This window comes from Corylus avellana, chromosome 4 (assembly GCF_965113065.1).
Source record: "Corylus avellana chromosome 4, dhCorAvel1.hap1.2, whole genome shotgun sequence".
In the NCBI taxonomy this organism is placed as follows: domain Eukaryota; kingdom Viridiplantae; phylum Streptophyta; class Magnoliopsida; order Fagales; family Betulaceae; genus Corylus; species Corylus avellana.
In genome coordinates, this window is record NC_142493.1 from 7,307,148 (window position 1) to 7,368,095 (window position 60,948).

At 35.0% G+C, this 60,948-nt stretch overlaps 6 protein-coding genes across 6 annotated transcripts; all 6 read left to right on the forward strand.

Annotated features, from left to right (window-relative positions):
- Window positions 1–2,456: 2,456 nt before the first annotated feature.
- Window positions 2,457–4,218, forward strand: LOC148586229 (putative glycosyltransferase At5g03795). The gene is made up of 5 exons (XM_088515512.1): window positions 2,457–2,855; window positions 3,038–3,315; window positions 3,398–3,630; window positions 3,820–3,977; window positions 4,066–4,218. The coding sequence occupies exons 1-5, from the start codon at window positions 2,457–2,459 to the stop codon at window positions 4,216–4,218; spliced, it is 1,221 nt and encodes a 406-aa protein (XP_088371638.1).
- Window positions 4,219–9,994: 5,776 nt separating this feature from the next.
- LOC132177978 (putative glycosyltransferase At5g03795) lies at window positions 9,995–11,752 on the forward strand. Its single transcript, XM_059590449.2, has 4 exons — window positions 9,995–10,414; window positions 10,626–10,897; window positions 10,989–11,185; window positions 11,502–11,752. The coding sequence occupies exons 1-4, from the start codon at window positions 9,995–9,997 to the stop codon at window positions 11,750–11,752; spliced, it is 1,140 nt and encodes a 379-aa protein (XP_059446432.2).
- A 14,177-nt stretch (window positions 11,753–25,929) lies between these two features.
- On the forward strand, window positions 25,930–28,306 carry LOC132177979 (putative glycosyltransferase At5g03795). The gene is made up of 5 exons (XM_088515513.1): window positions 25,930–26,199; window positions 26,279–26,574; window positions 26,660–26,838; window positions 27,989–28,146; window positions 28,220–28,306. Exons 1-5 carry the CDS (start codon window positions 25,930–25,932, stop codon window positions 28,304–28,306), a joined length of 990 nt encoding a protein of 329 aa, XP_088371639.1.
- A 10,689-nt stretch (window positions 28,307–38,995) lies between these two features.
- LOC132177980 (putative glycosyltransferase At5g03795) lies at window positions 38,996–41,940 on the forward strand. Its single transcript, XM_059590451.2, has 5 exons — window positions 38,996–39,421; window positions 40,178–40,473; window positions 40,741–40,967; window positions 41,435–41,592; window positions 41,848–41,940. Exons 1-5 carry the CDS (start codon window positions 38,996–38,998, stop codon window positions 41,938–41,940), a joined length of 1,200 nt encoding a protein of 399 aa, XP_059446434.2.
- A 2,911-nt stretch (window positions 41,941–44,851) lies between these two features.
- LOC132177983 (putative glycosyltransferase At5g20260) lies at window positions 44,852–49,570 on the forward strand. Its single transcript, XM_088515514.1, has 6 exons — window positions 44,852–45,277; window positions 46,049–46,341; window positions 46,492–46,724; window positions 47,236–47,393; window positions 47,649–47,710; window positions 49,306–49,570. The coding sequence occupies exons 1-6, from the start codon at window positions 44,852–44,854 to the stop codon at window positions 49,568–49,570; spliced, it is 1,437 nt and encodes a 478-aa protein (XP_088371640.1).
- Window positions 49,571–52,395: 2,825 nt separating this feature from the next.
- On the forward strand, window positions 52,396–60,027 carry LOC132177984 (putative glycosyltransferase At5g03795). The gene is made up of 6 exons (XM_059590454.2): window positions 52,396–52,600; window positions 57,589–57,851; window positions 58,447–58,718; window positions 58,869–59,101; window positions 59,462–59,619; window positions 59,935–60,027. Exons 1-6 carry the CDS (start codon window positions 52,396–52,398, stop codon window positions 60,025–60,027), a joined length of 1,224 nt encoding a protein of 407 aa, XP_059446437.2.
- The last annotated feature ends 921 nt before the right edge of the window (window positions 60,028–60,948 follow it).

Sequence of the window (60,948 nt, forward strand, 5' to 3'; positions counted from 1 at the left end):
AGAGTATGGTGTATCTGCCATTTTCAATGTATGTGACTTAGCACCATATGAAGAAATCGAAGAGACCACAGACTTGAGGGCAAGTCTTCATCAACCGGGGGAGTATGACACGGGTGTGTCCAGCAAGAGTCCATTAACAATTTCCCAAGCTTCAGTCCAAATAAATCCACAAGCCCAACAGAATGCCAATGCCCAAATTGAAGAAATCCCGATGCAGTCTAGAGAGTTCTAGTGATTTCAAAAACATCATAGCCATCCATTACTTCATCATTTCGAACACATTCCTAGGTCTAACTTGAAGTTCATAATCTTATCTTTCCAACTCAAAAGGTTTCAAATCATTTGGAGTCGCGAGCCAAAAGTTATGACGGTTTCAAGTGGAGTGGTCAGCCTTCTCGGGAATACGCATTAAGGTGACTGTTTGTCCCCTTGTCTGCTACTCTACAAATTAATGATTGTTTTATGCCATTATTACTTGTTTAACTTCATTAGATGCTTATCCCATGCTTAGAGGGTTATTATAAGCTTATATAATACTTGTGTGTGCAAGTGTAGGCCAGACTAGAGTATTGTGTTAAAAAACCAGCCTTTGGCTTTTGAGAGGAGAGTTCTCCTTATATCTCTATATCTCTTTGGTGTGAGCCTTAGAGTGGTGAGTGTTCTAGTTCTGTATTCCTGGTTATAATCCTTTGAGTGGTGATATTCTATATCCCTTTGGTGTTATCTCTTGGGTGGTGAACTTCTATATGTCATTTGAGTGTGAATTTGTGTACTTGTTTTCCATCTCCATTTCTGTCCTGTATCAGACACAACAACCATCTAATAACTTCATAACATTAGATTAACATAGCCAAAATCCCAAAACATATAAGAACATAAGGTTTGATGAAAATATGATGTTAATGTACATTATGCTATAGTTCAGATTCTTCCAAGATTTAAAAATAACAGATCTACTGAATCTAGATAGTTGGGAGCAAAACAAGGAGAAAAAAGTACTGGGTACTAATGACAAACTTAGGTAAAGCAGATGAAAGCAAAGTAAACCTAAATATTAAAAGAAATAAACAATGTAGATGGATCCATCTTCTCAAACAAATCCAACTAATAGAATGTGTAGTTGATAGGGAATCAGTGTCTCTTGGGAGGAGAAGGGGTATCAAAATTAGTCCAAGACTGTTAAGTATTAGAAATGAGCAGATACAAGACATAAAAAGTGGCCTTCAGTCTGAAAACATCAACAATCATACAACATTATAAACCAATTGAACACTTTTTCTAAATAATCTATAATCAATTAACCAATTAATCTAAACAATAATCAATTAACCAATCTAAACCACAACACTTTTTCTAAATAATCACTTAACCAATTTAAACAATAATCGATTAACCCTAAACAATAATGTAAATAATATATAAATAAATGATAAATAAATATAGGGAGGAGGCTTACTGGATTGCTGGCAGATGGAGGAGGAGGAGGAGGAGGAGTTTGGCGGAGGAGCTCCACTGGCGGCAAAATAATCGCTAGGCGGAGAGAGAGAGAGAGAGAGAGAGAGAGGGGATGGATGGCCGGTTTTGATGGATAATTGCAAGATAGTTAGAATGTCACGTCAACATTATTGGATAATTGCAAGATAAAAATGTAATATTTAGCATTACTCGGAAGAAAAAAAAAAAAAAATCAACCAATTTCAGTTTGAAGTAAGGAGGGCTTTGCAATTCTTGTCTCATTCTACTATATTCTAGTATTTCCATGAAGAATTTGTGACGGCTTATTACACACAAATATCTTTATAATGTTAGGTACTTTTGATGTTGGCCATAAATTTATTTATTCCAATATTTTTATGCAATGCTCCGACTCACATAGAGAATATTACGCATGAATCATGGTGGCAAAACCTTTACGTAATGAGTCATTTCTTTTATGTATTACAATGTATAATATTCTTTTAGTTAGAGTACTTTATGGACGATCAAACTTCATGAATGGTCTTCTTATAAGCCATTCCGTTCCAACTTTATTTATGCCCACGGAGCAATTATGATGACTTATTAATGGCCACATGTCAATAATATTGCTAAAAGACTATGGTGACTAGTTTTGAACTTTTAGTAATACAAAATACCAACTTTTTTTTTTTTTTTTTAGTGATAAGATATTCGTTATTGTCTGATTTGTATAATACTCTAATCTAATGCCTGATCACAACGCTTCAAAAAGATTATGAAGGCTTTCTTTTCTACCCACGGTCCAGATTTCACTAGACCGTGCATTGATTTATTTATATATTCATAAATAAAACCCAATTTAATATATCCCGCTCCCATTTCCAATTCTTGTAACGAACTTAACCAACAGAAGAACTGAACGCTTTCTTTTCCCGCTCAAAAATATCCAGGCCCTCTGATCACTTTCCCGAGAAAATCCATCCAAGAAAAAACAAACCATGTTCACTTCTTCACAGCCGCCAAGCAACCCTCCACACAGACCCCGCTGGAGTTCCGAAGAATGTATCCGCATCTTTGTCATCTTCCCCTTAGCGATCTGCGTCATCGGCTTCATCTGTAGCGACTTACTCAGCGCCGATTCGTGTCAACACTCTGCCCTTCGCTTTCCGGAGCGTTTCGCGCGGGACTACAAGCGAGTGGAGAGGGAATTGAAGGTCTACATCTACCGGGACAGGGACCCCGGCAGGTACTTCCAGTCGCCGAGGGAGCTGACGGGGATGTACGGGAGCGAGGACTACTTCTTCAAGAATATCAAGGAGAGTCGCTTCCTCACCACTGATCCTCTTCTGGCTCGCCTCTTCTTTATTCCCATTTATTGGCATCAAATGCGCAGCCGCGTACGTACCTTAATTCCATCAATTTCATTTTGCAAAGATTGATTTCTCTGTTTCTTGTATTGTTCCAGATCGAGAAAGGCTTTAAAGAATTAATTTGTTCTTGCTTTACAGAATATGCATGCTATTCAATTGATTCCTGATGTAATTCATTCAATCTACTGCTTGTTTTTTGTGGAATACAGAGAACACCGTATGAGAATATGACCGATATAGTTGAGAATTATGTGGAGGGCCTAATCTCAAAGTACCCCTATTGGAACAAAACTGAAGGTGCTGACCACTTTTTTGTGATATGCCATGAAAAGGGCGTGGAGGTTGCTGAAGAAGTTCCATTTCTTGAGAATAATCCAATTCGACTTGTGTGTCCACCTGCCCGTTATACTTCATACAAGGATATTGCCCTTCCTCTAGTAAATCATTCATTTTCTCATCTTTCTTATGGAAACGAAAAGTACAAGAGGTAATTTTTTCATCAAATGCTTCAAGCTATTTCATAAAAATCAATACTTCTTTCATGTCAATGGAGTCTTTGAATGTTGCAGGACAACGCGTAGTTTGTTCGCAGGCGTTCCCAATGTTGAAATAAGACCCATTCCGGAACTTCAGTGGGAGAATGACACTGAACTTGACATCCACAACAACCGTACAGATACTGATGAAGGATTTGTGCTATATCATGACAGAGTTCATCGGACAAAGTTCTGCATATGCCCTCATGGATTCCCAGACTATACTAACATTATAGCAGACTCCATCCGTTATGGATGTGTTCCTGGTAATATCATCATCTTCCCTTATGCAATGGTTTTATATAAATTAGTCTCTCTAGAAATCAAACTGGTTTCATGCAACATGTTAATGTCACACTAGCTAGGGGGTTTTCTAATTTTATTGTGTTCATGATCGATGCATGCTTCTCATCTAATTGCTTTTCTAAGTAGTTAATTTATGTGTCTCTCTGCAGTTATCGTGTCAAACTACGAGAATTTCCCATTCTATGCTATTCTTGACTGGCATAAATTTTCAATAATACTCGCGGAGGAGAATGTACATTTGCTTAAGGACACTCTAAAAGGCATACGACGTGCAGATTTCACCAGATTCCAAAACAACTTACTCAAGGTAAAACAAACAAATTAAACCAATGTTGTTTGTTTTTGTAAATGGATGAGGAATTTCAAACTGGCTTATTTTTGTAAATGATCATCAGGTCCAGAAGCATTTCGAATGGAACTCACCTCCAGTCAGATTCGATGCATTTCACATGGTCATGTATGATCTCTGGCTGCGTCACTCAACATCCCGTGCTAAAGCCATAACCAAAGCCATATCATTTACTGAGTCTGACATGATTTCTGTGTGACAAAGGCAAAGCCATATCGTTTTGTAAGAGGAAATTTTTAGTCAATAACGTCAACGACTGTGAAAGGAATTGGGTGCCTGATTATTTACGCCAAAGGATGTCTTTACTTCCATGTCTTTCTAATTGCCATTGACAAGGGTGAATGGGGATCTGGGGAAATCCTCGCTTTTTCTTTCCTTTTTAAAATGTAAAAATAAAATTCGATGCATTTCACATGTCCAAGTCTGTCTTTCGAATTCCCGTTGGCGTGTAATAAAATTCTTTCTTTATACAGTCTACGTGATAATGCTATTAATTGGTTTTCAAAATCAAATATATATATATATATATATATATATATATATATATATATATATATATATATATATATATTAGGGTGATCACTCATAGGAAGATTCCCTAGAAATAATTTATAATTAGTTTGTATATTAAGGTTGGACAATGTTTATCCAACTATGTTTTACCTTTTTGCCTTGTAGTGCATCATTTCCTCACTGCTTTGTGACAATGGTAAAATTTCGATTAGAAGAGTTGATAAATATTAAGGCTAACAAAACAGGTTCACATGTTGGGTTGATGTTAACCTGATTAATGTTAAATTATCAGTTATTCCAAAATGTTAACTTTATAAGAAGAGATAAATTTAATTACTTAATCATTATTTTAACATTCCCTCTCATCACTACAAGAAATCAAATCTTTAAGGGCGACCTTATTTGGATGCTAAAAGTCCCAAAGTGGACTCTGTTGATCAACTCATAGTGGACACTATAGGGCGACCTAATTTTTTTTATTTTTTTATTTTTATCTATATGTCTATTAGCGTCCACTCATAGTGGACGCTATTGATCTTCTATTGTTTTTTTGATTTTATTTTTCTACAAGACCATTAGTGTCCACCTCTAGTGGACGCTGATGGTGGAACTATTAGTTTGGTATAATTCCTGCCATTATATTAGCGTCGACATATTAGCGCCCATAGGAGAGTGGACGCTAATATTGAGCATTATGGGTCTAATGAGTACCTATTAGCGTCCACTTTTGAAAGTGGACGCTAATAGGTGCTCATTAGCGTACACTTTGTAGTTGCCCCTAATGAGGTCGCCCCTGATGAGTAAATTTCTTGTAGTGCATGTGTTAGCTCAAACTATCTTTTAATAGGTGAAGCTCAACATGTGAAATATTTTAATTTAAATGGAGATGATTTGACAGAATCAATGTTCGATTCGAGGACTTTTGGCTCTAATTAAATTACCAATTATCCCAAAAGCTTAAACTTATAGGAATAGATAAATTTAATCATTTAATCATTATATTAACAGTTAATCTGCCAACTTGAACACGACACGTTTATTAAACGGGACACGAACCCAAACACGACACGTTTATTACCATATCATCCACTAAATAATTCAATTTACTCGTCAAATTTTGTTACTTATAGACTCTCCTATCTTACTCTCACATCCTATAATACTCCTTGACGTGGCATTGCCTCGTAAACTCTCAATAAAAAACTTTTTAATGTGAGTGTGACATGGCACTGCCACATTCGCCCAAAATAAATTATTCAGCCTCTCCCATGGGTGGCCAACCTCCCAATCAAACATTTGGGGATGGTCCGACCACCCTTGAACACCCTTACATACATGCATGGTTAGTTGAAGGTGGAGTCCACAACACTACAAAAATTGTATAGATTAGTAACGTGTCTACAGTAGATACTTTTTTTTAACACGTTACCAATTAGTGATGTGTCAGTATGTGCCATGTCACTAAAAACTTTATTGACATATGGATACACGTCACTAATTTAATTTTAATTTTTTAAGAAAAGATGCACACGTCACCAAAATTTCTGGATGAGTGAGTTCATATTTGAACACAGGGATCTAGGCAATAAAAAAACACTCATGCTATTTATCGGTATAGCATCACTTGAAATGGTTTTCACCTTTACGTCACACCACAACACCTTTTCAAATTAAAAACAAAAACATGCCTATGCTGAATTGTTTAGATTTAGTTTTTTTGTTTTGAAGATCATCATCTCTGTTTTTTTTTTTTTTTTTTGGGGTTAATTGTTTACTTTTATTGTGCCCACGATGCTTCTCATCTAATTGCTCATCTAAGTAGTTTTATGTGTCTCTCTGCAGTTATCTTCTCAAGCTACCTGAATTTCCCATTCAATGATGTTCTTGACTGGCATAAATTTTCAATAATACTCGCGGCGGAGGATGTACATTTGCTTAGGTATACTCTTGAAGGCATACAAGGTGCAAATTTCACCAGATTCCAAAACAACTTACTTAAGGTAAAATCAATCACCATTTATTTCAAAAGCTTAAGTTATAGGAATGAATTTGTTTAATCAATCATTTAATTTATAGACACCGGAATACTGCATATTGACTTATTTTTGAAAATCCGCTCCCTTTGTGATCGAATCAGGTCCAGAAGCATTTCGAATGGAACTCACCTCCACTCAGATTTGATGCTTTTCACATGGTCTTGTTCGATCTCTGGCTGCGTCAGTTTTCCAACCTGCGTCACTTTTAGAAATCGTCTTTCTCTTCCTAGGAAAACTACTAATGGTGTCTGCAGCCATAAGCATATGCATAATGGCTTGCATGGGCAAGTTTGTTCTTAATCTGCCATGATTTTCTAAGAGTCATGTTCCTCACCATTGAAATTCTTTCACAGAACCTTGTGGAATAAATCAAAAACACTTCTTTGGTTCTTTTGTCATAGATGGTGTGGAAATTCTCATATTTAGATGAGTGTGGAAAAGAAGTGCATGTGACAAGAATCGAGTGCCTTGAAGGTATTGGTCTCAGATTTGAAAGCTCTCAATATAAAACAAAACTAAGTGGATCGTAAGAGAATATATTTGCATCTCAAATTGCCTCTTTTCCAAGTACCAAAAACTGCCTCTTTTTCGTTGAGGTGGAAGAGAGAAGGAGATGAAGCTAAAAGAGACTCCTGACTCCTTGTGTTTGAGAGAGAAATAATTTCATTTGGCAGAAGAACAGAGGAGTTGAAAGTGTGAGACTCGGTTAAGTATATTAAAAACATGTTACAAAGACACGTGGCAGATTAGTAGGTTGGTTTGAAGAATTTTTCTTCAACTCAGATTGGATTAAATTTCTATTATTTAAAAACTAATCAAGTTGTTAGAGCACTCACACAATAGCTTAGCCACTTCTTACTTTTATTTAAAATAGATAAGCAAAACACTAAGAAACCCTCTACATTTGATTATGCATCTCAAATGCAAAATACTTTTTTTTTTAAAAAAAATTTTTTTTTGCATCTGTGAACAGTGCACTGCTATATGTAGTGGGCACTGTTCACACATCCATCTTATTAATATACTATTTCTCTCTCCACATCTCTCTTTTGCTAAAAGTTGAAAAATATGATCTTTAGAAAAAATACAATGCTTATAAAAAAAAAAATGATATAGATAAAAAAAGAAAAAAAAGAAAAGATAATTGGATGTATGGTGTCGTTTAAAATTCATTAGATAAAGTGGGTTTTGATTAACCATTTTGCATAAAAATATACATAAACCAATCAAAGCATTCACAGTGGAGGAGCCAAATTTTTATGCAAAATAGCTCATCAAAACTCATTTTATCTAGTTTAGCTAATGAATTTTTAAAAGCCTCCTACGTCCCATTAGCTATATTTTTATCTTTATCATTTAAATATTATTTTATTAAAAATTGTGAAAGAATATTTTCATAATGATCCCTTGAAAAGTTTTGGAAAAAAGAGAAAACAGGTGTGAGAAACAATAAAAAAATAAAAATATAAAATGAATACCTTGAAAAGTGCTGCTAGATGTAGATTTTTTTTTTTTTTTTTGGCTCTTTTAATCAAATATTCATTTTGCATTTTTTTTTTTTTGGCTAATCCAATGTAGGATATTTTTCATAAATCTGATTAGCCATTTTACATATCTTGAATTTTTTTTTTTTAATAATAATTACTAGACACTATCACTTCAGTATAATAAAATAGGATGAGATGAAAATGTAGTTCGTAGTAAGTATGAATGTCGTAATGAAAATACAATTTTTTTTTTTTTTTTTTTTTTTTTTTTTTTTTGAGTGCAAGTTTTCTGGTTGAGATTTGTTGAACTGTGATGGTTTTCAGCCAACTGTGTCATCTTTAAATTACTCGTGAGAAGCAGCAGCTTCAATGCATATATATACAAAATTATGTTTGAAGCATGAATTATAAGAACCACTTTAGATAATATAAGAACCACGATTGATATCTAACTAACAAAAAAGAGATGCTAGATGTTGGGGATAAAGTCACTTTAATTATCTCTCCAAGACCCGTAAGACACAAAAAAAAAAAAAACAACAAAAAAAAAAAACACGGAATAACAAGATCGATAAGCAATCACACAAGACATGTAGTTTACCACTAAGAATTATGTCTACAGAATTGCTACAGATGTCAATATGTAGAGAATGTTATAGGAGGATTACAAAACAAAAGCGTTGAATAAATTGTTCAACCTCTAAAACCTCTATAGATAAACCTCACCATTCTCTTTGATGTTTTCTCTTAGCACTTGGCTCTCAGAAAAAAAAGATAACTCCAAAGTCCTAGAAAAAGATTTTAAATATGTAGTAGCAAAAATGGTAGGTTTTAAAGCAGTGATGTCCGAATAGGTCGTTTAGGCTTTAAGGTCGAGCTGTCCAGACATGCCTAGGGTTTGTTAACCCATTGCTCAATCTGTTTAGATAGAGATGAATGCAATGTATGGACATGACTCGGTGTTGATGCTCCCGGTGGCTCCTGTATGGACACCTCTCCCGGTTCATCCGGACTTGTGCAAGTCCTAAGACTCTTAGTGGGGCCAATCTGGACGTCCACAAGGCCCATCCGGACATGCTTGTCTTCTTGTTTCTCTCAATGGCTCTAGTCCAGAAGCTATAACAGCTTGACTTGACACACACTCAACCAGACTCTATCAACTCTAATGCTAGATACTCTAATTATATCCAATATTATTCTTTTTATAAGGTTGGTGTGATCCTCTCAACACTCTTAGATTAAAATCCTTAAATAAAAAAAAAGATCTAATGGTTGATTTGGAGTGTCACGTCAACATTGTTGGATATATAATTCCAGGATAAAAATGTAGTATTTAGTATTACTTAAAAAGAAAATCAAACAAATTTCAGGTTTGAAGCAAGGAGGGCTTTGCAAATCTTGTCTCATGTTTGTAGTATTTCCAAGAATAATTTGCAGATGCATTTCTTTGCTTATGTTTCCTTTTCCAGGGAAAAATTCAAGAACTTCCTATAAGCCATTCGGTTCCAACCTTATTTATGCCTACGGAGCAACTACAATGACTTATAACGACAACGACATATCATTTCTAAAAGTCTTTAGCGACGACTTTTGGACTTTTAACAATACATAAACCAAATTTTGATAAGCCATTCATTCTTGTTTGATTTGTATTACATAATAGTATAATAGTATAATAGTACTCTAATCTAATGCCTCACAACGCTTCAAATAGATTATGAAGGCTTTCTACCCACGGTCCAGATTTCACTAGACCATGCATTGATTGATTTATATATATTAAAAAATAAAACCCAATTTAATTAATTTCCCGCTCCCATTTCCAATTCTTGTAACGAACTTAACCAACAGAAGAAACGAACGCTTTCTTTTCCCGCTCAAAAATATCCAGGCCCTCTGATCACTTTCCCGAGAAAATCCATCCAAGAAAAAACAAACCATGTCCACTTCTCCACAGCCGCCAAGCAACCCTCCACACAGAACCCGCTGGAGTTCCGAGGACTGTATCCGCATCTTTGTCATGTTCCCCTTAGTGACCTTCGTCATTGGCTTCACCTGTAGCGACTACTTCAGCGACCATTCGCCTCAACACTCAGCTGCCCCTATTGTCTCCGACGTGTTTCGCTTTCCGGAGCGTTTTGTGTGGGAATACGAGCTAGTGGAGAGGGACTTGAAGGTCTACATCTACCAGGACAGAGACCCCGGCGCGTACTTCCAGTCGCCGAGGAAGCTGACGGGGAAATACGGGAGCGAGGGCTACTTCTTCAAGAACATCAAGGAGAGTCGCTTCCTCACCACTGATCCTCTTCATGCTCGCCTCTTCTTTATTCCCATTTCTTGGCATCAAATGCGCACCCTGGTACTTACCTCATTTCATCAATTTCATTTTGCAATACTGCATATATATGGTCTATAGAGATAGATTAATTCTCTGTTTGTGTATGTTTCAATGTATTGTTCCAAAGAATGGCATCACTTAATTAATTTGCTCTTGCTTTACAGAATATGCATGTTATTCAATTGATTCCTGATGTAATTCAATCTACTGCATATTTTTTTGTGGAAAACAGAGAACGCCGTATGAGAATATGACCGTTATAGTTGAGAAATATGTGGAGAGGCTAATCTCAAAGTACCCCTATTGGAACCGAACTCAGGGTGCTGATCATTTTTTTGTGATATGCCATGACAATGGTGTGGAGGTTGCTGAAGGAGTTCCACTTCTCAAGAAGAATCCAATTCGACTTGTTTGTCCGGCTAGCTATGATTCTTATTATACTTCATACAAGGATATTTCCCTCCCTCAAGTAAATCAACCATTTTCTCCTGCCACGGTTAATAGGTAATTATGTTTGTCTGCTCACTTTCATGGATTGTTGAAAAAGATAAAACATTTGAATGCATAGATAGATTTAACTGGGTGAATGTTGCAGGACAAAGAGTGGTTTTTGGGGTAGCATTCCCAATTTTGAAATAATAGCTGCCATCCAGAGCAACCTTACAGATAGTGCTGAAGGATATCTGCTATATCATGACAAAGTTCATAGGACAAAGTTCTGCATATGCCTTCCTGGATTCCCAGACTATACAAACCTTATAGCAGACTCCATCCGTTATGGTTGTGTTCCTGGTAATATCATTTTCCCATGGGGTTCTTTTATGCAATAGTTTTTTTTTTTTTTTTGAGCAAATTTCTACATCATTCATGAGAGTGGACCGGTACTTTTTCTCTCTAGAAATCAAATTGGTTTCATGCAACATGTTAAATTTCACACAAGGGGGTTTTCTAATTTTCTCTCTCGTTTTCGGTTTTCAACACAAAAACATTTACAAACAACCAGAAAAATACAAGAGACTCAAAACTGTTTACTTTTATTGTGTTCATGATGCTTCTTACTTTTCTCATCTGATTGCTTTTCTAAGTAGTTTTATGTGTCTCTGTGCAGTTATCTTCTCAAGCTACCTGAATTACCCATTCAATGATATTCTTGACTGGCACAAATTTTCAATAATACTCGCGGAGGATCACTATTTGATTAAGGACACTCTTAGAGGCATACGAGCTGCAGATTTCACCGGATTGCAAAAAAACTTGCTCAAGGTCCAAAAGCACTTCCAATGGAACTCACCTCCACTCAGATTCGATGCATTCAACATGGTCATGTTCGATCTCTGGCAGCACTCCTCTGAAGTCTGAATGACTGCAAGTTTTTCCTGCTTCAGTATCAAAACTAGCTAGAAACTGGTACCTATAATGGTGTCTGATGAAGCCATAAGCATATGTGCATTAATTCCTTTGCTCCCTTTCTTTTGTTTCTAGGGTGTGTTTGAGATTATGCTTTTGCATGAATAATCTGTGTTTTTAATAGAAATTTGCATTACTTAGTCAGAGCACTTGGTTAGTCCGATGCATGTAATGCCAATAGGGTAGAAACCAATACTTGCTCATCAGGGTTCTTTGGAATCTCAAATTCCGTCCTTGAAACATTCGCAAGTTCATCAGGAGTTTTCTCTTGAGTAGACAAAAATTTCCTACAAACTAAATTGTAAGAACTCCTATGGGTCATACTTTAAAAAAGTAATAGGTGTCCTTTAATAAGCATGTGAAAAACACATGTTTTTTGAATACCAACGCATCTTCTAAAATGCTTTAAAACTCCTATAAACTAGCCTCTATAAAAAGTGATTTCTAACATGCTTTTTTAATAAAACTAATTAAAAGAAGCATGTGCTTCTCTTATGCTATATATATATATGGGTAAAGATATTGAACACGCCCGGCGTGCTTCAACAGTGAAGCACGCCGGACGTGATTTTTTTTTTATTATTATTTTATTATTTTAATTTTTTTGAAAAAAAAAAAAAAAAAAAATTTTTAGCCTGGCGTGCTTCACTGTTGAAGCACGCCGGCGTAACTTGTATCATGACTCTATATATATATATCACTTTTTAGCAGGGTTGTAGGAGCTCCTCCTATAACTCAAATTATAAAACTTAAGGAAACACAAAATCTAATAACCTTAAAAGCAAACACACAGTAATAAAAGACTTCAATTTTGTTGGCATGACATTGCATAGGGGTGTTGGCATATGTTAATTCACCAGTTATCCCAAAAGTTTAAGTTGATAAGAAGAGGTAAATGTAATCACTTAATCAATACTTTAACACTCCCCCTCACGTATAGGCTCAAACTCCCTTTTAATATGTGAAGCCCAACATGTGCAATATTTGATTTAAATGAGGGGTGATTTGACGGAGTCAAGGTTCGATCTCATGACCTTTACCTTTGATACCATGTTAATTCACCAGTTATCATAAAAGTTTAAGCTGATAGGAAGAGGTAAATTTAATCACTTAATCAATACTTTAACAACATAGACGTTGATGTGTCAAATAAGATACATGTGACAGATAGCAAATTGTTGACATGATTTGCCTTTTGACGGTCATGCAAGTCGTGTAAAATCCTATTAAGACCTCACACGTGACTTTGATAAAATATTCTGCTCCTTTTACATTAGGTTGTTGTGGCAATGAGATGAAAGTTGAGTATGTACATACTTTGCATATGATACACATTCTTTATGATGTATACTAATGAATGTTATTTCGGGTGATGCCACAAAAAATAAAAAAAAATTAGCCTTTGAATTTTTTATGTGTTTTTTTTTTTTAGTGAGCATTGATTTTCATTGCTACATTGCCAATTTGTAGGACAGTAATATAACAGCTAGAGGCTAATCTCAAAGTACCCCTATTGGAACAAAACTGAAGGTGCTGACCACTTTTTTGTGATATGCCATGACAATGGTGTGGGGGTTGCTGAACAAGTTCCATTTCTTAAGAAGAATCGAATTCGACTTGTGTGTCCACCTGCTCGTTATATTTCATACAAGGATATTCCCCTCCCTCTAGTAAATCAATCATTTTCTCATCTACCTTGTGGAAATGAAAAGTACATGAGGTAATTTTCTCATCAAGTTCCATCATAGGAGTTTGTTCCGCAAATCAAATGGGGCCTTAATATAGTTGTCAAATGTAACTTTGCTGTCTGTTTGAATGTTGCAGGACAACGCGTAGTTTGTTCGCAGGCATTCCCAATGTTGAAATAAGACCCATTCTGCAACGTCAGTGGGTGAATGACTCTGAGCTTGACATCCAGAACAACCTTAAAAATACTGATGAAGGATATGTGCTATATTATGACAGAGTTCATAGGACAAAGTTCTGTATATGCCCTCAGGGATTCCCAGCTTCTACTTGGAAGGTGTCATTGACAATATTTTGGTAAGTTGGATGGCATTGTCACAATTAAAAGCTTGAGGGCTTCTAAATTGTTTGCATAAATGGAAGATTAACAATGTCAGACAACACCTAAATGGTATAGCCCACCAATTAACAAAGGAAATGTTATCTCTTAGCGTGGAACATGGCTTTATTGAGAAAGTTTCTTATTGTATTTCAGATATTATTTTTATAGAGCGGTGTGCTTAAGTTATTTTTCTAATAATCGATTGTAGATCACGCCTTAAGAAGTAAAAGTCTTTTTTTCCTTCTCCTTGTGTTACTGTAGACAATGTAGATATATATTATATAGTGTGAATTTGTAAATCGTACATCATTAATTTTTTTTTTAGAGGACTAAATCATTAAATTAAACACTAGAGATAAGGTGTAAGAGGAATATTAAAGCTTGTATTCAGCTAACATAAACCAAATGACTTGTACTGATTGGTCGTCTTCAAACTTTAATAACTATAGTGAAAATTATACTTTATTCTCTCAATTTGCCACCAAATTGACTAATTCCTCATTGTACTATATATTAACTTACTTCTTAATTTTAAAAGAATAATTGCAATATACACACATTTTCTTAAGTCACCCACTAAATATATATAACAATATCAATTGCAGCATGTTGTAACGTATTCCATTTTGGACAATGATCTTCTCCATTTCAAAATGGAAATGAGCTATTTCACAATAAAGATTTTACTTTGTTTCATTTAACTATACCATTTAAAATTTTTTAGGAAAAGTTCACATACCCCCCTTAAATTATCACCTAATTGATAATGTTTCTCCTAAACTTTTAATTGTGACAATGTCTCTCAACCTACCAAAATATTGTCAATGTCCTCCCTCCAATGACGAAACTATCCTTAGTAAAATAAAAACAAAAAATACTAAAATTTCTAAAAAAAAAAAAAAAAAAAAAAAAAAAAAAAGAAAAACAGAAAAAAAAAAATAATAATAATAATAATTTTCATAAGAAAAAAATTTGGGTTTTTTTAAATAAAAATTCCGTTTAAAAGAAAAATTCCTTTTTTTTTAAAAAAAAAAAAATCGTTGTTCTTTAAATAAAAATTTCCATTTGAAAAAAATGTTTTTTACTGAAAATTCTAAAAAAACATAAAAACTGAAAGAAAAAAAATCATTTTCATAAGATAAAATTTAAAATTTTTCTATTTTTTAAATAAAAATTCCATCTAAAAAAATAAAATTAAAAAAAATATTTTAATTAAATTTTGTTTTTTTTTTAATTAAAAATTTCATTTTTAAAAAAATTAAATTTGTTTTTCTTCGAATTTATAGAAATATTTTTGTCTTATTGGGAAATATATAAGGACATTTTAATCTTTTTGCTAGTCTTAAGGGAAACATTAACATTATTTTAGTAGTTTGGATGGACATTGTCACAATTGAAAGTTTGAAAAGGACGTTGTTAATTAAATGATAGTTTGAGGGGTACGTGAACTTTACCCAATTTTTAAACAATATGATAACATATTCACCATCTAGCAGTATGCACAACATTAAATAAAACAAAATAAAATTAATCTCAACCATTGAAATAGAGAAGATCCTATTATTGGTGTAAAATAATAATATGGCCAATCCTGACGGTTTATACATCTTTAGTATTATATTTATTTATCACTATAAAAATATAGGTTTTAGTAGTATTATTTATTTATTTTTTTAACAAAGTTCTATTACTATAGATAAATACATTACAAATAAAACCTTTAAGAGAACTCAGAATGGTTTATGTAAATTTTTATGCAAAATTGATACTTCAAACTCACTCTATCTAGTTTAGCTAAGGTTTTATCTATATTATTTAAATTTTATTTTATTTTTTATTTTATATTTTTTATAAGGATTGTATTTTTTCCAATGATCCTATTTTTCACTTTGAGAAAAAATATATATGGAAAGAGAATTGGTAGGAGAAAATTTTTGAAAATAAAAAATAAAAAAACAGATGAAAAAAAAAATAAAAATAGAATGGCTCCCGAGAAAATGCCGCTACATATAGCATTTTTTTTTTTGCTAATCCAATAAAATATCCATTTTGTATATATATATATTTGTTTTCATCCAATGTGAAATTTTTTTACAAATCTAATTAATCATTTTAGATAAAAATACTATTTAGCGCTTCCATTGTCGGTGCTCTAATTTATTTGCAGATAGATTACTCGGTCAGGCAGATGCTGCATTCCGTGGCTTCAAAACCAGATTCTCCGCCGGGAACAAACCTGAAAACTGGGAGCCTCCCCATGATAGCCTTCGTTGGATCCACATGCATGGCAGCAGCATATCCATAAAAGGAATGCCAGTATGCCACGACAATAACTATTGTGAGCGCCCCAAAAAAGGCAACCCAGAAAACCTCAGAATTATACCACTTATTGCCGGAATCTGTGAAAATATCTGCTGATACGACTAATTGTGCTCCGGCTAAAATAAAGAAACCAGAGGAGGAGATAATATGAATCTGCAAAGTAAAGTAATTATGGGCTTAGAATGTTCAGGCCTACTTAGTTGGGCCTATAAATGTTAGGATCAAAAGCCCATTATGCATGAAGATAAAATTTTATTTTCTAAATATATTTTCAAGGGCAGAAATTAGCTAAAAACAAGTTTGTATGAATTAAATACAAACTTTAACATGTAAAAATCACATATTTTTTTAATAGCATGTATTTTTCACATGCTTTATGAACACACACATGTCACTTTATTAAATAAGTTTGTATGAATTAGGTACAAATCTGTCATATTTTAAATGTGATGTGTGATTTAATGTTTTATGGTAATTTGGTAGGGAGGAAGATTTATTTGTCATCGACTCATCACCCCTAATTCCATGTAGCGTGGTCATTGCAACCAAAATAATCAATCCCGATGTAGGGGCCATGCCACATTGAATTGAGGGTGATGGGCTGGGAGAGTGACAAATAAAATTACTCATAAGAGAAGGGTTCAAATTCTCATTGGGTAGAATTTCTGTAATCAGATCTTATTGAAAGAATATTTTACAAAATAAAACCCTAAATGGGAAAAAGGGAACTAAAATCTTAAGCTTTGATATTAATAAATTTTAAACTACGAAATCCTTAAAGCATGTGGCATGTGTTCTTAATTAATTAATGACATGTAAGAAGCACATGTTTTTTAATTAATACTGTTAAAAAATAATAATAATAATTTTCACATGTTAAGGGACATATGTCACTGTACTAGACTGATTTGTATGAATTATCTATAAACGAATTTGTAGCTAATTTACGTCCATAAAAAATATGTTTAAATATTAATCTATAAAAAAACAAATAAAGTCAGTTACTTTCACTTAAATTAAGTAGCTAGCAAGTAAGGTAACTTTAGAAACTTGTGTCAATATTGGAGAATGAAATTAGTAATAGGATACAAACACCTCTTATAATACAATGAGAGTGTAACAAAACAAAATCATAATACAATAAGAGAGAAGCAGGCACGAAAGTAAGAGCTATTACTCGTATGGAAGCCATCGATCAGAACCGGTGATAAATAATCTACAATGTCAACGAGAGTATATCAAATAGTATTATGAAAGACTAAATAGAATATTAATTAAGGATAACAAACAAAAAACAACCAGAAAAATAGAATTAAGGGTTTTTTTTTTTTTTGTCAAAAATAATTATGTCATATTAAAGGATATCATAAAATGAGGCAAAATCCTGTCCAGAGACAACTTGCCATGATAGACTCACATTGACGTCATTTTGTAGGGGTTAAAACCCAGTTCCGATTAGTAATTATTGGCTAAAACTGCAAACTGAAATCGGGGTAGTTAATTGGTCAATTTAGAAAACCAGCACTGGTAACCCGGCTACCGGTTACCCGGTTATGTAATAACCTTCGACTACTGGTTATCCGGACCGGTAACTGGGTCTTTAAAAATTTGAGTATTTTGGACCTATTTTGGGTATTATGCCTACTTATTGGGCTTAATTTAGCCTCTCTCTTTTTTTTTTTTTTTTTTTTTTTTTGCCACTTTTTAAAAATAATTAGGGATATTTTGGCCCAATAAGTTAGGCTTTGCTGTGGTTGTTCAAAAAAAAAAAAAAAAACCCCAAAGTAAACCATGTCATTTTACGTTTATATATATATATAGATACATACACACCTAGTTACAATTGGGTGTTTGAAAATGCAAAAACCGGTAACCGCACCAATAGGGCTGGTTACCAGTTCTTTCCAATCGCTTTTAGAAATGATTGGCTGGTTACCGGTTGGTGCCCGGTTATAACTGGTTGGATTTACCCCTATCATATTGACTCCAAATACAAACCCCAATGGATTCGCTTGTATTGGGCTGAACCAAATGGGTCCGCCTAACCTTTCTAAAAAAAAAAAAAAACTTAATTAGTCAATCGAATCGGGCCATAGCGGGTTAATAACCCTACCCGGCCCATTGGCCCATCCCATGGCCTGAACTATCAGAAGGCGTGTTTGTGTCGGTCCATGAACCCCAATGAATTTGTTTGCACTGGGCTGAACCAAATGGGTCGGGCAATTTGGACTTTCGGGTGGGCAAGAACTAGACCAATGAGTACTGTGAAAGAGATCTGTATTAATTGCATGTAAATTTTTCAGGGTTTGTGCTTTTTGTTAGTTTGTTATGAAAAAATAAAAATTAATCTGGAATATTTAATTCAGGAAAATAAAATCGAAGACAAGGAAAATTCAAACTCCCAACAAGGTTGTTTTTGTTTTCTTTGTCTTATTTCCATGGTTGTTGATTTCTTGTTTCATGTGCCTTCATAATCACTGCAGTGAACCATTTTGAGGTAATCAAGTGGCAGAGGGTTAGCCATAAAAAGATGGGCTAAAAAAACATTTACTTTCAAACGGTCTTTAATCATACTTTTAAGGAATTTTTGTCTATTTAATGTGAAAAATTATTTTCATGCCCTTGATCTTCCAAATTGCAGATGCTTTAGGTACAACATTATTTTTTATTTTTTTAATTTATCAAAAACTCTTTATTTTTTTTTTTCAAGACTAAAGTAATTAAGGTACATCCTATAATTTTTACTACAAGTTTCTTACAAACTGATGTGATAGTCCACGTGACACTTATTACCATATCATCCACTAAGCCAAATTTTGTTGTTTATATATAGACTCTCATATTTTACTCTAACATCCTATAGTACTCCTTGATGTGGCATTGCCACATAAACTCTCCATAAAACTTTTTAAGGTGATAGTGTGATATGGCACTGCTACATTCGCCCAAAAATATTTTTTCAGACTCTCTCATGCATGGGTGGCCAACCTCTCAACTGAACTTTTGGAAATGGTACGATCACCCTCAAAACCATTGAGAGTTGTTGCGACCATCCAGCCTCAATGTTCAATTTGCTAGTTGAGGGTGGAGTCGACCAAGAGATTTTGGTTTACAAAACTTAATTTATATTGAGGGTGGAGTCAACCAAGAGATTTTGGTTTACAAAACTTAATATATATATATATTTTGCACTAATGAAATATAAAATAATTTTTATTCTGATATCTCACAAAGGCAAGCATTTTTGCAATGTATATTAATTTTTTAATTAACAATAAAACAATGTACATTTAGCTCTAAAGCTTCTTGTTTGTCTTCATCTTTCATTCTTCGTAACATTCTGATCTTATTAAAATTAACAAGTTAATCAAGGGCTAAACTCCAAAAGATATATGGTAAAAAATTATTTGATTCAGCCAAAAAGTATTTGAAGATTGCCAATATGGGCACCGCCAGGGCACCTATCCCAAGCCTACTAAAGTGAATATTATGGTTACTTCTCGCTGCCCACTTGCTTGGTCAAATAAAATTTTAATAAAACTATATTTGAAAATTATTGGAAATCTCTTGTCACTTGTCAGTGTCAGTGTCATATTTATGCACATTATTTTCACAAGTTTTGAGAGATTTTACGTATGTTAATTTGGATAAAAAATTTTATGAGTATTTTTGGTTTTTTCTGTGCAAATTGATCTTGTAAGTCAACCTCAAAATTTAATTATTCATAAAACAACTTCTTTTAATGACAAGTAAAATATGATTAAAATATATTTTACAGAAGTTTTTTTTTATTTTTTATTTTGCAATCGTTTTATTTGGGCTCCCACGCTACTCCCCTACCACATTCATTCATTTGAAGGAATAAGTTAATTATTTGTTTTATATCGCAATCATCCTAATTTTAGTTACATTTTTTGAATTCATTATTAATACGTGGTTTCATCACACTACCAAAAAAAAAAAAAAAAAAAAAAAAAAAAATTGGATTAGTGACGTATCTACAGTGCAAGATTTTTTCACACGTTACCATTTGGTGACGTGACAGTTTCTCACACGTTACTAAAGTCTTTAGTGACGTGTCAAATTTGACACGTCACCATTTAATAACGTGTCAACTTTGACACGTTACTAAAGTTGTCAAAGTTTATTATTATTATTATTATTATTTTCCAGTTTTCAAATTGGTAACGTGTCAAGAGTTGACACGTCACTATTTGGTGACGTGTCAACTTTGACATGTTACTAAAGTTGTCAAAATTTTAATTATTTATTTTTCAGTTTTCGAATTGGTAACGTTTCAACTTTTTTTGTTTTTTTTTTTTTTGACAACTAAAGTTGTCAAAGTTTTATTTATTTATTTATTTTTTCAGTCTTTGACAAATTTAGTAACGTATCAAAGTTTTATTTTTAAAATTAAGATACTAGTGACGTGGCACACGTCACCCCATTGGTGACGTGCCAGCTGGACACAAGTCACCAATGGGCTTTGGCAACATGCATGCACCAGCTGGTTTCCTTCTTTCTCTCTTTTTCTTTCTTCTTCCCTCTACTTTTTTCTTCCTCCCGCGTGCTACCTTCTTCTTTCTTCTTCTCTTTTTCTCTCTTTTTCTCTCTGCGCTATCACGCCCAGTATACCCAGCCCCCAGCTCCCTCTTCTCTCAGATGGGAAGAAGAAAAAGAAAAGGAGAAGAGAAGAAGAAGAGAAGATAAGAAGAAAATAAAAAAGAGAAGAGAAGATTTGATTTTTTTTTTTTTTTTTTTGATGTGTTTGGGATTTTGAAATTTTTGTTGTTGCTGGGTTTGTGTGTTTGAAATTTTTCTGGTTGGTTTGGTTTGATTTTTCAGGTTGAATCCACTTGAAGAATGGACATTGTATACTCTAATAGGTAATTTTTCTGGTTGATTTTTCTGTCATTTATCTTAGCTTTTAAATGTATTGATTTTTCTGGTTCTTTGGTATTGTAGGTTTTTGATTTTGAATACTCTCCAACTCCATACAGTGAGTGAGTAGTAAAATTAGATTCCAAATTCAAAACTTTTGATTGATCAATAGAAATTTTTGAAAAATTTTGCTTATTTGTAAACAAAATTTTTTTTACATGTAAACAATTTTATATGTATATAATTGAAAATTTTCAATTATTTTTGTTTTCAATTAAATCTTGATTTGCTGCTGGGGTTGGGTTTTTGAAAATCAGATTCCATGATATTATTTGAAAAAAAAAAAAAATTTTTTGATAATTTTTTAAACTTTAGTAACGTATCAATTTTTGACATGTCACTATTTAGTGACGTGTCAAATCTGACACATTACTAAAGTTTTAGTAACGTGTTAAGTTTGACACGTCACCAAGAGTGTGTGTTTGAGAGGCCTAAAAGTATGTTTAACTGTCAAAAAGTTCGTTTGAAGAAAAAAACACATATTTGGTAAAAAAAATTAAGTGTTTGTAAGGGTTAAAAACACCAAAAAATTGCCAAAATCGCATTTTCTGTAAAAACTTTAAAATGTAGTTTTTACCAAAAGCGCTTTTTGCCTGAAAAGTTTTATTTATCAAATACAATCTAAGCCTTTGGTGCTATTTCACCGCTACTTATTATAACGGTTTGAGACTTTGACTTAGGGTTCTAATGCTTGCCCTCTATCTAATGATTGTTTACTTTTATTGTGTCCATCTAATTGCTTTTATATGTCCCTCTGCAGTTATCTTGTCAAAGTATCTGAATATTCCATTCTATAATATTCTTGACTGGCATAAATTTTCAATATTACTCGAGGATGATTATTTGCTTAAGGACACGCACTATAAAAAAATAATTTTTTTTTTACTAAAATTTTTTGACGTGTCATTTTTTATACGTGTTGATTGTCAGAAGCGTAGGTGTCAGCAAAAATTTTTTGCTAACGTGTTAGTGGGTAGAACGTCAGAATTTTCTAACGTTCTACTGTATCACACGTAAAAAAAATTTAAATTTTGACGTGGTAGAGATGCCACATTAGAAAATTTTATGAAGTGGTAGAACTCCCACTCAGAATTTTCTGACGTGGTATCATTTACCACGTCAAATTTTTTTTTTCTTTTTTTTAAATTTTTTCTGAAATTTTTTTTTTCAATGAAAATATTTATTAATTTAAATTAATTTTCAATTAAATTATTTTTTTTTTAGGAATTTCTTTGCACCCCACTCGAGTGGTGCAGAGATTTTTGTTTTTTTGCACCACTTGAGTGGTGCAGAGAAACGAAAAATTTTCTCTGCACCTCTCTATCTTCTTTTCTCAATTTTCTTTTTCTCTCTCTTCTTTTCTCTGGCAGCTCTCCATTTTCTCACTCTCTCTCTCTTATTTTTTATCTCCATTTTCAAAAACCCAAATCGAAACCGAAAAAATCTTCAAAAAATAAAAAACCCAAATCAAAAAATCAATTTGAAAACTCCAAAAACCCAAACATCAACCTAAAAATCTTCTTATCTTCTAGAAGAGATCGATCTTTTTTTTTTTTTTTTTTTTGCTTCTCTTCTCCTTTTCTTCTTCTTCTTCTTCTTCTTCCTCTTCTTCTGCTTTCTTCTTCGATCTGCTGCTTTCATTTTTTCCCTTTAGATCTAGAGGGAGCTGCTGTTAGGGGTGGGCAAAAACCCGCCCAACCTGCAAACCCGCCCCGCCCTGCCCGGGTTTCCTGTGTTTTTTTGCGGGTTCGGGTAGGATTCTTTCAACCTGTGCAGGGTGGGTCGGTTTGTGGGTTTTAAGTTTTTTTCCCTATGGGTACCCGACCCATCAGCCTAAGTATAAAAACTAAAAAACCCTAACCTTACAGCCTCTCTCTCTTTTCTTCTACGCCGCCTCCCCCCTTTTCTCTCCCTCTTGCTCCTTCATCTCCCTTGCTCTCTCTCCGGTGTGTTCTCTCTCTCCGCCTCTCGTTTGCTTCTCTCTCTAGTCTACGTTGCCGCTCCACCTCCTTAGATCACTACTATTGCCCCGCTCCCACCTCCACAGACCACAATCTTCTAGATTCAAGTTTTTTTTTCTCTCTAGACCTCTTTCATGAATCATTCTTTGGTTTTCTTTTTCATTGTTTATAGGTTTGATGCAAGGTTGTGTATGTTTGTTTGTTTTTCGGGGTTCTGTGTTTATAGGTTTGAATCGTTTGATGTAGGTAGTGTTTGTTTCTCGGGGTTTAGAGAGGATTTGACGAAAATGGAGGAGAAGAAAGAGGATCTGGAAAACAACCTGCACAACCCGCAATACCCTCCCCGATCCGCCCCGCCCCGCAATACTTGAACCCGCACGGGTATTGTTGTCTGTGGTCGGGTGATGGGTTGAAATTTTGAAACCCGCAGGGTGAGGGGCGGGTTGGGGAAAAGGCGGATACCCGCCTTGCCCCGACCCGTGCCCACTCCTAGCTGCCGTGCAGTGTGCAGAGAAGCAGGGAGATTAAGAGAGGAGAGATCGAGAGAGTGTGCGTGGGGGAAATAAATTAATGAAGAAGCTGCCGTACGTGCAGTGTGCAGAGAAGGGAGAATGAGAGAGGAGAGAGAGAGTGTGGGGGAAATAAATGAAGATGGAAAGAATAAAAAGAGTGAAAAAGTTGAGGGGAAGCAAGAAGAGGGAAAAATTTTAAAATCTCGCCCATATTTTTGTGACATTGATATTTAGGGTATCGAGGGGTTTTCTGACGTGCCATGTGTGGCACGTCAGGAATTCCTGACATGCCTGACGTGCCACACATGGCACATCAGGAGTTTTTTATAAAAAACTAAAATATAATTAATATATTTTCTGATGAGCAAGGCACGACGTCAAAAAATTCAGAAAAAAATTATATATATATATAATGTTCTGAAGTGGTAATGTGCCACGTCAGAATTTTCTAACGTGATGCACTGCCACGTTAGAAAAATTCTGACGCGGTAAATGCGGCCACGTCAGAAAATATATAATTTTTAATGTTTTAAAATCTGTAATTTTTTTTTCTGACGTTGGAGTATTTAACAAGCCGGAAAATTTTGATGTGGTACTATTCACACGTCAGAAAAAAAATTCCTGACGTGGTAAAATTCCTCATAAAATTAATGACGTGGCAACAATACATGTACTGTAGCCACGTCAGAAAATCCTTTTTTTTTGGTAGTGACGCTTAGAGGTATACAAGCTGCAGATTTCAGCAGATTGCTAAACAACTTGCACAGGGTAAAATTTCACAGCTTGCATTTGAAACTGACTTATTTTTGAAATGTTTTAAAGCTTGGATCATTAAAAAGTGAGTTGTTTTTGAAAATCTGCTCCCTTTGTGAATCAGGTTCAGAAGTACTTCCAATGGAACTCACCTCCAACCAGATTCGATGCATTCCACATGGCCATGTTCGATCTCTGGCGGCCCCGTCTCTGAAGTCTGAATGACTGCGATCAGTATCAAGACATGAGCATATGTGTTTGAGATTACGATTTTGTATGAATAATCCGCCTTAAAAGAAATCACAAAAAATAAAGTGCTTGAAATTATGTTTTAAAAATGATCGCATCATAACCTGATTATTCCTGTAAAAGGTGATAACTTTTATGCAGGTTACTAAAAAAACAGAAATAATGCAACTCCTTCTCAAGAATTGCGTTGCACTCTATAATAGAGTGAGCGGTTAGAACAAGCGTCTTTGACTTTGTCTTTCTTTTTGTCCTGCATAGGATTTCCACCCAAAACAGGAATACTTCCATAGATACGATCAAGTCATACACCTTATATTTCATTAGCCTCCACGTGCCACCCAATAGTAGTATCGTTCTCCCCACACCTCCCCGCCGCTGCTTACAGTATTGTTGCTGATGTGTTTTGACGTCTAATTAAGTTGTGTATTACTTGATTTCATTTTTAGTAATTCTAAATACTCAATTTTAATCATATTTTTATTTTTTTAAAGGCTGATATAAAGGATAGTGGACATTGCCATATCAACTTAATAGAATTTGAGTTAAGTATATAGTATTAAAAAGCTAAATAGTGCGCTGATCGAAAATTTATATTGCATAGAATATTCATTCTTTATAATGTGTATTGAGTATTAATGTTATACAAACAATCATACATATGGGATAATGTGGTAGTAAAAATCAGCCACAATTTGTTTTTTTATAAGACTAAGTCAATGACTAATTTTCATTTATAACGGTCTATTAAATAGTATCACTCACGTAATACCCTAATCAATATCAAAAAGTGGGAAGTTCATATATCATATCATTTATCTCCAGGAACATCTGGGACTTTGGATTATATTAACATTTTGTTTAGGTTAATCAAAATGGAACGTCGACGTATAATAACAAGTAGTTCGCTCACAAAGCTCCGAGGAGATTATCAAGTTTGCCAGCCCATAGAGTAGGTGTGGAATTCGACGGTCCAGATTCTACTGGACCCATGCATTGATTGATTTATATTTCCCATAAATAAAACCCAATTTAATTTCCAAATCTTGTAACGAACCTAACCAACAGAAGAACCGAACGCTACCTTTCTTTGCCCGCTCAAAAAATAGATCACTTTCCCGAGAAAACCCATCCAAGAAAAAACGAATCATGCTCAGGAAAGTACGTGCCAGTACTTCTTCACTCCCGGCGCCACGGCCACGCAACCATCCACACGAACCACGCCGGCCTTTCGCAGAATGTATCCGCATCGCGATCATCATCCCCTTAGCGGTCTTCCTCGTCCTTTTCTGCGGTAGGATCTTCCTCATCCGCATTTTCACTATTATGTCCAATTGGCGTCAAGACTCCAAGGTGTTTGACTTTCCAGAGAGTTTCACGCGGAACTACGAGCGAATGGAGAGGGAATTGAAGGTCTACATCTACCGAGACAGAGACCCCGGCGCATACTTTCAGTCGCCGAGGGAGCTGAAGGGGCTGTACGGCAGCGAGGCCTACTTCTTCAAGAATATAAAGGAGAGTCGCTTCCTCACCACTGATCCTCTTCAGGCTCACCTCTTCTTTATCCCCATTTCTTGGCATCAAATGCGCACCCAGGTACTTAATTAGCTCATTTTGCAAAGATTGATTTCTTTGTTTAATTATGTATTTTTTGAAAAATATTCTTTGACGGCAGGGAACAAGATATGAGAATATGACCGTTATAGTTGAGAAATATGTGGAGAGGCTAATCTCAAAGTACCCCTATTGGAACCGAACTCAGGGTGCTGATCATTTTTTTGTGATATGTCATGACAATGGTGTGGAGGTTGCTGAAGGAGTTCCATTGCTCAAGGAGAATTCAATTCGACTTGTTTGTCCGGCTAGCTATGATTCTCATTATATTCCAGACAACGATATTGCCCTTCCTCAACTAAAACAATCATTTTCTTGTTGCAGCCCAAATGGAGGAAATGCCCTGCGTAATAATAGGTAACTCAGGATCCCTTCTCATCCCTGTTTGGAAGGATTTCATATCATTTCAATGGAAACTTTGGTGTCTCTTTGAATGTTGCAGGGCAGCCACTATGGAACGTCTATGGAAGGATGAATCTGAACGTGTGTGGAATGATACTGTTGAAGGGTATTTGCTACTTGATAACAAAAGTTATAGGACAAAGTTCTGCATATGCCCACAGGGATTCCCATACTATACTGCCCTTATAGCTGACTCCATCCGTTATGAATGTGTTCCTGGTAATATATCATCTTCCCCTGGGGTTCTTTTATATATATATATATATGCAATGGTTTCATATAAATTACTCTCTCTCTCTCTCTCTCTCTCTCTCTCTTTTGTGTGCAAATTTGTGCATTACTCTTATACATGTTACAACACATGTGCTTCTCTTCTACTATCTACAAGAATGTTTGCAACAAATTAATTGAACTGACTCATTAGTGGACTAGTAATTTTTTATAATATAACGGTGAAAATCAGTCATTAGATCAATACTTGAAAAAAAATAATTATAGGCTGATTTCTACTAGCATATAATCTCAGTTACGTACATGACAGTCATAAAACAATATAATAAATAACATTAATCTTTCTTCAAACATAAACAAAGCATGCCAAATGACTTTTAAGAGATATAGTGCTATCGATCTTGTCGTTGTAGCTCAATATTGGGGGCTTTGATGTTTTTCTTATGCTTTTTTGTTTTCAGTTTTTGAACAAAAATATTATCAAACAACCCAAAACATAAAATAGTTACAAAATTCTAAAAATTATTTTATGGGGTAACTTCATTTTAAACCCTTGAATTACCATCCAATTTGAGAAACCTCCAAACTTCAAAACCTCTCAGTTTGAACCTTGAATTTTCAATTGCAGTCAATTTGAATCCCTCTGTCAGATTTTAAACGTTAAAAGTGAGACAATGACGTTTATACCCTTGACTTTTTTTATAAAATTTCAAATTTACCCTTAATTTCAAATTAATGTTTTTTAAAAAATTATTATTATTAAAAAAAAAAAATCACAAGGTGACCCACGGTTGGGCCACCTTGTGACCCTTTTTTTTTTTTTTTTTTTTTTTTTTTTTCCAATTTTTCAATTTTAATAAAAAGAAGATTGAAGGATAATTTTGTCTTTTTTAAGGGTTTTAACGGCAAAAATTGACGTAGGGGTTCAAATTGATTGCAATTGAATGTTCAAGGGTCTAAATTGAAAGGTTTTGAAGTTTGAAGATTTCTCAAATCGGGTGGTAATTAATTTAGGGGTTTAAAGTGAAGTTACCCATTATTTTAAGTTTTATATACACTTTTTCAAATCAAACACAAAAGAACATTAACAGTTGAATAAACTCTCTATCTAATGAAGCTTTTATGTGTCTTTTTGCAGTTATTTTTTCAAGCTACACGGATTTTCCATTCAATGATATTCTTCACTGGAATAAATTTTCAATAGTACTGGACGAGAAAGATATATATAAGGTTAAGCACATTCTTGATGGCATACGAGATGCAGATTTCTCCATATTGCAAAACAACTTACTCAAGGTAAAACAATTTATATATCCCAAATTAAAGTTTATATTTATAATTAATTTAATTAGTGTTTTAATAAAATCAGGTCCAGAAGCACTTCGAATGGAACTCACCTCCACTCAGATTTGATGCATTCCACATGGTCATGTACGGTCTCTGGCTGCGGCTTTAACTTATCAATGACTGCAAATCCCTACTTTTTTGTTGTTCACTGCATGTTTCTCACCATTGAAATTCTTTCTGTACAATGGTGAGAAACATTATTCTGAGATATGGAATGTACAAAGATTTAACCAGTTTTCTTTTAATTTTTTTAACCGTCATCTTTTTTTTTTTTTCTTAGCAATAAAAGGACATCTATTGATTATCGAATGCATCTATGATTAATTCTCACCATTGCATGTCAGGAAAAAAAAAAATTGAAATTCTTTCTCTATACTACGTACTTACGAGAAGATTAACACTCTTTCACAGAACCTTGTGGAATAAGCCAATAAGGGGTTGTAAATTGACACAAATGTAGTTCAAAAATCACTTCTTCCGTCTGATAAAAGGAAGTTTTTTTTTAAAAAAAAAAATTGATTTATAAAAAAGTAATCATTTTACTAATTGGTCTAAGAAAAAAAAAAAAAAGAAAGCAAATTCTTACAAATGGTGTGGAAATGATCATATTAATATAAGTGCCACACGGCCACATCATTTGGTAAGGAAATTCTGTTATTACTTTCAACCAAACTTAGACTAAAATGGAGCACCATTTGTATCGAGATAATCCAATTGAATGAGGGAGGCAAAACAAGAAAATGATCCTCTCCATTTCAACTCCCCTTCACTTCGGAAAAGGATCCTCTCAATTTCAAATCCCTTTCATTTCTTTCATTTAGTGCATTTTGAAAGGTAGTACATTTAATTCACTACCATCATTAAAACTTTTAGACAACACTACTCTTGAAAATGTAATAAATGGAGGAGCTGAAAGGCATTTGAAATGGAGATGATCTTTTTCTGACAAAACAGCATTGGCACAAAGCAGTCTACCAAAAAAAAAAAAAAAAAACTCAATATTTTGGGCTAGCTAGTTTGGCAACTCCCTTCCCTTATTTTCACTTCTCAAAAAAAAAAAAAAAAAAAAAAAAAAAAAGAAAAAATCATCTTCGCAAAACTTCTTTTTTTTTTTGCTTTTGTTGTGCAAAAAACACATGCGATCATAATTATGGTTAAATAAGGCGAGAACAATCACACAAGATAACACTAAGATTTAAGTGGTTCCCTCAATGTGAGGTACGTCCACTAGCGGAAGCAATTACGAAGAAATTCACTATGAAAGATGGAGTACAAAATATAGTAGAAAGAAAATCACTCAGACCCAAAACCCTAATACACCCAAATATCACTATCACACAATAGAAATTATTCTCAAAGGAGAAAACAAAAGACAGGAATACAAGCTCTTCTTTTGCTGGGATACGATGACGGTTGGTCTTGTTATTTCTCTCCCTTCATAGTAGCACCCTTTCTTTTTCTCTCTTATTTTGGCTCCTGAAAAATCAAGAAGAAAACAGTCGGTGCCCCTCTTTTATCACACACAGCAGCCCACCTATTATCCTCTTCTTTGTGCGGCTCTGTGATGCGTATTGCACCGCAACACTACAAAGTCACTACAAAACTTTGCTAGCTATTCGGCGCACTACACATGGTCTGGTTCCTTTATATAGAAGCTAAGGTCGGTTTAGGCAATCCTTTTACAAGTAGAACTCCTATTCCAAGTCCAAGTCAAAGTTGGAATATTTGTTTCCAAAACCCACAAGGGAAGGAAAGATAGTCGGCAACCACACAAAGCAAAAACCAACACTAAATGTTGTAGGACCCACAATGATAATGATGGATTATAAGTCACCCATGTCAACAATCTCCACCTTGACTTGAAACTCATTAAGTTGCAACAAAACGAATCTCCTTCTAATGTCTCCGCCCAAGCCCCTAAGGGCTATCACAATCCACGAGTGTCATTCAAGTCCAAGCACCTCTTGAACTTTAGTATAGGACCTGGTTTAGACAGACTACCATGCTTCTCTGCCAGTCATCTAGGCCACACAGTTTTCTCTGTTGGCTCTTTCTTTTTGTATACCCATCTGCACCTTTTAGCTTTCTTTGCCTTGAGCAATTCTGTCGATTCCTAAGCTTTACCTTTCTATAGTAACTCCACCTTTGTCGGCATGCCATTCTGAACAGACGATGAGACTCTACTACCAACTGCCAAAGCAAAGGAAACCATGTCTTCAAATCCATACCTCTCCGGTGCTTTTCGATCACGTTTCTCTCTACCTCTTGCTAAAGAATAAGGCTCTTCTTAGTGTGCTAAATCTCTTGACAATTATTCGTCATTACATATGTCCGTGAGTGAACGCTGTTCATCAAGCTTCACCTCCACGACTTGTTTCCCTTTCTAACTCTCAGTCGATACTTCATTCTCACCCTTTCTTAACATATATGCCTCATCAAACACCACGTCTCTACTGACAATCTTCTTCTTTGAGACTGGATCCCAGAGCCTATAGCCTTTAACACCAGATTCCAAACCAAGACAAATACATTTTCTTGACTTTGAATCTAATTTCGATCGTTCTCCACTCTACAGATAAATATATGTCGGACAACTAAATATTCTCAACATAGAATAATCAACCGGTTTACCTGACCATACTTCCTCTGTAATCTTGAAGTCTATCCCAGCAGCTGGAAATCGGTTGGTGACGAGGCATGCATAATTAACTGCCTCAGCCGAGAAACCCTTTGGCAATCCTGCACTCAACCTCATACATCTTGCCTTTTCCAATAGTGTTCTGTTCATCCTTTCGGCAACTCCGTTCTACTGTGGAGTCCCTCTCACTGTGAAGTGACGAGTAATGCCTTTTATTTTGCAAAATTCCAATAATGCAGTGTCTTTATACTCTAATCCATTATCGGATCTCATATACTTCACTCTTCTTCCCGTCTAATTTTCCACCTGTGCCTTCCACTACTTGAAGATGGTGAAAACCTCTGACTTGTGTTTAATGATACACCCAGACCTTTCTTGAGAAATCATCAATAAAACTAACAAAATAATGTGCACCTCCGTTTGATGGCACTGCCACTAGTCCCCAAATATAGTCGAGAACACCTTTGCTTGTATGAGACGCCACCTTAAAGCTGACTCTTTGTTGCTTCCCATATAGACAGTATTTGCAGAAACCCAATTTACATGACTTCACACCTTTCAACAAATTCCTCTTGTGAAGCTCAAACATACTGCGCTTGCCTAAATGACCAAGCCGTATATGCCACAAAACTGTGTTATCATTATTTAGTTTTGCCGAGGTGGACACTATAGCTCCACCTATAACTGTGTCCCCGAGTAACTTATATAAATTGCCAATTTTCTTACCCTTCATTATCACCACAACACCTTTAGTTATTTTCATAACTCCATTTTTGGCTGAATAACCATAGCCCAACGAATCTAATGTGCCTAAAGATATCAACTTTTTCTTAAGGTCGGGAACATATCTAACATAGTGAGTATCCTGACAATCTCATCAAACATCCTAACTTTTATGGTACCTAGTCCATTGGCCTTACACCTAGCATCATTGCTCATTAGTGCTGTACCCGCATTACAGGATTTAAATGTGTCGAACCACTACCTATTTGGAAACTTATGATATAAGCAAGCTTAAGCTTAAGAAATGTCAATATCTATTGCCCAAGGTTATTCTCACAAATGTCAATATCTTATTTTACTTTTATATCACATCAATAACTTTTTACTACTATTCAAACAAAAATGTTTAACTCTGCATGATTTAGTGCTTTGGATTACAAAAAAAAAAAAAAAAAAAAAAAAAACTCGCTATCGTGGGAATCTCTGCTTTCCCCTCCCTAAGACTTTGTCTTCTTCTTTCCCTCCACAAACACCCCCCCCCCCCCCCCTCCGCCCCCCTTTCTCCTCTGGAAGGTCTCATTGCCCAAATGGAGGCCCTCTCTTGGAAATACCCCTCCTCCCAAATAGAAACTCTCACCTCTGAAAATTGTTATTGATGAATGTTTGCCCCCAGTAGGGCATATCATCTCACAAAAAACTCACAATAATCAGTCTGTCAACGCAACCCTTATCAAAGCTTAGGACTTTGTTGTCCTTGGTCCAAACAAGTTCTTGTTCAAATTCAACAAGCAAGATCATATTGACAAAATCCACAAGCAAGTTACTGGAAATGTCAATGGCTCACTGCTCACCCTTCAGCAATGGTCCCCAATGGCTACAATGGGGGAGTTAACTATCAAAAAGTTTCCTTTTTGAATCTAAGTTCATGGCCTTCCTCTAGTCAACATGTCTCTGAGGAATGCAATTTCCTTTGGAAAAGGCTTGGAAAATTTTATCAAGGTGGAAGATGCTAGTGAAGCTCGATTAACTTTCAGAAGCCATCTCAGATTACTTGTGGAAATTGATGTGCATGAGCCATTGAAACCAGGTTTCCCTTTTCGTAGAGAAGGAAGTGAGCCAACTTGGATTTATCTGAAGTATGAAAGGTTAGACATCTACTACACTATTTGTGGGAGAATTGGCCACAAGAATCAAAGCTACCAAGCTCCCCTGAAGAAAGCTTCCCAGAAAAATACAAAATCTCTCTCAAGGAAAACATCTTCTCTAATTAAGCTTCTCCTTACTGCTTTTGGTGCATCGGGTAATTCTAATGGTGAATCCTCCCAGTCTCAACCCTTCACAGCCCAAAACCTAGGTAGTGAGTGATGTGGTTTTTTTAAAGCAAAATAATATCAATTACCACTCACAATAGTATAAATCCTCATACAATAGGGTTATATTAAGGGTGTTGAACCTCAAGAACTGCATAAGAATTGTTATCAAGTTTTGCAAGGTTAAAAGTAACTTAAGAAAAGATTTGTGATTTTGTTTGTGACTAAAGTGCATAAAATAAACACAAAAGATAATTGAATTAAAATAGAGAGAGAGACAGAGAGACAGAGAGAGTAGGGTATTGACTTCATTGTTATTCGCACATCAATGGTTAACCATATTTAATTGGAGAAATTCATTATATGCATGATAAAATTAAACAATGGTTAACCATATTTAATTAGAGAAATTCATTCTATGCATGATAAAATTAAACAAGAAATTACCATATTAAGGAACAAGTATAATCCATCTTTGGTTGGCACGGACCGTTCACCTAACCACTAAGATGCGGTATGATTCGTCTTCTATAGGTATGAATTATCTAATTCTTTAAGAGGATACATACAATCAAGGAATAAGTATAACTCATCTTAGGTTGGCAGAGACTGTCTACCTAAATTACACTAAAATATGGTGTAGTACGATCCGTCTTCCCTAGGGATGACCTATCTAACCCTCTTGATCATATGTCAATTCAAGCTATTGTATAATCATCATCCTCATAATCACATAAAATAAGAATGATTTGAGTTCAATAAAGGTAAAAAGCTTTCTAAGACAAGATAAAAAATATTTACTGAATTTTTGCTCTAGGTAGCTATATATATTTCTTCAATGGCTAGAGGCCTATTTATAGAGAATAGAAGAACCCTAATTAAATAGCATCACTCACATAATACCCAAATCAATATCAAAAAGTGGGAAGTTCACATCATATCATTTATGTCATCACAGCTGAACTCAGGGAGCATCTGGGGCTTTGGATTATATTAACATATTGTTTAGGTTAATCAACATGGGACGACGACGTATAATAACAAGTAGGTGCAGATTCCACTGGACCCATGCATTGATTGATTTATATTTCCCATAAAATAAAACCCAATTTAATTTCCAAATCTTGTAACGAACCTAACCATTTCACGTGTTGGCCCCCCCTATAAAAAGGGAGTTTGAACCTACATGTACATGAGGGAAAATGTTACTATCAACTTAAACTTTTAAAATAATTGGTAATTTAACGATTTCAATAGAAACTTTGGTGTCTCTTTGAATGTTGCAGGGCACCCACTATGGAACGTCTGTGGAAGGGTGAATCTAAACGTGTGTGGAATGATACTGCTGAAGGATACCTGCTAGTTGATGACAAAATTCACAAGACAAAGTTCTGCATATGCCCTCTTGGATTCCCGCCCAATACTGCCTTCATAGCAGACTCCATCCGTTATGGATGTGTTCCTGGTAATTTTTTTCTCTCTCTATAAATCAAATTTACTGTTACACAACTACCATATAATTTAATGATGTGACGGTGAAATTTAGCCATTAGATCAATACTTAAAAAAAATAATAATAAATAAATAAATAAATAAAATTATAAGTTGATTTTTATTACCATGTAATCTCAGTTACATGATTTTAGTATAATAGTCTACTAAATAACATTAATTTTTTTTCAAACATAAACAAAGCATGCCAAATGACTTTTAAGAGATATAGTGCTATCGATTTTGTTGTAGCCCAATATCGGGGGCTTTGATGTTTTTCTTATGTTTTTTGTTTTTAATTTTCGAACAAAAATATTATCAAACAACCCAAAACATAAAATAGTCACAAAATTCTGAAAATTATTTTAATTAGCTTCATATAACATCAAGCACTTTTCCAAATCAAACACCAAACAACATTAACAGTTTAATAAACTCTCTATCTAATGAAGCTGTTATGTGTCGTTTTGCAGTTATTTTTACAAGCTACACGGATTTTCCATTCAATGATATTCTTCACTGGAATAAATTTTCAATAGTACTGGACGAGAAAGATGTGTACAAGGTTAAGCACATTCTTAATGGCATACGAGATGCAGATTTCTCCACATTGCAAAACAACTTACTCAAGGTAAAACAATTTATATATCCCAAATTAAAGTTTATATTTATGATTAATTTAATTAGTATTTTAATAAAATCAGGTCCAGAAGCTCTTCGAATGGAACTCACCTCCACTCAGATTTGATGCATTCCACATGGTCATGTACCATCTCTGGCTGTGGCTTTAACTACTTTAAACATCAATTTTCATAATAAAACCTCGGTTAACCCTTGTGATTCAATCACACTTTTGGGGCTGACATGCATGTAAACGTCACACGTGGGACACAAATCATCAACTTTCAAATGACGTGGCATTTGGACACAAATGGAGAAGAATTATTTTATGTTCAAAATTTTATTTTAATGTATCTAACCGTATATGTATTGTCATACAGTAAATATGTATGTGTCACACCATTTAAAAACTTTAAATAATATAGAACTATACACACGGTTAAATATAATAAAACGAAATATTGACTATGAAATAAATAGAGATAATAATAGCATTTGAGATGGCTATTGTGCAAGAAGCACCCACGACATTAAAGACGTGATCATTATTACATGAAATTAGATTTAACAAGAACTAAATATGTCAGTTATTAATGATTGCCGGGTCAAAAAGAATAAATATTTCAACCATAAAAAAATTACTCTTGTTTTCTTTTAAATAAATTATAATTGACTAATTTTTACTATCACATCATCAAGTTATATGATAATCATATAACAATCTATTTAGTAATTAACATCACTATTTATTGATGGCTTCTAGTGGTGGTGATTAAGGTTTCCTTTAACTTTTGTTGGTTTGGTAAGCCATATCGGAGAGCATGGGGCTCCATTTTTTCATGAATTTCTATGTTCCTCTTCAGCCAAACAAAGTATAGCGTTATCATTTATATTAATCATGTTGATTTTAAAATTTTTATTTTTAGTAGAATGCTATACGAATATCATACATTTGAGATAATATGTTAATAAAAATTAGTCTTTTTATTTATTTATTTATTTATATATATATAAGTACTGATCTAAAGGCTAATTTTCATTGCCACATGATGATCAAGTTATATTTCTGATCTATATAAAAAATGGAAGCTCATAACATTTAAATCATAACTACTTAATTCTACACATCGTGGACTTTGGGTTATATTGTTTAGGTTAATCAAAATGGAATGACGACGTATAATAACAAGTAGTTCACATACAAAAGCTTCAAAAAGATTAGAGGATAACTTCTATAATGAGGATAGCTTCTATAAGGAGTTACACCACCTCCTTTCTGCCCACCAATAAGCATTTGACAATTAGGATTATTACACCAACTAAAATAAGATGCAAAATACCTTATTAAAAGCTCTTTCTCTCAAAATCACAAATCCCTCATTTTTCCCTCTCGATCCCTCCCTCTCTCTTTAGTGTCAAATTATTTAGTGGACAAAAGAGACATTGAAACTGTGATTGTTTTCAAATTCTTTGGTTGATCTTGCAGATTCGCTACCCAACCATAAATGCCACAACAGTTTTGGCCAAAACTTGGACCAGTTCAACAATACCAAAGTGAACAATTGTTGGGAATTAACCCAAAATTTCTGAGTTATCATGAACTTTTGTATTGCATTTACCATCATCAAAATCTGCATAACATATACATTCAGAATTCTTGTACTCTGACAGCAGAGGGATGCCACAATGAACCACATTCAACCCCACAAAATATATCTTGTGTATTACAATCTCACAAAAAATACCATACAACACAAATCACAAAAAATACCACACCACACAAGTCATAGTAACTTCAAGGAGCTCCGTATGTGTTGACGTTATTTGCACCAACATCAAATTTAGTGGTAGAGGGATGCTCCAAAGTTAGCAAAGAGCACCATAAATAATTCATAAATAACTAAAATTAGATAATTGACAAAAATTAACTTGATGGAAGATATGTTAATTATAACTACTAAAATCTCAGCTTCATAAATTTTTTCTTAAAAAATCTAAAATTAACATCTTGCTTTTGATATCATAACCAATAATCCTACCCTACCAATACAACTGAAATATCAACGAGAAGAAAATTAAAGCAAAAAAAAAATCACACTGTATTCAAGTAAGTATCTACTATCATCAAAAAAAATTTTGGTACAGGGCAGCAAAGAAATTTTTTTCTCTGTGGCTGGTGTGTGTCTGTTGTGCCTGTCCGTGAGAATGAGAGTGAGAGTGAGAGAGACCAAACCAGAATTTTTTTTCATCGCCACCAGTGAGGAGAGAGAGATGGAGCACTGGAGAGAGGAACCGGCGTTGGGCTGGAGAGAGAGAGAGAGATGGAGCACTGAAGAGGCCTGGCGTCTTCTCCAGCGTTGGGCTGGTCTCCGGTGTCTTCTCGGGCGTCGGGCTGGGCGTCTTCAGCAGCAAGACCTTTGCTGCCGTCAGAGAGAGATGGAGGAGAGGGAGAGATCAGAGAGAAAGGGAGTAAGGGTCTGTGCCGTTGGAGAGAGAGAGAAAGAGAGAGAGGGAGGGAGAGGGGAAAATGAGGGATTATGTGATTTGGGAGAAAGAGCTTTTAATAAGGTGTTTTGCATCTTATTTTAGTTGGTGTAATAATCCTAGTTGTCAAATGCTTATCTTACACCGTCTTCTTAGAGTATTCCTAACAGTTTGTTCAACCATTTTCCCTATGTTCAAGGATCTAAATTACTTTTTGCTTCCCTATCTATAAAAACTCCAGAATAGCTTCTCTTTATCATTCCTTACATCATTAAAATATAATTTTTATTTTCATTAAAATAATATTTTATTTTATTCTAAAAACATTTTTCTTTTTCTTTTTATCTCTCTCATCTCCGTCTTCTTTCCCTGGTCACATCTCCCTCTCTCTGTTTTCTTCTTTTCTTTCCCCCAATCGCACCTCTCTCCCTTTCTAGATCTCACTCTCTACCTCACTTTCCCCCAGTAGATTCTTGCTCACGAAGACAAAAAGGGAGAATTTTTGCTGTGCCGAATGGTTATCCTCCTTATATTCTTATCCTCTCACCCATTATCTGCAGCGAAAATAGTGTTATAAAACAGAGAGAAAACGTGAGAGTGAGGGAGGGAGAGAGAGAGAGAGTTATGGGTATTTGATTGTGATGGGGTTGATTCTCTGGGTATTCAATTTGGGTAATCAATTGTGTTCTTGAGGATTTTTGATTGGGTTGTTGTGGAGCTTGTGGTTGAGTTCTGGTTGAGTTTTGGTGAGTTCTGGAGCGATTTAAGTTGTTTGGGGAGGATTGATTTTGTGGGTTTTATTTGTTGTTAATTTTGGGTGTAAATCCTTTGAGTGGCCGTGAGAGTGAAGATGGAGATTTGGTTTCTTGAGGGCAAAAATCAACTAGGTTTCTATTTCTCCTAGTAAGATTGCTTTACTGGAACCAGATGAAGTGCAGAAGTGCAGAAGATTGCTCTACATTGTTCTTTTTATTGTGAGAAAATGGCTTGTGTCCAGGTAAAGTGCAGAAGAAGAAGAGGGCGGAGAAGAAGAACAGAGAAAAATAATGGAGATGAACGCGTGAAAAGATTTGAGAGGAGAGAGAGTGTTTTTCTGATGATTATAATAATCACAAGGATCGCTATTGGGAAACTCAAAACATTGAGTTATATTGTAGTAGCTGATGGTTTGAGGAAGCATATAAAAAGTTTGTTGTGAGTGAGTTTTCAATTTTTTTTTGACATATTTCCTGAACTTAAAAACAGATTATGCTGGGAATGCTATAAAAGTTATCCTCAAAAGGTTATCAACTTTGTCAACCCAGGGGCCCATAGAAGGTGCGGAATTCTAAAGGCCATCATCCGACGGTCCAGATTCCACTAGACCACTTATATATATAAATAAAACCCAATTTAAATTCCCGCTCCTATTTCCAAATTCTTGTAACGAACTTAACCAACACAGAAACCGAACGCTTTCTTTTCCCGCTCAAAAATCCAGGCCTCTGATTGATCACTTTCCCGAGAAAATCAATCCAAGAAAAAACCAACCATGGCCAGAACAAACTCTCTCAGTGCCACTATTTTTAACCATCCGCCATACAGACTGCGTACGAGCATCATCCTTTACTTGCGGTTTATGCGTATCTGCTACGGGATCATCCTAGCGGTCTTCCTCTTCCTCGTTTATAAATTCCAACATCAAGCCTCTGCAGGTATCGCCTCTGGCTCCGGGGAGGTGTTTCGCTTTCCGGAGACCCGTTCCACGTACGATCGAGTGGAGAATTACTTAAAGATCTACATATACCGGGACAGAGACCCCGGCGCGTACTTTCAGTCGCCGAGGGAGCTGACGGGGATGTACGGGAGCGAGGCCTACTTCTTCAAGAATATAAAGGAGAGTCGCTTCGTCACCACAAATCCTCTTAAGGCTCACCTCTTCTTTATTCCCATTTCTTGGCATCAAATGCGCACCCGGGTACGTACATTAATTTCATCAATTTCATTTTGCAATTTTACAATCTGCACTAAAAACAGTAGGTGCCAGATTTTGAAACATATTTCAAAATCTCATCGCTCAGATTTCGCAATGTTGCATAAATAGAGAATTCTCTGTTTATATATGTATGTGTGTGTGTATATATATATATATTGTATTGTATTGTTCTAATTAAAGAATGGCAACACTTAATTTTATTCTTGCTTTCCATATTATATACTCAATTGATTCCGGATGTAATTCAATCTACGGCTTCACAAAATTTCATATTTTGATACTAGTGTTTGAAATGGAGGAGGACATTGTGGTTTGACAACCGAGAGAGATTAATTAGAGAAAAGATAGATGTCATTTTTGAGAAATTCATGTGTGCAATGGTCAACAGTCTGTGTGATTTCTAAGCTAATCCTTTCAATGCTTAGGAGGACCAAAGAAAGAGGAGGGAATCAAATGATGAGTTAGGAAATCACATATTGTTGAGCTTAGTTGGAAATATTTGTGTGGAATCAAATCAGTAATGCTAATTGCAAAATGTCTGTGCGTCCTTATTTATACGAAAAATGTGGTACTTAAATATGCTAACATGAAAAATATATAAGAAATATTCAAATTACAGGCATATATGCTTTGAAGACTCATTTGTCTTATACAAATTGTAAGTATTTTGGTTAATTCTCGTTTTGAGAGTTTCTCTCTCTTTCTGATATGTGTTTGTGCATACTTTGTGGAATTCAGGGAACATCTTATGAGAAAATGATCACTATAGTTGAGAATTATGTCCAGGGCTTAATCTCAAAGTACCCCTTCTGGAACCGAACTGATGGAGCTAATCACTTTTTTTTGATATGTCATGACATTGGTTTGGAGGTTGCTGAAGGAGTTCCAGTATTTATTAAGAAGAATTTAATTCGACTTGTGTGTCCAGCTACCTATGAAACTCATTCTCTTCCATTCAGAGATATTCCCCTCCCTCCAGTAAATCAATCATTTTCTCATCCACCTGGAGGAAATGACCTTTTACATCTTAATCGGTAACTTCATCTTTGGGAAGGTTTTCTTAATTGAGGTTCAATATAGTTTTTATAGTAGTTAGCTGTTGTTCATTGCAGCGATCATTCAGAGGTTCAATATAGTTTTCCAAACAAGTATTTCAATATAGAATGTACAGATAGAATATTGAAGTGGGTGTTTGTTGCAGTACTACTTGTTATAATGGTTTGAGACTTTGACTTGGGGTTAATTCCAATGCTTGCTCTCTATCTAATGAAGTCTTCTCTAACACTGTGGTATATGTGTAGTCTTCATCCCTGGGCAGGCATTCCCAATTCTAAAATAAGAGCAAGTCTGGAACAACAGTGGAAAGATGTTACCGAACTTGAATCTGAACGTGTGTGGAATGATACTGCTGAAGGATATCTGCTACTTCATGACAAAATTCACAGGACTAAGTTCTGCATATGCCCTCATGGATTCCCAGCCAATACTGCCCTTATAGCAGACTCCATCCGTTATGGATGTATTCCTGGTAAGATATCATGCATCTTCCCATGGGGTTCTTTTATGCAATGGTTTTATACATGTTACACTTTTGCATCTGTTATACCATCCACAAGAATGTTTGCTACATATTTTTTCTTTCTCCCTACAAATCAAACTGGTTTCATGCAACATGTTACATAGCACATAGGGGTTTTCTAATTTTTTCAAATTAAGAGTAACACTATTTAGTACATAAAGGATGATTTAGGACGTAGTGAAAAAAATTAGTCCTTGAATCACACTTTGTAAAAAACAAAAACTATAGATAAATAAAGGCTGATTTTTACGGCCTCATCATTCAGCTGTATTTCAAACATATACAAAACATGCCAAATCTTCTATGAGGGGATATAATGTATCTTGTTTTCTTCTTCTGCTTTTTTGTTTTCTATTTTCAAAACTAACAAACAACCCAATATGTGTCCATGATGGTGCTTTTATGTCTCTCTGCAGTTATCTTTACAAACTACATGGATTACCCATTCGCTGATACTCTTGACTGGAAAAAATTTTCAATAGTACTGGGCGAGGATGAAGTGATTCAGCTCAAGGACACTCTTAAAGGCATACGAGAAGCTGATTTCACCGTAATGCAAAACAACTTACGCAAGGTAAACTTTATAGGAAATGATTGATTTAATCATTTTTATATGCAAAACAACACATGTTATATTTAATTGAAATGGAATATGAATAATAAAAACAAAGTTTGAACTCAAGACAATGATATGTCATGCATGCATTATAACATTGTCCTTTTCTTGGTTCTCTAATTGAGCACCATTGATGTTTCCAACATTGATATGTTTTGAAGGTTGGATTAGAAAGTGAGTTATGTTTGAAAATCTGCTACCTTTGTGAATCAGGTCCAGAAGCACTTCCAATGGAACTCACCTCCACTCAGATTCGATGCATTCAACATGGTATTGTACGATCTCAGTGTCCTCGCCAATGTTTGACTGCAACTTTTACGGAGCTTTTCTTTTTTTGTCTCTATATTCAACTTCCCTGCTTCAGTATCAAGTAGAAATTCTCTGTATACTACTAAGAGGTGATTATTAACACTTCTGTCACAAAACCTTGAGGAATAAAGTGTTGTATTTTGACCAAATGTATATCTAAAACATTTCTTTTGTCTCATTAAAAGGAATTTTTTAGATAAAGAACTTAACCTCTCAACTTCCATTACTTTTACAATTATCTCATAAAGTTCAAAAACTTTCAATTTAGTGTATGAAATTTCTAATTTTTTGCAATTTATAAACAACAATTTCAATTTCTATCTAAACTAATTCTATCTTAACCTAGTTTCAAATTGTTTGTGAATTTGAAATTGAAAACAAAACAAATAAAATTAATAAAAAGATAAATGCTAAGGTTTCAGAATTCGTACTCACCAAATCAAAGCACACATCATTATGTACATACATCCGAATTTCAACAAAATCATATGCATGTTCTAATCATAAAATTAACCTATTGAAAGATTCAATGAATCCATCCATTGTACAAATCACAAAACATATCCAACTTAAAATCAAAAGCATCTAATGTATCCATTTGATTAACGAAAAACAATGGATATCCAATTTAAATCAAAAAATTCAATGTATCCATCAGATAAAACACAATGAATATCCAACGTTTTCACAATTTATAAAAAACAATCAATCACAATTTTCTCACATAATTGAATTGAAATGAACATACATTATATTAAATGTCGGAATTGTATGAACAAAACATAAAGATGTGCAAACAAATCAATGGTGAGTCTTTATCTTCAACCTTAGTTGAAGATTTAGCCTCTCATGATAACAAAATCATAAAGAAAACTAAATGAATTCATTAAAATTATAGAACTTACAAAAGAATTCGAGTTCAAAGTGACAAAATGCCTAGAAAACATGAAAACGACAAAGAACAGTGCCCCTGGCGTGTCTCCGTTCATTTACAATGAAAAAAAAAAAAATGATATTTATAATGTTATTTTAAGGTTTCAGCGCTATCAGATCAGACGAGTGCGCTTGAGCACATGCTAGGTGCACTCGATCGCACTTGAGCATGCACTTTTTCCACTTTTGATGCAGGCGTGTGCACGCTAATGGTTGGATGATGGGCGCGGGTGCGCTCGATTGCATTAAATGTGCGCTCGAGCTCACTACCATTCGGAATCAGCCAACTTTTGTGAAATATAACTTCGTAGATCTTTGAACTAACTTTCCAATGACACAAAGATCGATTCACTCCGAGTTCTACAACTCTAGATATGGCCTTTTTAGTGGGACTGTCGAGTGCGAATCATCGCTCGATCCAAATTTGCTACCAATGCTCTCTGATGTGTCTTAAGCCCCAGAATTAATAAAATGAGTTGCATTTTTTCCTTTAAAGCTTTTATATATCTTTTTGCAGTTATTTTTTTTTACAAGCTACGGACACGGATTTTCCATTCAATGATATTCTTCCCTCGAATAAATTTTCAATAGTACTGGACGAGAAAGATGTGTATATGGTTAAGCACATGCTTAATGACATACGAGATGTAGATTCTCCATATTGCAAAACAACTTACTCAAGGTAAAACAATTTATATATCCCAAATTAAAGTTTATATTTATAATTTATTTAATTAGTATTTTAATAAAATCAGGTCCGGAAGCTCTTCGAATGGAACTCACCTCCACTCAGATTTGATGCATTCCACATGGTCATGTACGATCTCTTACTGCGGCTTTAACTCCTCTAAGGGTCGTGATACACACAACGCCGGCGTGCTAAGCATGCCAGACAAATTTTTTTTTTTTTATTAAAATATTAAAAAAAAAAAAATCTGTTTTACTTCACCCCTCCTCTAAATATCAGTTTTCATAATAAAACCTCGGTTAACCCTTGTGATTCAATCACACGTTTGGGGCTGACATGCATGTAAACGTCACACGTGGGACACAAATCATCAACTTTCAAATTACGTGGCATTTGGACACAAATGGAGAAGAATTATTTTATGTTCAAAATTTTATTTTATTGTATCTAACGATATATGTGTTGTCATACAGTAAATATGCACGTGTTACACCATTTAAAAACTTTAAATAATATACCAGTCTATTCAATAATTAACATCCCTCTTTATTGATAGCTTCTAGTGGTGGTGATTAAGGTTTCCTATAACTTTTGTTGGTTTGGTAAGCCATATCGGAGAGCATGGGGCTCCATTTTTTCATGAATTTCTATGTTCCTCTTCAGCCAAACAAAGTATAGCGTTATCATTAATATTAATTACGTTGATTCTATAATTTTTATTTTTAGTAGAATGTTATACGAATATCATACATCTGAGATAATATGTAAGTAAAAATTAGTATTTTTATTTTTTATTTTATTTTATATATATATAAGTACTGATCTAAAGGCTAATGATCATTACGTTATATTTCTGATCTATATCAAAAATGGGAAGCTCATAACATTTAAATCATAACAACTTTATTTTTGTATAAGTCATTTAAATCATAACTACTTAATTCTATACATCGTGGACTTTGTATTATATTGTTTAGGTTAATCAAAATGGAACGACGACGTATAATAAGTAGTTCACACAAAAGCTTGAAAAAGATTATCAAGTTTGCATTCTAAAGACCTTCATCCGATTAAAAAAAAATTAATGGCCTTCATCCGACGGTCCAGATTCCACTAGACCACTTAGATATATATATATATAACCCAATTTAAATTCCCGCTCCTATTTCCAAATTCTTGTAACGAACCTAACCAACAGCGAAACCGAACGCTTTCTTTTCCCGCTCAAAAATCCAGGCCTCTGATTGATCACTTTCCCAAGAAAATCAATCCAAGAAAAAACCAACCATGGCCAGAACAAACTCTCTCAGTGCCACTATTTTTAACCATCTGCCATACAGACTGCGTACGATCATCATCCTTTACTTGCGGTTTAGTCGTATCTGCAACAGGATCATCCTAGCGGTCTTCCTCTTCCTCATTTATAAATTCCTACATCGAGCCTTTTCAGGTATAGCCTCCAGCTCCGAGGAGGTGTTTCGCTTTCCGGAGACCCGTTTCGCGTACGATCGAATGGAGACTTACCTCAAGATCTACATATACCGGGACAGAGACCCCGGCGCGAACTTTCAGTCGCCGAGGGAGCTGACGGGGATGTACGGGAGCGAGGCCTACTTCTTCAAGAATATCAAGGAGAGTGGATTCCTCACCACAAATCCTCTAAAGGCTCACCTTTTCTTTATTCCCATTTCTTGGCATCAAATGCGCACCGAGGTACGTACATTAATTTCATCAATTTCATTTTGTAATTTTGCAATTTTTTTTTTTTTTGGGATGAATGAGTATCAGTTTTACAATCTGCACTGAAAACAGTAGATGCCAGATTTTGAAACATATTTCAAAATCGTGTGTGTGTATATATATATATATATATATATATATATATATATATATCTTGTATTGTTCTAATTAAAGAATGGCACCAGTTAATTTTTCTCGCTTTTCGGAATATGCATATTATATATTCATATTCTAATTGATACTAGTGTTTGAATTGGAGCAGGACATTGTGGTTTGGCAACCGAGAGAGATTAATTAGAGAAAAGATAGATTTCATTTTTGAGAAATTCATGTCTGCAATGTTCAACAGTCTGTGATTTCTAAGCTAATCTTTTCAATGCTTAGGAGGACCAAAGAAAGAGGAGGGAATCAAATGATGAGTTAGGAAATCACATATTGTTGAGTTAGGAATCAAATCAGTAATGCTAATTGCAAAGTAATATATGAAAGAGAAAGAAAAGAGAGTAGCATCGATCTTGAATATATTGATTTATATAATACATAATACATGATAAATATACGAAAAATGTGGTACTTAAATATGCTAACATGAAAAATATATAAGAAATATTCAAATCACAGGCATATATGCTTTGAAGACTCATTTGTCTTATACAAATTGTAAGTATTTTGGTTAATTCTCGTTTTGAGAGTTTCTCTCTCTTTCTGATATGCGTCTGTACGTGCATACTTTGTGGAATTCAGGGAACATCTTATGAGAAAATGATCACTATAGTTGAGAATTATCTGGAGAGCATAATCTCAAAGTACCCCTACTGGAACCGAACTGATGGAGCTAATCACTTTTTTTTGATATGCCATGACATTGGTTTGGAGGTTACTGATGGAGTTACAATATTTATTAAGAATTTAGTTCGACTTGTGTGTCCAGCTACCTATGATACTCATTCTCTTCCATTCGGAGATATTCCCCTCCCTCCAGTAAATCAATCATTTTCTCATCCACCTGGAGGAAATGCTCTGCCTCAAGTTAATAGGTAACTTCATCTGTTGGAAGGTTTAATTAATTGAGGTTCAATAAAGGGTTGTTCATTGCAGAGATCATTCAGAGGTTCAGTATAGTTTTCCAAACAAGTATTTCAATATAGAATGTACAGATAAAATATTGAAGTGGGTGTTTGTTGCAGGACAAGGATTGATCCCTGGGCAGGCATTCCCTATTCTTTAATAAGAGCAAGTCTGGAAGAACAGTGGAAAGATGTTACTGAACTTGAATCTGAACGTGTGTGGAATGATACTGCTGAAGGATATCTGCTACTTCATGACAAAATTCACAGGACTAAGTTCTGCATATGCCCTCATGGATTCCCAGCCAATACTGCCCTTATAGCAGACTCGATCCGTTATGGATGTATTCCTGGTAATATATCATGCATCTTCCTATGGGGTTCTTTTATGCAATGGTGACACTTTTGCATCTGTTATACTATCTACTAGAATGTTTGCTACATATTGGAGTTATTCATGTGTGAGCCAGTATTATTATTATTTTTTTTCTCTCTACAAATCAAACTGGTTTCATGCAACATGTTACATAGCACACAGGGGTTTTCTAATTTTTCCAATTTAAGAGTAATGCTATTTAGTAGTACTGTTAGACGACTACTATATAACTTTATGACGAGGTGGAAAAAATTAGTCCTTGAATGACCACTTTGTAAAAAACAAAAACAAAATAAATAAAGGTTGATTTTTACTGCCTCATCATCCCAGCTGTATTTCAAACATATACAAAACATGCCAAATCTTCTATGAGATACGATGTATCTTGTTTTCTTCTTCTGCTTTAATTTTTTGTTTTCTATTTTCAAAAACTAATAAACAACCCAATATGTGTGTCCATGATGGTGCTTTTATGTGTCTCTCTGCAGTTATCTTTACAAACTACACAGATTACCCATTCGCTGATACTCTTGACTGGAAAAAATTTTCAATAATACTGGACAAGGATGATGTGAATCAGCTCAAGGACACTCTTAAAGGCATACGAGAAGCTGATTTCACCGTAATGCAAAACAACTTACGCAAGGTAAACTTTATAGCAAATGATTGATTTAATCATTTTTATATGCAAAACAACATGTGTTATATTTAATTGAAATGGAATATGAATAATAAAAACAAAGTTTGAACTCAAGACAATGATATGTCATGCATGCATTATAACATTGTCTTTTTCTTAGTTCTCTAATTGAGCACCATTGATGTTTCCAACATTGACATGTTTTGAAGGTTGGATTAGAAAGTGAGTTATGTTTGAAAATCTGCTCCCTTTGTGAATCAGGTCCAGAAGCACTTCCAATGGAACTCACCTCCACTCAGATTCGATGCATTCAACATGGTATTGTATGATCTCACTGTGCTCGCCAATGTTTGACTGCAACTTTTACGAACCTTTTCTTTTTTTGTCTCTATATTCAGCATCCCTGCTTCAGTACCAAGTAAAAAATCTCTGTATATCTATTAACACTTCTGTCACAAAACCTTGAGGAATAAAGTGTCGTATTTTGACCAAATGTATATCTAAAACATTTCTTTTGTCTCATTAAAAGGAATTTTTTAGATAAAGAACTTAACCCATCAACTTCCATTACTTTTACAATTATCTCATAAAGTTCAAAAACTCTCAATTAAGTGTATGAAACTTCTAATTTTTTTTTCATTAAATCCGTTAGGTTTTTTTTCATTAAATCTTGTCAAAATTTCCAAAATACCAAATAAAATGAAGAAATTACAAAGATTCAAGTGTGGGTATTTTTGCAAATTATGTTAAATCCTGACCAACGCGAATCTTTGCTTCTTTTTATATATATATATTGGGGTTATTTTGAAAATTTTAACACTCCTCCATTGGATTTAACAGAAAACCAAATGGAGGGGTGACATTGCAAAAAATTAAAAATTTGATACACTAATTAAGTTAAGAGTTTTTTAACTTTGGGGAGTAACTGCAAATGTGATTTTTCATTATTTTGGTCGGTTTGGTCATTGGTTGACTCGTTGGTAAATTTTTTTTAAAAAAAACTTATTGGGGATGTGTTAAAAATAAAAAAGAAAAAAAAGAAGGATATTTTTTTTTTTCTAATTTAAAAGAAGGATATTTAAACGCGTTAAAAGTTGAGTCGCAATAATTTTTTCAACGGTGTCACAGCTATGGCAGGCTTTTAAAATGGAGTTCTAACAAAAAGAAAATAAAACGAAGTCACAATTGGGCAAATGAGCATTTTCGTCAACTAAAGGCTTATTTAAAACGTGAAGAAAGAATAAAAACACATCTCACATCGTCTTCAACCTTTTGTCTAACCTAAAATGTCTGAAACTCTATGTAAGAAAAAAAAAATCTTGTTTGCCCCTAATGAGTGGCTTAGGGTGGGGCAACCAAGACATTTGGAGATTTTTTACCATAAGTAAGAGAAAATTTTGGGGGTTGAGAGGGGGCATTTGACCCCTCTCGATCCCCCTTCTCTCCACCCCTGTACGGGAGAAGGGCCTACTTCTTCAAGAATATAGGAGAGTATCTTTCTCACCACTGATCCTAGTTAGGCTCACCTTTGAAAATATATAAGCGACTCCAAACAACACCTAGAAGGGAGTTGAATAGGTGTATGCAAATAATACACGGGAATTAAAAATAACAAATCATACATCCAATCATTCACCAAAATATTTAAAGCAGTAAATCAATCTGACACAGATATTTTGGTGACGAAGAAAAAACCTTTTAGAAAACTCTCTAAAATTAAAACATTTTCGGGGCAGCCAAACCCTTCATATTTATAAAACCTTTGAAGTTGACAATTCAAAACCCAATGACATCTACTTTATTTCCATTTCTTGGCATCAAATGCGTAGCCTAGTATGTATATAGATTGATTGATTTCTCTATTTACGTACACAAGTATGTGTATTTCTGGTATTGTTCTAAAGAATGGATGAAGTAGCTCAGCATGCCCCAAGGATACAAGAGCTCTTCTAATTCTAGGGCTAGGAGAGGATGCTCACCAAGTACCGATCGGTAGCCAAGATACTGGTCCAGGAGTTCCATGCGAACCTCCACTGTCGGCACCACAACTACTTTATGACATGGCTGCAAAGGAAGCCTATTGTGGTGACCCCGGACCTGATGAGCAGTATCACCGAGGCATTGAGGACGGCAAACCCCGCATTCCCCTTGGTGGTCAACGCTATATGATGCAGATTGCGTAGCCGTCAGTTTGTTTTATTTTCTAAACCGACTTTATGTTATTATTTTATTAGGGTTAGGGTTTGGGAGTCTTTATTTTGTTATTTTATTAGGTTTAGGGTTTTAGGCTATAAATATATGCTTATAGCCTCTAAAGAAGGAAAGTTATTGTTTATTATTGATTATGTTGAATAAGAATTACTTATAGGTGAATTTTCTTGATATTTTTCCTTGAAATCATAGATAGACTCTATATTGATGTTCTTCGCTACAGCTCACCAAGTCACGCTGCATCAGTTGGTATCAAAGCTCAATTACTTTCCATGAATGGGGAGGCGTGACCGTTGTGTAGACATGAACAAGGTGCACGTACGCACGGAGACAGCACATAAGGAGCAACCGGCAATTCGCTTACGGCACATGAGTGGTGGGCTGAACGTTTGTCGTCGCCAACCAAGATTACGATTCGCGAAGGCGGAAGGCAAATCTATCGCTAAACATTGGCAACACACGGAGGATCTATTCAGGGTTATGAGGGATCAAATTGAAGACCTCATTAACAAATTATCCAACTTGTGTGGTCAACATGGGAACAGATCTAGAAACCTGTTTGCGGAGGTCCGAACGCACAGACGTCAGCACCTTGCACAAGCTTATGCTAGTCGGCGGGTGAGTAGATTCGAACTTAAACTTCCAAAATTCGACGGGGATCTAGAACCCAACGAATTTCTGGATTGGGTGTTGGCTGTTGAAAAGGTTTTTGAATTCAACGGGGTGCCCGATAAACAACAAATCTTTTTGGTGGTACACACATTCCGGGGAAGAGTTGGTGCGTGGTGGCAACAACTGAAGAAAACTAGGATGCGGCAAGGCAAATTGAAGATCAATAGTTGGGAGGAACTATTGAAATATATGCGAGTCGCTTTTTTGCCCCATAGTTATACCATGGGCCAAAAGTCACAAAATTGGAGACAGGGGTCTTTGGCTGTGACAAGGAAAATAGAAAATTCCTACAAAAAAGAGGTATTTAGGGAAATAGGGAGTGAGGTGAAGAGTCTACGACAGGCCAATTGGATCCTTACTTGCCAACTACAAATCCATAAACCGAATCCATATTTTGTGAAGGAGGAAAAAGAATCTGTAGATTGAGAGTTTTAGGAATCCGAATTCATTGATGAAGAGTTCTGACATAAAGATGTTGAAGATCCTTCGCAAGGATTTGTGGCTTGGAATTCCCCACCAACCTATGATGAGGGGCCCGAAGAAGATGATTCATGGGAAGAAGAAAAACCTCCGGAAGAGCACGAAGAAGATGGGTTTTATCCCATGTTTGACGGCCTCTACCCCGAAGAAGATGACCAATTGGACGGGGAAGAATACGAAGAAGATGGATTTTTTCCCATGTTTGATGGCCTCTACCCCGAAGATGATCAATTGGAAGAGGAAGAGCCCACAGATGACATCACTGATTATGAAAAGGGTGGTGAAGACCTTTTAGGTGAAGTGCCTAATTTTAATGGTGAAGAGGTTGATTATGTTGATTTTCTTGGTATTGAAGAAATTTTAAATTATCCTAACGAAGATTATGGTGAGTTTTATGCGGATGAGGAAAATTATATGTTCACAAGGGAAACAATGGCTGACCCTTTCTTGAGTATTTTCATGGCACGTGGAAGGGAAAATGAGCGAGAGAAGTATGGCAAATCCAAAGTATTGCCAAGTGGTGTGTGGGGCCGTCACAACAACCGTCAAGGTATTCTAAGGATGAGGAGCATCACGCTTATTATGAGGTGTAGTCTTGTTTTGATCTTGAGGAAGGGTGAGTGGAACGAGTTGATAGGGCATCCGAAGGACCATGGAAAGAACCGACCAAATTCGAGGACGAATTCTCTCCAACAAGGGGAGAATGATGCAGATTGCGTAGCCGTTAGTTTGTTTTATTTTTAAAACCGACTTTATGTTGTTATTTTATTACGGTTAGGGTTTGGGGAGTCTTTATTTTGTTATTTTATTAGGTTTAGGGTTTTGGGCTATAAATATATGCATATAGCCTCTAGAAAAGGGGAGTTGTTGTTTATTATTGATTCTTTTGAATAAGAATTACTCATAGGTGAGTTTTCTTCATATTTTTCCTTGAAATCATAGATAGACTTTATATTTTGAAAATAATTCTTAGGTCATTGATAGACTCAAGATCTAGAATTACATATCCGCTGCTTTATTGATGTTCTTCGCTGCAGCCCACTAAGTCACGCTGCATCATTATACCTACTTGCCGCCAGCTTGTGGAGTGCTTTGTTGAAGGGTGGCCTCATTAGATGGAGCAAGAGGGGCAAGGGGATTCATCGTGAGTGATCGCATGGATGAGACCTGACTTGTCTATTGCATCATGATCAGATGGATACTCCCAGTCAGGAGGCTCGCCACCATCACTTGGGATAGAGCTCTTTGCCTCCACGCAATTCCTATTCAAGCTCCGATTGATTTCGCCTTTTTGTTCTCGATCATGAAGGATGTGATGGTGGAGGACCTCAGGAAATTTCTCCCTTATAGGGCCTTAATCACAAGGATTTTGGAACACGCTAGGGTATCTCTGGAAGACCAGCCTCTCACATACCTAGAGGGACCCTTCACCTCCTGATTCTTCAATGCGAGCAGGTCACATCTTGGCAAGGCAATTGCAACTACCTAAGCTCCACGAGCCCAACAGTCGGCAGCGAGAGGAAGCTCGTCAAATGGAGCCTCGTTCTTGCGATTTGCCCCACCTGCTGAGGCCGGTTCCAACTACGACCGCATCATGGAGATCCTTGCCTAGTAGGGCCAGGACATTGCCCGACCGGGAGAACAGATGACAGCTCTTCGCAAGGAGATGGGGCGCTTGTCCACAACATTTGTGGAAGAGAGGAGAGAGACAGCTACTGACTGGAGCAACAATGGCATCAACACTGGGAGGATTCTTGACATGCACAATAGGAAAGTAGGACCACCCCTGAACGGGAAGGATTATAAGCTTCATGGCGCGAGTACCAACCATGGAAGATGGAGCCCCAGAGGTCGGGGCTTGGCAAGACATAGCCCTAGGGGTGCTTAGTGGCCTTTCTTTTTACTTTATTTCATTGTCGGTTTGTATTTTGTTACATTTTATAAGTCCACCCTAATGGTGGCAATCTTGATATGTACATATTTGGTTATATTTCTATGTGACATCTAGTTTTACTTTTATGTTCATCTTTAGTGTTTAATGTTGTTTCTTCACTTCTCCTTCAAGAATTATTTTATGTTTTGTTATCTTTTCAAAACATCTGACTCCATTTTAAGAAGGGCATTTTCAAAACGTTGAAATTTCAAGGACAAAAATTTTATAAGACGGGGAGAATGTGATGCCCCAAAATACCAAAACCTTAAGAATGGGATTTATTAAAACAACAGCTTGTTTTAAATCAAATAATAATAATAATAATAATAATAATAATAATTAATTAATTTTAAAAAGTTATAATTATGACCATAAGAGTGCAACTCTTTTGGGAGAAAAACCTTCTATTTGAAAAATAGCCAAAAGACCAAAAATCAGCTTCTAACTAAACGTTCACTGGGGACCACTGAACGTTCGAGCTTAACCCTAGTACGAACGTTCGCACAAGGACCACACCGAATGCTAGCCAACTAAATTTTAAATCATTGGGCATTGACCGAACGTTCAACCTGCAACCTTAAAACCATTGTGTACACCGAACATTCGCACCTAAGTACCGAACGTTTGGTAACAGTTTGAAAAGAAATTTTAACCCATTCTCCTAATTTTCAGACCCTTGCACACCCTCCCCAACTACAAATACCCCTTCTTCTCACCCCAAACTCCACCCCTACACTAGAAACCCTAATCCTAGAGTGAGAAGAGATTTTTAAGAGAGAAGGAGAAGGCTTAGAAGTGATTTGCCATCTTCAAGGTAAGATCTTCTGGATCTACTTGGTTTTCATGTTATACTTATGATTTTCATGCACTTAACAAGTTTTAAAGTGCCCTTATAAATTGTGTTATCATTCTCTTTAAGAAGAGAGAGAGGAAAAAAAAAAAAAAAAGGTTTCAAACGTTTTAAAAACACCTAGTGTTTGCCTAGACTTGCATGCTATTATGGCTTGTTATATTTACATGTACTCATTAAAAGCCTAAGATGAGAATTGTTACGTGATGAATTGGAGTTAGGAGCTTTGCATACATTCTGGCCACTAACCGAACATTCTCTGCATTATGACCAAACGTTCACCCTCGAAACTGAACATTCAGCCATAACCTAGAACGTGTGAACAATATCTAGAATTGGTGAAAATAGGATTTTTGTGACCTTAGGCTAGCTCACTACTCGATAGGATCCCGTGTGTTTAGAATAGACATTCTAGTACAATGGCCGGGGCATCGGTGATGGGTGCCAAATATTGCATATTTGGACCCCTTAATTTGCATTTGTTAATCCTTTAGCTTTATTATGTTATGATGTTTGTGTTAGTTTTTGTGTTTTAGTGTTTTGAAGCTTGCTAAGGGAAAAACGTGGATTTAATGTGAGAAATACCAATTTTTTGGGAAGAAAATCACCAAGGCGGCAAGGTACGTCTAGACAAACGTGTGCTCGAGCGCACGTCAGTACCGCTTGAGCGCACACAGGCTTAGTAGCCCGTCCAGACGACTAAAAGGCCTATCCAGACGGCCACGTATCAGACAGTAGACCTGAGCTGTTTTGGGCCCTAAAACCCTAGAAAATAAGTTATAAAAGAATACGAAATTTCAGAAAAAAGGGGGGCTGCTAGAGACGATTTTTAGAGAGAATAGGAACAAAAAGGCTAGGGTTTTCTAGTTTTTGGTGGCTTTCAATTTGAATTTTGTCATTGTAAGTTTCTCAATTTCTATGGATTCTCATTTGGTTGTATTTTCTTGCAATTCCATGAGAGACTAAATCTCCAACTAAGGTTGAGGAAGAAGTCTCACAAATGATTAGCAATGTATGATTTTCATGTAAATTGATACTTTTCCAATGATATGAATTATATTTCTCATTATTCTGTTTATATTCAATTAATTGTTGATCACTTTTAATTGATTACTTATTTTATTTATTAAATATTGGGTATCCATTGTCATTAGTTCAATGGATACATCGGATTATTTGATTTAAGCTGGATATCCATTGTAATTTGTGTAAAGCACAGATACATTGGATGATTTAAGATAATTTCACGTAATTGATTGCTTTGTTTTGTTTGCTTAAAAAAATTGGATATCCCTTAAGATTTGTTCTACGGATAGATTTGGTGTTTCGATTGAAATTTTATATCTTTTGTGATTTACGGATACATTTGATGATTTGATTGAAATTGGATTCCTTTTGTGATTTATGCAATGAATGGATACATGGGATGATTTTGATTAACTTTTTGAAGCATAGTAAAACATACATATGATTTAATTTGTGAGAACTTCGGATTAATATTGATGAATACGGAGTATGTTGTTATGATTCGGTGAGTGTGGATTCCAAACCCTTAGTGTTTTTCTTTTGATTTATTTTCCTTTATTTAGTTTATGTTTAGTCTTTTTATTTTCAAAATCCCAAAATTCAAACATCTTTTGGAACTAGGTTAGGATTAAATTAGTTTAGATATAATTTGTTCTTAAAAAAAACAATTCCCTGTGAGATCGACCTCACATTTGCAATCCATTAACTGCAAACGATCCGTGCACTTGTGAGTAATTAAAATTTACACAACAATCGGCATTATATTACGAGTCCCTCGAAACAACGCCAACCCTATTGAGAAGAAGTAATATCTCGGGTAGATCATACTTGATAGTTAAAATCTATTAAAGCATTAGTTTTCTAAATTAAGAATTATAGGCGATTGTTGATTGGATTACACCCAATCTTCTCCTAAACCAAAACCATACTTTGTGTGTAATGATAGAGGAGACACCTATTTTGTTTAAAATAAATATATGTTTACTTATGCACTTAAATAACTGTATGTACTTGTACAATGTTTACCTATTTTTTTTACGAAAAGAAGTCCGGAGACTATTGTACTTATATAATGTTTTATTAAAATAATTGTATTTCGATTAGTAGCTCCTGGCCAATGATTGATGATAGTACATGCATGCTTGATAATTTATTTTAGATACCTCAGATCCATCATTTTCACCTTTTTTAACAATTACTCTGACTATGCTTGATGGGCAATTCCTTTAGTCAATTACCAATTAACTGAATTTGAAAAATTGCAAGTAACTCTACCAAAATAGTCAAGGCTAGTTTTGGAGGCGTTATAGTAGAAAAATAAAGTGTCCAAAAGTTCTTTACCGACTATAAATGCACCTCTCTACCTCTCTTTCTCCGCTCCTGGCAATGATGTGTACTTTCATTAATTTTATAGATAGAGGTGCTATCTTTGTTGTTATGGTTGAAGTAAAATACTATCAAAGTAATCTCTTGTAACGTGTGGTGAAAGGTGATTAACCATATTTATTAACTGAGAAATACTTGCTCATCAAGGTCAACAGATGGCAGTTGGATCCACAGATGGTCAGCATAGCTCCCATTTGTGAAATAGCATTACTCTATTCGTAATATTTAAGATTACGAATGAAGAGAAAATTAATCCAATACCACCGAAACCTGAAAAGCCCAAGCGACGTCGATGCATGGTATGTACACGTCAACTCACGGATCATATTTCAAGATTAATTACGAGTTACTTGAGTAATAGTTTCAGAGGAGTACGTAGACCTTTCCCTAAATGTAAAATAGTGTGCTAAACACACATTGCATAAGATATTCATTCTTTATGATGTGTATTAAGCAATGTTATTTAGTAAAATATTACATGAATACCATACGTATGGGATCATGTGTCAATGAAAATTAGCATTTTTTTTACAAGTTGATACAATACTGATTTTCAATATCACGTCATCAAGTTAATAGCCCACTCGATGTGTATTACATAATACGCTAATGATCTAATCTATATAAACATGGAAGCTCATAACAACTTTATTTTTGTATAAGTCATTTAAATCACAACTACTTAATTCTATAACATCGTGGACTTTGGGTTATATTGTTTAGGTTAATCAAAATGGGACGACGACGTATAATAACAAGTAGTTTGGCTCACAAAGCTTCAAAAGGATTATCTAGTTGTTGGCAACCCATAGCAGGTGCGGAATTCTAAAGGCATTCATCCGACGGTCCGACCTAGACCATTTATATATATATATATATATATATATATATATATGGTAAAACCCACTTAACCCTCTCAAGTTATTGCCTCATTGACAATCTACCTCTCAAACTATCAATTAGGACAATTTACCTTCCAAACTACCAAAACAATGACAATGTACCTCCAAATACTAACAAAATGATGAAATTACCCCTATAAAATTTTCAATAAGACAAAAATACCCTTAAAAATTAAAAAAAATAAATTAAATTTTAGTGTTTTTATTTTTATTTTAGTAGGATTAATTTCGTCATTTTGTTAAAATCCGGGGTACATTGTCATTGTTTTGGTAGTTTTTTAGGTAAATTGTCTCAATTGATAGTTTGGGGGTAGATTGTTATTGGAATAGTAGTTTAAGGAAATTAAGTGGACTTTACCCATATATATATATATATATATATATATATATATATAACCCAATTTAAATTTCCACTCCCATTTCCAAATTCTTGTAACGAGCCTAACGAACAGAGGAACCACCCAATTTAAATTTCCGCTCCCATTTCCAAATTCTTGTAACGAGCCTAACGAACAGAGGAACCGAAAGCTTTCTTTTCCCGCTCAAAAATCCAGGCCTCTGATTGATCACTTTCCCGAGAAAATCAATCCAAGAAAAAACCAACCATGGCCAGGAGAAACTCTCTCAGTACCATTTTTTTAAACCATCTGCCATACAGACAGCGTATGATCGTCATCTTGCGGTTTGGGTGTATTGGCGTCGGGATCTTCCTCTTCGTCATTTATAAATTCCTACATGCAGGTATTGCCTCCGGCTCCGAGGAGGTGTTTCGCTTTCCGGAGACCCGTTTGGCGTACGATCGAATGGAGAGGTACTTCAAGATCTACATATACCGGGACAGAGACCCCGGCGCGTACTTTCAGTCGCCGAGGGAGCTGACGGGGATGTACGGGAGCGAGGCCTACTTCTTCAAGAATATCAAGGAGAGTCGCTTCCTCACCACAAATCCTCTTAAGGCTCACTTCTTCTTTATTCCCATCTCTTGGCATCAAATGCGCACCCAGGTATGTACATTAATTTCATCAATTTCATTTTGAAATTGTGCAAATTTGCAAATTTTTTTTTTTTTTTGATGAATGAGTAAACAGTATGTGTGTGTATAATACAAGAAATATATATATATATATTTCTTGTATTGTTCCCGCTCTATTCACTCTGTTCTGTCTACTCGGCCAACTACTAGTGTTCAAATATGAGCCACTAGTTCCAACATTTAAGCTAATTTTTTAATGCGGAGGACCAAAGAAAGAGGAGGGAATCAAATGATAAGTTAGGAAATCACATACTGAGATTTCTTTACATTGTTGAGCTTTGATATAAACTTAGTTGGTAATAATTGTGTGGAATGAAATCAGTAATGCTTATCTGCTGGTAAGCTTTTCCAATTTCATTTTCTAATTGGAAAATAATATTGATTTATATGATACATAATACAAAATAAGAAATATATAAGAAATATTCAAATTACAGGCATATATGCTTTGAAGACTCATTTGTCTTATACTATGTTTGCTACAACTTGCAAGTATTTTGGTTAATTCTCGATTTGAGAGTTTTCCTCTCTTTCTGATGTGTGTCTGCAATATTTGTGGAATTCAGGGAACATCTTATGAGAAAATGATCAGTATAGTTGAGAATTACGTGGAGAGCATAATCTCAAAGTACCCCTACTGGAACCGAACTGATGGAGCTGATCACTTTTTTTTGATATGTCATGACATTGGTTTGGAGGTTGCTGATGGAGTTTCAATATTTATTAAGAAGAATCCAATTCGACTTGTGTGTCCAGCTACCTATGATACTCATTCTATTCCATACAAGGACATTCCCCTCCCTCCAGTACATGAATCATTTTCTTCATCTGTTGGAAGGTTTTCTTAATTGAGTTTGGCCAACTTTTTTATAGTAGTTAGCTGTTGTTCATTGCAGAGATCATTCATAGTTTCAATATAGTTTTCCAAACAAGTATGAATTCAATATAGAATGTACAGATAGAATATTGAAGTGGGTGATTGTTGCAGGAAAAGGATTGATCCCTGGGCAGGCATTCCCAATTCGTTAATAAGAGCAAGTCTGGAAGAACAGTGGAAAGAAGTTACTGAACTTGAATCTGAACGCGTGTGGAATAATACTGCTGAAGGATATCTGCTACTTCATGACAAAATTCACAGGACAAAGTTCTGCATATGCCCTCATGGATTCCCAGCCAATACTGCCCTTATAGCAGACTCCATCCGTTATGGATGTATTCCTGGTAATATATCATGCATCTTCCCATGGGGTTCTTTTATGCAATGGTTTTATACATGTGGATCTGTTATAGTTATACTATCCACAAGAATGTTTGCTAAATCAAACTGGTTTCATGCAACATGTTAAATCACACATAGGGGTTTTCTAATTTTTCCAAATTAGAAATTGGATCAGCACTTTGTTAAAAAAAAAAGGGCTGATTTTTACTACATAATCATTCCAGCTATATTTCAAACATATACAAAACAAAACAAAACGTAAGTATCTTGTTTTCTTCTTCTGGCTTTTTGTTTTCTATTTTCAAAACTAACAAACAACCCAATATGTCTCCATGATGGTGCTTTTATGTGTCTCTCTGCAGTTATCTTTACAAGCTACACGGATTACCCATTCGCTGATACTCTCGACTGGAAAAAATTTTCAATAATACTAGACGTGGATGATGTGAATCGGCTCAAGGAAACTCTTGAAGGCATACGAGAAGCAGATTTCATTGTAATGCAAAACAACTTACACAAGGTAAACTTATAGGAAATGATTTATTTAATCATTTAAATTAATATCTTAACACTCTTTTTTATATGCAAAACAACACGTGTTATATTTAATTGAAATGGAATATGAGTAATGAAAACAAAGTTTAAACTCAAGACATTAATGTGAATGATATGTCATGCATGCGTTATAACGTTGTCCTTTTCTTCGTTCTCTAATTAAGCACCATTGTTGTTTCCGACATTGAACACTCAGCCTGCAATGTCCAAAATGGATATGTCTTGAAGGTTGGATTAGAAAGTGAGTTATTTTTGAAAATCTGCTCCCCTTGTGAACCAGGTGCAGAAGCACTTCCAATGGAACTCACCTCCACTCAGATTCGATGCATTCAACATGATCATGTACGAATTCAGTGTGCTCGCCAATGTTTGACTGCAAGTTTTACGAACCTTTTTTTTTTCTTTTTGCTTTATCTTAAATTATAATGACTATTATGAGTCATTTGCCTATTCTCTGTATACTACTAAGAGGAGATTAACACTTCTGTCACAAAACCTTGAGGAATAGAGTGTTGTATTTTGATGAAATGTATATCTACAACACTTCTTTTGCCTCATTAAAAGGAATTTTTTTAGATAAAGAAGTCAACCCCCTCAACTTCCATCACTTTTACAATTATCCCATAAAGTTCAAAAACTCTCAATTTAGTGCAAGGAATTTCTAATTTTTTGTAATGTCACCAATCTGTTAAGTTTTTTCAGTAAATTATGTCAAAATTTTCAAAATACCAAATAAAATAAAAACAATGGGTAACTTCACTTTAAACTCCTGAATTACCACGTGATTTGACAAGGCTCCCTCACCCCCCGAACTTCAAAACCTCTCAATTTGAACCCATGAACTTTCAATTGCACTCAATTTGGACCATCCGTCAGATTTTTAAACGTTAAAAGTGAGAGACATTGATGTTTATACCCCTAACTTTTCATAAATTTCAAATTTACCGTTAATTTCAAATTAAAAAATATATATATATATATTATAAAAAAAATTTTAAAAAAAAATTCCATTGTTTTCAAATTTTTTTTAATAAAAAGAAAATTGAAGGCTAATTTTATCTTTTTAAGAGTTTTAATGGCAAAAAATTGATGGAGGGGAGGGGAGGGGGGTAAATTAACTGCAATTGAAAGTTCAGGAGCTCAAATTGAGAGGTTTTAAAGTTCATGGGGCTTGTCAAATTGCGTAGTAATTCAGGGGTTTAAAGTGAAGTTATCCCAAAAAAAATTTACAAAGATTCATACGTGCGTATTTTTGCAAATTCTGTTAAATCTTGACCACCACTTGAATCTTTAC

What these genes read in the sequence shown, in the direction of transcription:
- LOC132177980 (XM_059590451.2), top strand. Translation starts at nt 38,996, where the DNA reads ATGGCCAGAACAAACTCTCTCAGTGCCACTATTTTTAACCATCCGCCA. An exon ending in GACCTTTTACATCTTAATCG is followed by an intron (nt 40,474 to 40,740) that starts GTAACTTCATCT and finishes GTATATGTGTAG; the next exon opens with TCTTCATCCCTGGGCAGGCA. An exon ending in CCGTTATGGATGTATTCCTG is followed by an intron (nt 40,968 to 41,434) that starts GTAAGATATCAT and finishes GTCTCTCTGCAG; the next exon opens with TTATCTTTACAAACTACATG.
- LOC132177978 (XM_059590449.2), top strand. Translation starts at nt 9,995, where the DNA reads ATGTCCACTTCTCCACAGCCGCCAAGCAACCCTCCACACAGAACCCGC. An exon ending in TCTCCTGCCACGGTTAATAG is followed by an intron (nt 10,898 to 10,988) that starts GTAATTATGTTT and finishes TGAATGTTGCAG; the next exon opens with GACAAAGAGTGGTTTTTGGG. An exon ending in CCGTTATGGTTGTGTTCCTG is followed by an intron (nt 11,186 to 11,501) that starts GTAATATCATTT and finishes GTCTCTGTGCAG; the next exon opens with TTATCTTCTCAAGCTACCTG.
- LOC132177983 (XM_088515514.1), top strand. Translation starts at nt 44,852, where the DNA reads ATGGCCAGAACAAACTCTCTCAGTGCCACTATTTTTAACCATCTGCCA. An exon ending in GGCATCAAATGCGCACCGAG is followed by an intron (nt 45,278 to 46,048) that starts GTACGTACATTA and finishes TGTGGAATTCAG; the next exon opens with GGAACATCTTATGAGAAAAT. An exon ending in GATGCATTCAACATGGTATT is followed by an intron (nt 47,711 to 49,305) that starts GTATGATCTCAC and finishes TGGATGAAGTAG; the next exon opens with CTCAGCATGCCCCAAGGATA.
- LOC132177984 (XM_059590454.2), top strand. Translation starts at nt 52,396, where the DNA reads ATGACAGCTCTTCGCAAGGAGATGGGGCGCTTGTCCACAACATTTGTG. An exon ending in CCGTTATGGATGTATTCCTG is followed by an intron (nt 59,102 to 59,461) that starts GTAATATATCAT and finishes GTCTCTCTGCAG; the next exon opens with TTATCTTTACAAGCTACACG. An exon ending in TGCAAAACAACTTACACAAG is followed by an intron (nt 59,620 to 59,934) that starts GTAAACTTATAG and finishes CTTGTGAACCAG; the next exon opens with GTGCAGAAGCACTTCCAATG.
- LOC132177979 (XM_088515513.1), top strand. Translation starts at nt 25,930, where the DNA reads ATGTCCAATTGGCGTCAAGACTCCAAGGTGTTTGACTTTCCAGAGAGT. An exon ending in GGCATCAAATGCGCACCCAG is followed by an intron (nt 26,200 to 26,278) that starts GTACTTAATTAG and finishes CTTTGACGGCAG; the next exon opens with GGAACAAGATATGAGAATAT. An exon ending in CCGTTATGAATGTGTTCCTG is followed by an intron (nt 26,839 to 27,988) that starts GTAATATATCAT and finishes GTCTTTTTGCAG; the next exon opens with TTATTTTTTCAAGCTACACG.
- LOC148586229 (XM_088515512.1), top strand. Translation starts at nt 2,457, where the DNA reads ATGTTCACTTCTTCACAGCCGCCAAGCAACCCTCCACACAGACCCCGC. An exon ending in CCGTTATGGATGTGTTCCTG is followed by an intron (nt 3,631 to 3,819) that starts GTAATATCATCA and finishes GTCTCTCTGCAG; the next exon opens with TTATCGTGTCAAACTACGAG. An exon ending in TCCAAAACAACTTACTCAAG is followed by an intron (nt 3,978 to 4,065) that starts GTAAAACAAACA and finishes AATGATCATCAG; the next exon opens with GTCCAGAAGCATTTCGAATG.